At 41.1% G+C, this 72,089-nt stretch overlaps 2 protein-coding genes and 1 pseudogene across 3 annotated transcripts; all 3 read left to right on the forward strand.

The window, feature by feature from the left end:
- The window catches only part of LOC147894777 (arogenate dehydratase/prephenate dehydratase 6, chloroplastic pseudogene), a 1,813-nt pseudogene extending 979 nt beyond the window's left edge, over nucleotides 1-834 (forward strand).
- A 14,030-nt stretch (nucleotides 835-14,864) lies between these two features.
- Nucleotides 14,865-15,780, forward strand: LOC147894778 (protein HEAT-STRESS-ASSOCIATED 32-like). The gene is made up of 4 exons (XM_087385372.1): nucleotides 14,865-14,924; nucleotides 15,032-15,209; nucleotides 15,317-15,528; nucleotides 15,679-15,780. The coding sequence occupies exons 1-4, from the start codon at nucleotides 14,865-14,867 to the stop codon at nucleotides 15,778-15,780; spliced, it is 552 nt and encodes a 183-aa protein (XP_087241498.1).
- Nucleotides 15,781-26,555: 10,775 nt separating this feature from the next.
- Nucleotides 26,556-57,727, forward strand: LOC147894779 (chaperone protein dnaJ 10-like). Of its 2 annotated transcripts, none has more exons than XM_087384417.1 (10): nucleotides 26,556-26,850; nucleotides 28,564-28,623; nucleotides 28,835-28,917; nucleotides 29,860-30,019; nucleotides 31,435-31,564; nucleotides 36,318-36,476; nucleotides 36,707-36,870; nucleotides 36,969-37,049; nucleotides 56,361-56,468; nucleotides 57,083-57,727. In XM_087384417.1, the coding sequence occupies exons 1-10, from the start codon at nucleotides 26,773-26,775 to the stop codon at nucleotides 57,116-57,118; spliced, it is 1,059 nt and encodes a 352-aa protein (XP_087240543.1). In that variant the 5' UTR covers nucleotides 26,556-26,772; the 3' UTR covers nucleotides 57,119-57,727. The 2 variants fall into 2 exon arrangements, with proteins under 2 accessions (XP_087240543.1, XP_087240544.1); XM_087384418.1 differs by having other exon boundaries at nucleotides 56,361-56,463.
- The last annotated feature ends 14,362 nt before the right edge of the window (nucleotides 57,728-72,089 follow it).

Here is a 72,089-nt window from a genome sequence, read left to right on the forward strand (position 1 = left end):
CGTTCAAAACGAGCATAGTCTTTGCGAACGATGAAGCTACAGGATCTCTTTTCAAGGTGCTCTCTGCGTTTGCCTTCAGAAATATAAATCTCACCAAGATAGAGAGCAGACCTCAGAGGAAGAAGCCTCTTCGCGTTGTGGACGGCACCAACAGCGGCAAAGCCAAGTATTTCGAGTACCTATTCTACATCGATTTTGAAGCATCCATGGCTGACACGCGAGCCCAGAATGCGCTTACTCAGCTGCAGGAGTTCACGAGTTTCTTGAGAGTGCTGGGTAGTTATCCAATGGACATGACCCCTTTGGTGCGGTCTCCTCCCTTGTAAAATTGCTAAATCTACTTCCGAGCTTGTGAAAGAGCTAATGAAGTAAGCCCTCATTTTTTTGAACTCTTCCTTGAAACGCTCGTGTGAATTTCAAGAGCGGGCTAACAGATTTGGAGCCTATGTCCACTCCTGAAATTTGAAGGCTTCATCACGCATCAAAGCTCTCCAAGCCTTCATACGAAGTAGAGGAAAAATTTGGCTTGCAAAAGAAACTCACTCTAAATTTTTAGCCTTCGGGTATAGAATGCCAATTGCAAATTTTTAGCTTTCGGGTATAGAATGCCAATTGCAGGGAGCAAATTGCAAAAGGCGGCCTTCTATGGAGACCAACCTTCAATTTCTTTTAATATGTATTATATATATTGTGTGTTTGATTTCTCGTGGGTAGGCACCAAGCTGGCAAATTTCACCATAGCTCCTCACTGCCTAGTCCTGTTTCGGATATTATGGGCTCGCCCGAGTCGTACCAATTTTCGTGTCTGTTGCTATGTCGTTCGGAACAACTCACGTGGATCACCAATAGTCACAACACATGTAAAATGCCAAAGTTCTAGGCCTCTAAGGCTTGATGCATAAATGCCTTCTGATGTACTCGTCCTTTCCCTGGGCTTGACCAACTTGCTTAATATATCTAGCATTTCTTCTTTTTTTTTTTAATGAATCATTATTTTCCAATTGCCTAGAGTGAAATAAATGCCTTAAAGGCCATGAAAACTTCAAAACAAAATCATGAAGTCTAATTTCATTTTAGGGCTACATTTGAAGGCCAATTTTTTATTTCGGTTTCTTCATGGAAGGGCATTCATTGTATGAGGCCTTCCAAATGAATTCTTACCCAGAATTCTTACCCATGCATTCAAATTTCAGCACTACCTATGTCAATTTGGCTGGTGGACTTTTGAGAGTACAAAGTCCTAACATCAATCTTTGAGCTATCTTGTAATTGCATGGCCCTAGATATGTTTCGACCATTTCGAATTTTGCGTTTAACAGCTTCCTAGCAAGTTTCAGTATTGAAATTGCTCTTTTTGAAAGTGTCATATTTAATCTATCATCCAATTTTGGAATCCCCTCCTTTATAGCGATAGAACAACAATTGACAGAAACATGGGAGGATGATTGCGTATGCTGCCTCGCATGAGCTCATTACATGCAAGCAAGGAGTTTCGATGTAAGAAGGGAAGTGGTCTCGCAATAAAGTTTGCATCGCCATGCTCTTTTGTAAGACTTACCGCTCCATGAGTATGCCTTAATCACACTCCCTCTCCATTTCTACACCTGCAAGTATATGTGATGAAGGATACCTATTTTGCAAGGACATGCAGATCCATTGCAATGCATTCTCTGTTATGCTTGGTTTTGTGGTCACTATAATTACAAGTGCATCTTTAGTTACTAAGGGCCTTTTCCCACTAGCAGTTAGGTAATATTAGTGAGCTTAACATAACTAGTTCTGTTAAGTTAAAGCTAACCTTAAAATGGAAATTACATTCCATTGGTAACCCATTATGTTAGGCACTATGTGGGCTTAAATAAAACTTTCGAGGTATTTTTTTATACAAGGTGGTTTATCTCATAGATCCAAAGTTAGTTCTATAAAGTGAAGGTCACAATGGATTTTTCTTTTCAAAACCCTTTCAAACAAGTACCCATGTTGTATAGATTCGAGTTGATCTTGAGCATGAAATTTTTGTAATAAGAATCTTGCTTTAAGTATCATTCCCACTCCTCACCCTTAAGTTAACCATTAATTTTCACATTCCAAGTTCTTTCTCTTCTTAAAAGTCCTTAAAGTACCTATTTTGAAGGGATTAAATTTACAAACATTTTTAATAGGTTGTTAGGAGATTTAACTTAGCCACATTCTAAAAATGCTAATGGGAATGCACACTAATGTGGACACTCCATTAAGAGCCTTAACTCGTGCTCCCTAAATGGTAATGGGAAAAGGCCCGTAGATGGATTGTTAGTCTTCTCAATTATGTTGTAAATTTGAAATTTTCTTGCTATTCAAGGGTGGGATAAAGTCATATGTGAGCTCATTTGCCTACTTTAACACATTTATGTATGTGCCCCTATGAGAACAATTTCAACATTTTACTTAATTAGTAGCTCATCGCCAAGGATGGACTTAAATTTGTGCCTCTATTATGATAATTGAAACTATTAAAGACACAACTAGAAAATATGAGTTCATTTGCCTGCTTTATTAGAATTATGCTCTATGGGGCCAATTTAAACATTCTATTAACAAGGAAGGTTGGGAAGATTGACCCACCCTTTAAGCCTTATACCTAACTCATTGCAATATTATAGCCAACTATAACAAGTATTGAATACTGTTTCGTCGCCGTGCTAATTGTCTTCAAGATATGATATTATCCAACTCTGGAAATAACACTGACTAGCGACGAGTTCCTATGAAATGCTAGAAGAACCAAGGATTTAATGGCTACTAATAGTAGGAGTTGTAAATGCAACTCTTCTTGTTTGAATCCTTGGTAATCACTCTCTTACTTAGTATCAAGCAACACCACACAGACGACCTCTCATGGCCCCATCCATGCAAATGCAGATTGAAGAACAAACACCACTAAAGAAGGTACCATTAGGATCGACCTTAAATGTAGCATGGATACAAAAGATGCTTCTTCTCGAACTTTAAAATTTCTTGCAACGACCTCTACATAATGAGGCTGCAATTTAATGTCACAAGGTCCACCTTGCATGGTGGCATGCATAAGACCTTCTTCTGAAATGTCACTAGATTTCTTACAATGACCTCTACATATGAGAAGCAATAAACGTAGCAAGCATTCATTCATGTATGCTATAGTTAGATGTCCAAAATCTCTGAACCACAAAAACCTTCAAAAACCTTTAAAAGCCCAAAAAATACAAGGAAGTATTTTTCACTTCAAAAGCATCGAGCCGTTAGTCATATGGCCCAAGGCAAACCTAAAATCATTCTATGAAAATACTTGAATGCTTTTGGTTTAAATAATTCATTCATATGTTTCAAATGAGCATAGGAGAGAGATATATGCCAAGAATTAAGAAACTCATGAGCAAGAGTTCCAAAAAAAAGTTATAGAGTAGAACATACTTGAGGAGCCACACCCTTAGGAGCAAGCATGACAGCATCTCCATCCAAAGGAGAACAAACTTCCTTGATGATACATGAAGACTTTGGAGGAGTTTGCTACATTGGTTGATTCTATTTAGGACAAGTGGAGACATGTCTAAGAGAACTATGAGACTTTAAACTAAAGTGAAATATAGAGCCAACTTGATTGATGATGCCTTGATACTTCCATCCAATTGAGGTCTTTGAGATTCTGCAGTCATCTTCCCATGTTTTGAGCAAAAAAATATCAATTGAGGATTGAGGAAGATCTTAAAGTATTGGAGAAGGGAATAGAAATCTTAAAGAGGTACATGAATTAGAAGAGGAGGATATAAATCTTGAGGAAGAGAGTAAAGAGGTTGAAGCTCTGGAACTTGTTGCACTAAAGTTAGATACACTCAAGGGAGCAGTCTCTACTAAAGGACTTGATATTGAGACCTTTATCCTTGCTATCCCTTTGCTTCCATCCTTCACTATTCAAGGTCAAGAGTATAATAATCTACTATCTCGCCGACATACTCAACCTCTTTGACGTGAGGGAGGATTATGCAATTGCATTGATTGCTCAAGCTTGTAGTCTAGACCATGACATTGGTATTGATGATGATGATTTGATGGTACTAGAAGATAACTTTGACCCCAAGGAAGCACTATCTATGTGCTTTAAAGAAACTACAAAATTTCAGGAGATTGATAACTTTCTTAAAAGATCAATTGGGAGTAGAGAAAGGGGTCTTGTACAATTGTCTACCCTTTCACACTATATCAAGAAGATGTCTTTTGCTCGGATCCTTATCATAGATACTTAAGCAACAATGGAGAGGTTGTAGTTTATTTCTTTTTACATTTATCACAGTATCTTGGTGGCTATCAAGTGAATTGGTTGAAAGGCAAAGTTATTTTAATTGAATTCTTTTTTGCTTTATACATATTTGGGTATTACCCTAACCAACAATGCTCAAGGGTAGGTACTTTCTCACTTACACTACATATGCATTGGCATGTGGTATTAAAAGTCATCTACACCTGGATGGTTATGGAAAGCATCATCTTGTAAGCTTTAGAGAGAAAGTTTTAACTGTTGAGGACAAACAGATAGAAGGGGGGCAAGTTGATAAAAAAGAAGCAAAAGAGATACACCAAGGAAATAAAGTAAAAGCAAGTTGGAATTGCCGATGTTACAAAAGAGACCAAGTCTCTGAACAAAAAATAGTCAGCTCGGATTTTGTTTTAAATTCTTAGAAGACATCATAAAGTCACTGCTTTGCTCTAGTGAGTTGTACATTGTACTGTCTATTTATAAGCTTTTAAAGTCTATCAATTCACTTGTGGTCCACAAAGATCTTTGACTACCTCCATTCAGCATGGTTCTATGTGGCTATTGAGTTGTCCAAATTTTGCCTTCTTCTTTTCCTTTGTGCCATGTTGAAGGCTAGTGTAACTTGTGATAAAGAAACCTTTTCTCTTAATTTGTAGCCTTTGTAGTATACCTCTATAGAACCATTGAAATACTTCTTTGATATTGTTTGCCTTCTGTGCTCCTCCAAACTATTGTGTGTGTCAGAAAAATGCATTTCGTGCAGTGTAATGAGACCGCTCCATTCCTTGTGTGCACCAAATTGTGGGGCATCCATATTTTTTGACAAAATACAAAAGGTGGTTATAGATAATATGTTGAACATAGAAAAGATAAGGTCACTATTGTTGTGCTAGAAAAAGACTGCCTAACAAGATGCATTAATTTTTATTACCATGTAGTGTGTTATGTTGCAAGTTGTCTAAGCTTGTTTCATTGATTTTCCAAAATTCTTTAGCTCCTCTTCTAATGTGCGATGATCATTCTTGAGCCAGGTCTTTTTGTCACAAAGTATGAATAGATTGTCTCATACTTCTGCTTTAACATTTCAAGCAACTCCATTTGCCTCATGATCTTTGACATCATTATGTACCAACTTCTAAAGGCCGTACTTCACTCTCGAAACATATCTTGATTGTCTGTCAAGCTTTCTTTGTCTTTATGGTTCTTATAAAAACCTTCTAGCTTTGACTCTACCAATAGATGGCTTGATAGGAACACCCTTTCCATTTGTTGACTTCTTAAGGTCTATTGTGATATGAACATCTCCTCCATGGAGACCCATGCCCAACAATACTTTTTCCAATTCCTTAAGTGCATCCTTCCTATGCTTTTCTGGTAGAACCTTCCAAGCGAATTCAATTTATTTAAAAAACGACTTTTACATTTTTTGACATAAAGCATGCAATGTTATGTACATTGCACAAAGAAATGTCAAAGATGGATTTGAGATCTTATCTCTATTAGGTGCTTTCCTCAACCACTCAGGATCCATGGCATGTGATGTTCCTTGCAGTAAAGGCATGGAGACTTTGAATTGCCTCTTTTGATTATGTTAAACTTACACTTGAGGGTCTTGAGGTCACTGGCCATATGCCAATCCACTTGGAAATCACCTTTGCCTTTGACATGAAGATGCCTCATTGAACCTGATTTTTTTATGAATGCTAGTATTTCTATATAGGAGAACACCCAATCAAGAGTTTGATGGTCCTCTATCTTAACCTTCCATTAAAAAGTACAAGTTTATTTGAGTTATGTAGTTTAATCATCAAGACATTATAAATATGAAAAACCATTTGAAATCCAAGTCTATTTGAGTTATGTAGTATAAGAATCAGCCATCAAGACATTATAAATATTGGAATCAAAGATCAAGACATTATAAATATGGAACATAATTTGAAATCCAATTTGTGCTTACCTCAAATGAGCCTAGCCACCAAATGTGCTTCTCTAATTGTGCACTGAAGTGCTTTGAGTTTTTTCTTTTGTAATTGATGGATTGAGAGCTCTATTCATAAGTGTGATGGTAACTCTTTCTATCTTTTTCTCCTTGACAGTTTCACATTCATCCGGCTTTATAACAAATATTAGACGTCCTTGGTACTCTTCAAATGTGATACCATGAAATTCAACCATTCTTCTTGTAATTGTTGAAGATCCACAAAATTTTAATTCAAAGGATTATACATAATGCTTCCCTTGTTACGTTCATATATCCCTTCAATATGCAATCATCTACTTGCTAGTTGAGTAGACCCCTCAACTTGCACACTTCTGTAGGCTTTGGTAGGAGCACATGTTTGATTCTTGGATCTTTTAAAGTTGATGATACTACTTTGGAAATAGAGGAGTAACCTTTCCTGCTAACTCAACTCTCATCAAGAACCTCTTGGATTAAGTTCACATCAGCTTTGTTGCTACTACAAACTATTGCACAACGTCGCGTCCGATGGTTTAAAAAATTCTCCCCTCTAGCATAATTTTTGCAATAGTAATTAACAATAAACCTTTCATTCGTTTCACTGGAAGGGCATTGGGATCAACATTCTCCTTTTGAGGCTCTAAAAGTTTTCTACAACAATGTTGAAGGCATAGCCTCACCCACGTGGACACTTACCATGGGATAGGATAAATACCTCTGGTAAGAGGGAGTTACTAGAACAAAGTAGTGGGAACATTTTGTAACTATAGAGACAGTTGTAACTATCCCTAACAGCACTCCTTAGTGGCCTGATCCACCACATAATGTTTTCGACTATGACTGTTACATTTTGAAACTTAGTGTTGCCTTACAACAGTCGGACTGATCTCGGATGGCTATCTAAAACTTGTTTCAGCTCCTGTTGAGGAGAGAGTTGTTGAGTTGGTGTATTCTCTACTAAAACATAATATACAAGAAACATACTACCTTTGCAAGGTTTTGTTTGTTCTTTCTATACATCTCGTGATAGCTTTGTAGTGCGATTACTTTTTGATTATACTCCAACTACTAGCACCTTGTTGTCAGCAGTGGAGACGTGTTTGTGGTTTTCGCTTGTCTGAAGACTCTAAACACTATTGGCAATCCTATCAGCATTCCTACTCAGAATTGCCGGTTTTCACTCATAGCAAAACAAGCAACACTGTCGATTACAACGTGATACAACAGAGAAACATACAAACTGCAACTCCGAAAACATCAAAGCTTCCAACGGCATCATAGGATCACACCTGCGTGCACAAAGCTGGCGAATGCGCCAACGATTACAAATGACATCATAAACCACATACGTAGCCAATGTCGGAAAGTAATAGTACTTGAGCAACGCTCAAACGCTAGGAAGGAAATCTTTAAGAAACTCGCACATTGAAAAAAACTCTAGCGGAGTGAATACACTAGTAGAGGAAGACCTCATAGCAACAATTCAACAATACGTGCACATCCGTATTGTAAAGCAATACTCTGATGTTCCAAAGAAAAATGAGAAACCAAGAATCTGTGTAGACTATAGAAAATTAAATACATCCACTATCACTGATCCATTGCCACTACCATTTTGTGGTTCATTACTTGATGCTGTAGCTGGACATGAAATTTACAATTTTTTGGATGGCTTCAGTGGGTACAATCAAATCAGAATGCCTCTAGAAGACAAGGATAAAATGGCTTTTGTCACAGAATGGGGTGTGTTTGCATCCAATGTGATGACTTTTGGACTAAAGGATGCCCACCTACTTTTTAAAAATATATACAAGAGGTATTTGCAGAGTACCTGACATCCTTCATGAAGGTATTTTTGGATGATTTCTTAGTATTTGGAAAGATGGTGGAACACTTGAATCACTTAGCATTATGCTTTGCTAGATGCAGATTCGCTGGTCTCAATTTAAATCTAGCAAAATGTGCTTTTGCTATTAGTAGGGGAATACTACTAGGACATATTATCTCCCAACAAGGTATGGAGATTGATCCTAACAAGGTTTCAGCAATTCAGAATGCAAAAGCCCCAATTTGTTATCCTCTTACAAAGCTGACTAGAGACACCGAACCATTCATCTAGGGAAATCCTCAAGAATATGCATTCAACATTTTGAAAAGGATGCTTATGGTGGCACCTATCCTATAACCCCCTGATTGGTCTCTTCCTTTTGAAGTATTTGTGGATGCTTCAGATTCAGCACTTGGTGCAGTCCTACTGTAATAGAAAACACCGAAATGGTTCAGACCTGTCTACTATATGTAAGCAGGATCTTAACCAAACATGAGAGAAACTATAAAGTTACAGAAAGAGAGGCACTTGGTATGATTTATGCATTGCATAAGTTTAGGCATTATTTACTGGCTAATAAGGTAAATTTTCATGTTGACCACCAGGCTTTGATTTATTTGGTCAATCAACAGCAACTAACAGGAAGGATGCTTTTGTTACAGGCATTTGATTACACTGTGGTACATAGACCAAGAAAATAGCATGCCATGGCTAATTATTTGAGCAGATTACAATCACAAGAAGCTCCGACTTGCATCCTAGATGAACTCCCTGATGCAGGTATATTTATGGTAAGGATAGAAGAACAAACAAACTGGTATGACGATGTTATTTTTCCTTACTGATGGACTAATCCCAGAAACATTGAATAAGGATCAAAGAAAGAAGTTAGTATTGCAAAGCAAACCTTTCCTTATTATTGCTGGAGTGTTGTACAGAAGAGGCATTGACCAGGTCATCAGAAGGTGTGTCCAAGACCATGAGCAAAAAGATGTGTTAGCAGAGGCACATGGAGGGCTAGTAGGAGGTGATATTACGGGCAAGAAAATCTCACAGGCTAGATTATGGTGTCCCACAGTATTAAACGATGCACACAATTATGCCAAATCATGCTTGTCATGTCAAAGGGATGGCAGACCAATGGATAGTAACAGAATGCCACATCAGCCTATTTTTCCATTGGGACCTTTTCAAAAGTGGGGATTGGACTTTATTGGACCAATCAAACATGTAGCCAAATTCTCAAGTAATCAATATATTCTTGGTGCTACTTATTATTGCACTAAATGGATTGAGGCTGTAGCATTGAAGACATGCAAAGAACAGCAGCACATTTTTTGTATCACAATATTGTAACCAGATTTGGTGTTCCCATTGAGATTGTATCTGATAGGGGAGCCCATTTCATAAACAAAACCATCAAAAAAATGACCAAGATGCACATGATGCTACACAAAAAATCCACAGCATAATACCCACAAGCCAATGGATTGGCTGAAAGTTGTAACAAGCTAATGAAAAAGGTTACAAAAGAACAATTGTTGATCACCCAGAGGATTGGGATCAGTATTTAGACTTAGTGCTTTGGGCACTAAGGACAGCACACAAGGTAGCCACAGGATTGACACCTTTCAGGCTAGTTTATGGTTGTGAAGCAGTAGTACCCATGGAGTTTGTTGCAGGAAGTCTTAGGTAGCAATAGACAACAAATCAAGGTAGTCTCCAGAAGTCTCATGAGTTTGTTGCAGGAAGTCTCAGGGTAGCAATTGACAACAAACTTTGTAGTACCCATGGAGTTTGTTACAGGAAGTCTTAGGGTAGCAATTGACAACAAACTCAGGGTAGTCTCAGGAAGTCTCAAGAGTTTGTTGCAGGAAGTATCAAGGTAGCAATTGATAACAAAATTTCCCTAGAAGACCATCAATACAAGGCTAGAGTAGCTTTTACAATTGGATGAGGATAGATTAGCCAGCTCCCATATAGCTAACATTATCCAGAAAAGGAGGGCAGCATGGATGGATAGAAATATAAAGTTCAAGCTTTTCAAAAAAGGAGACTTGGTGTTGATGCTCAACACTAAACTGGGCAAAATGCCAGGTAAATTCAAACTAAGGTATGATGGTCCATTCAAGGTGATTGATACATATGAGCAAGGGACATTTCTCTTGGCAGACCTACATGGCAACTCCTTAGAGAAACTAGTCAATGGTTTTAGACTTAAGCCTTACATTGGTCTTGATCCCACACAGGCTAAGACCAATATAATTTCACTGCAGAACCCTTCTGAGGTACACAGTTATACAGTCTTTGTTTCAACCAATCAACTAACTAATGGGGTATCATGCAGCACTTCAAAGCAGACTTATATCTTGAAAAGAAGAAACTATCATAAAGATATATCCCTACCGAAGCTTCGAGGGATCTCCATCTCAATTCAACAACACAACACAGAAGACAGCACACCCAGTACCCATAGTTGCGAGATAACACTTTTATCGACAAAGACCGATAAAGAGGCTTTTCAGAAATTAGCACAAATACAACGGGAGTTCCACACTCTAGTGAGAATTCCTTCAAAGAGAAATCTAGGGGAGGTTTGTGACAGCTCTGCACAACATCATCGCAAGCAATCACATAAAAAGTGGCTACAATTACATTCCGTGCAGATTCTGCCAACAACACAGCAACGACGTTGTTGCACTTCCCATCCGATACAAGTATGCTCAACTTACTCTACAATAAACAAAAATGATTATGCAAATGAGAGGAGGCAACAACAAGATGATGCCGCGACGGGCTCCGCTCCAACAATGGTTGGACGTGTTTTTAACAGAAGTCCAAATAGTCTAACAAAACCAACTGAGAACTCTACCAAGGTTCCAACGGGGACCAAACTAAACAAACTCACTATGGTTTGCCTCACATGCACTGCACGTGTCTTTTCCAACTTTACGAATTCCGACTGAGGTCCATCGATGCCTTGTTTGTGTATTCAATCCCATGTCCGATCCACCCACTCCAGTCTGACTTTCGTCCGACTCTCCGACCATTCAATCCGACTCCGATCCTCCAAATGAATCGCAACAAAGTCCAACTATGCTCCACCTATGCATAAGCAATCCAACGGCCTTTCACCTATCTGACCTCATTCCGCCCAAAGTCCGCAGACTCATAGAAAACTGGGGGAAGGACACAGACTAGGAGGGACTAGGTTTGTAGAACCAGTGGTTTCTTAAGAACTGAGGGTGAAGTAATGCACATTGCAGGTTAATTTGTTCGTGGACCACTCTGATGTGATGAGGCTAGAGTGTTTGCGAACTGGTTCATATCATTCTGGGAGGAACTGGGTTTGTAGTTACAAAATATGGACCAGTGGTTTTTTAAGAACGTGGAATACCATGAACTCTGATGTTGAGGGCCTTACTGGCCCTTTGCTATTGTTCCAAGAGGGTGGCTAAAATGGTTGTCTTTGCAGGCCCCCGTTTCGCCACATCTACCCACTTGGTCGTCTCTGCGATGACAGATTGCATAGTGGCGATCTGAGCCTCTACAGTCGTTGATGGGGTAACCTCTAGGGGCTGTCCTCAGGGTGGTCACCTCCTCCCTGATTTGTGTGATGTCTCGCCTGAGCTTTTGTATGACTCAGGGGGGGGGGGGAGAGAGAGAGAGAGAGAGAGAGAGAGAGAGAGAGACCACCCTCCTCCTTGATCTGTGTGATGTCTCGCTTGAAAGAAAGAAAGAAAGAAATTTTATGAAAGTCTTTGGGAGACCGTGAAGGTCTATGAAACTAAAGATAACTAGTACAATGAGCATAACGGTGGCTTCTGTATGACTCGAAAGAGGGGGGGAGGGGGGGCGAGAGAGAGAGAGAGAGAGAGAGAGAGAGAGAGAGAGAGAGAGAGAGAGAGAGAGAGAGAGAGAGAGCAAGATTGAGATTGAGATATTAAAGTCTTTGGAAGACCGATGGGTCTATGAGACTGTAAAAAAACTGGTACAAACGAGCTGTGGTAGTGGAGCTACTAACCGAGCATCTGCACCAATGCAAAATGCACAAAATGTAGAGTGATAGTACTAAGTCCTAAGTACAATATAGTCATGTCAGTGGTCGACTATCAGTATCAATCTCATCATCATCATCATGAGGACATCAAGGTGGATGAGGCAATGGGGACATGAAATCGGCAACAAAGTGTTGTCAGCAACTCATGGGTGCAGCCCTGGCATGTCTCCTGGTCATAGCTCTACGTGTGGTCATAGCTTAACCCGGCAACTAGGGCTACTGTGACCCCTGTCGGGCAAGCTCTGACTCTGAACAAGGAGGGGATGTCCCCAAGTGTGATCTGTGTGTCAACCCTCTGTCTGAGCTGCCAGGTCACTGGCTTCTGGTCTAGGTCATGTCGATGCCTCATCTCGTGGGGGTCCATGTGATCTAGCTAGAAAAACTCTGTGATAGAGCTGATACATGATGACCTGAAATGCAGCATCTAGCTGTAATGTGGGTGACCCAAACTCAGCTTGAATGATCTGGTGAGGAACGGATGGCTTACCACGAATCATCCGTGATAACATGAGAAGCTGTAGCTACTCCACATAGGCCCACTCTATATCCGACAAATCTGGCCCCCAACAAGGGCTGTTGTACATCCCTGCTGGACAGACCAAGGAGTCAAAAAGCAACCCCTTGGTCCGTGGATCCTGAAAGTGTGAGCGAAAGCACTACCTCTCTAGTCTGGCCAATAAAGCATATCCTCTGCTCAAGCGTGCCTGCATCGCGGGTCTCATAGTAGAGAATGAGTTTGGGCATGTTATTGGATTCATCTCTCTCTCTCTCTCTCTCTCTCTCTCTCTCTCTCTCTCTCTCTCTCTCTCTCTCTCTCTCTCTCTCTCTCTCTCTCTCTCTCTCTCTCTCTCTCTCTCTCTCTCTCTATATATATATATATATATATATATATATGTGCATGCATGCATGCATCTATCTATCTATCTACACACACACACACACACACTTACATACATACATATGTATGTATGTATGTATATCTATATGTGTGTGTGTGTGTGTGTGTGTGTGTGTGTGTGAGAGAGAGAGAGAGAGAGAGTTTATTAAAGTCTATTAAAGATCGATGGGTCTATGAGACTATTAGAAAACTTGATACAATGAGCAAAAAGGGTGGAGCTACTAAACAAGCATCCTAACCCATGCTAGAAAATCGTGTAGGACATGGTCAATGTCATCATCATCCATATTACCTTACTCATAGTCCTCACTGACATCATTATCATCATAGCAAATATAGCCTGACCCAATACAATACAATACAACACACACATGGCATGTGATGTCAAAGTATGCCAATGATGGGCTAGGCTATGCAGACATAAAGCCTGTGATAGCTCGTTGTCTGCTATCTAGAAGTGTAGTCTATCGTGACCTCCTGGCGACGGCTCTACGCTTGACAAGCGCCACGGTAAACCTTGTTGGCCTACCGTGGGTCTGAACATGGATGAGATGTTAGCTAGTGTGATCTGTGCATTTGTCCTCCATCGAATGTGTTGCGTATCGGTCTCAGGGTCTCTACCTCACCTGCTATCCGTGATCAGTGGGGCAGCATGCTCTGGCTGGAAGAACTTCGTATTCACTCTCAGAGATGAGTTTGATAAGGCCTCCCATCTTATGATTGGATGAGACATTCTCTATGCTGAACCACCTCATGAATGAAGGCGGCGAGGCACCTCTGATCAGGGTATGAGAGAAGTATGGAAAGGGGTCCAAAGCTGTCTCTGAAGATGTAGTGGTATCGTCCACAGATCTCATAGTAGACTGGGCAATGGAACCTCTGACTCAATCTCATGTCGGTCACATAGTGTGTAGATACGTCTCTTTCTAGGGGTCCCCTCCACTCGTCCACTCTTGATCCGGAGTTGGTGTGATGAAACATGGAACTGCCCAATGGAAATCCTAAGCGAGTGTGATAGGTGAATCTGAGTGTACCCACCCTCCTTGGAGATGCACAAGTAGTGATCCTTATAGAAGTTGAGCTTCATAAGGAGCTCTCTTGGTGCCAACCAAGTCCTAAATGTGCTAGCTATAAAAGATCCTCTTGAATGATCGGGTTGAACTCCTTGCCACGAAACGGGACAAATGGGGCTTCAATGCTATACTGGAAGGGTGGTAGCCTATCTATGGGGAACCCAGTCTCTCGAACCACGTGCATGTGTCTGCATACCAGCATCTCTGATCACCCCGAAGAGGAGAAGAGAGCTCTGAGGGCTCTTTTTTTGGGGGCCCCCATAGGGTGGACTTTGTGGGAGACTAGGACTAGAGCAGACCTAAGCGACCTCGGATCTCATAGTATGCAGGGCATTTGAAAGTGAAATGCTACTCCAGCTCCATCTCTTGCCGATCACAGTGTACGGATGTGACCCTCTTTGGGTATGCCCTCAAAGTCAGTGTGATGAGACATGGAATTGCCCGATCGATGTCCTCAAAGAATGGAGGATGTGGATCTATGTATATCCTGGCAAAACAATGAAGCCCTCCTTTGAGATCCACAAGCAATGGTCCTTGTAGAAGCTGAGCTTCACCGAGAGGTCGCTGGGTGCCAACCAGGTCTTGAAACTATGTAGCTATAAGAGGTTCTCCCGAATAACCTGGTTGACCTCGTGATATGTGAGTGGGACGGAGGGTGGCCTCGTGATATGAGAGAGAGAGAGAGAGAGAGAGAGAGAGAGAGAGAGAGAGTGATTCTAGCAGCAGTGAAAACTTCTGCATGTACCGTGGAGATCTCTCTGTAGATTAGATGCTATGCCTGGAACTTCTCATTGACTATGTTGCTTACATTGTTAGCTTGGCTATTTGTGTACGTGTTCTTTTATTGAGAGGTCAAATGTTGAACTTGTTTGTGGAAAAACATGTAGGATAGATGCTCTTTATGTGATTAAATGCCTTATTAACTGTTGCTTGTAGGACTGTAAAGACATCGGATTTGATATTCTTGAATGCAACACAGGCTTTTTGGACTTCTCTGAAGAAGATCTTTTGAGGCTAATACATCTCATAAAAAGTGAAGGACTTAAGGCAAAACCTCAACTAGAGGTGCAAATTCCAAATTTAGAGGATGCCTCTTCTCAGAAGTTACGTCAAGGTGGCCCATCAAAAGCTTGTAGCTAGTTACGAGTGTTTTAGTGTCTGACACCTTGTAATATAAGTCATTAGCTTGGCCTCCATATTTTCTTCTGTTGTTTGCCACAGAAATGGATGCTCTTATTCGAAGGGCAGAAAGATGCTTGGAAGCTGGGGCTGACATGATCATGTTTGATGCTGAGGGTATAACAAAGGATGTTGAGTTGTGGCGAACTGATCTGATAGCGAAGATCATTGAATGGCTAGGGCTCCAAAGAATTATGTTCGAGGCAGATGAGCCTGAAAGTTTGCAGTGGTTTGTTAAGAACTATGATTCAGGGGTATGGAATGGACAGTTCTTTCTTTTCAATTTTAATATCTAGTTTGGGTGCAGTTTTGTTATCAATGCTTTGTGAGCATGTTAGCTGTTAATCTTGTATGGGTAAGGATTGCATTTCAAAATACTGAGGGTGAAGTAATGCACATTGCAGGTTAATTTGTTCGTGGACCACTCTGATGTGATGAGGCTGGAGTGTTTGCGAACTGGTTCATATCATTCTAGGAGGGACTGGGTTTGTAGTTACAAAATATGAACCAGTGGTTTCTTAAGAACTTGGAAAAGCGGTTATCGAAGATTGGTCGATCAAAATATGACTGTGTGAATGACTGCATGTATGGCAATGTGTTGAGCATGCCCTAAGTCATCATGGATTGTGCAGTTGCTCTGTAGAAGAGGCATTCGGATATGAAGCTAGTCTGTGTAGTCGTGAAGATGTGATCCGGTAGGTTATGCCATACAAGAGTGTCACCGACCCAAAACAAATGACAGCAATGTCAGAGGCATGGTGCGGTAGAGTAATCTCTATCATATGATGTGGGGTCAAAGAAGACTGCATAGTCAACGTGATCCAAGGGCTACGTAAAAGCTAGGGCCAAAGATGCAAGTATGATACTCTGCTCTATTGTAGAAGAGGCCCATAAAACTGACAAGGCATGGTGGCCTGTCAAATCTATATGCTCAACTATCATGAGCTGAAGGTGATCTTATGTGTGCATGGCTAAACTTCCATTGGCATGGGATGTAGAATTTGTCAAAGAGTCAAGGTGGAGCTAACAGTACAAAAGGCCTAGAAGCTTGAAATACAACTGAGAAAGCATAAGATATCCTTGAGGCATATGAGGTGCTGAATGCTAATGTAGGGATAGATCTATAATCCTAGATCCAACCACTAATCTGCATCAACTATGGATTGTATACAATAGCCATAAGTACATGCTAAAACACTAAGATTCCCCAAGTTGTGTTGTGTAAACCTGATGATATCCACTACACTGGAGCAATATTGTACTGATGCATAAATATCCTCATGCTAAGGAATGATCTGTTGATCAAAAGAGGTGGTGGATCCAAGGGTGGTACAATATGGCATGACTGAGTTGATGCTAGAGCATCATGAGCACTAATCTACTAATTTGTACTACTGATAAAAACTATATCCAAGGATGTAATATGCTCCATATCACATGTGGAATGGAGTCATCTGAAGAGATAAATGCATTATGACATGTTTCCCCTATGCTACTAGAGATGCGAGTGCTCTGAGGACTTGCCTTCTGAAAATTGCATGATCATACCTGAACTCCTACTATGTATCTATATCTGGTGTGACAGTAGATGGCTATATGTCACTAGAATCAGATTGTGCTGATGTAGATGGGAGTGCCTCATGCTAAGGGCTTACCATCAAAAGTGCATGATCAGAAACTATGGGCTGATCCATGCTAACATGTGGTACATCCACGTCTGATGTCTCAAGAGTAATAAGGCTCAAATCCACATCATAAATTGGTACATACCCTGTGGTAATGAGTGGTCAAAGTACGTTCTCTTTTCACTCACATATCTTGTCCAGCGTCATGACTAGTGTATCATCAACTATGTAGTGTGGTTAACTCCATGCTGGAGGTGGTCTGGTGCTTTTTGCAAGAGGCTTACCGTGTATTGACAGGAGTCTCTACCCATGAGATCATTGTATGAGAGCTACCACTGGGGTCTTATGCTCGATGGGGGCTTATGCTAAATGGTCAAAACCAAGTCATGTGAGTGCATGTATATGCCAAAGATCAACTCCTTCTTTGGCTACTGTGACTTCTCTAGGATTTCGTTCAAGCTTGAGATAGTGGTAGGAGAGGGTACATTGGTTGATTACCCCAAGCACGGTGACATTAACGATGGTAGTTGAAGAATGGGTGGTATCTTCATCTCAGGTGGTTTGCTCAAATGCTATTGTACCTACAATTTTGATGATTGATTACCAAAGACACGATGACAATCTTGCCATGGAGGTCAGCACAATCAAATTCACAACCTGCCACAGCTAGAGGCATGTACCCAATTCTTCATGGATGTGGCAAATCAATGGTCAGCAAACCAGGAAGCCCAACAGGAGGTGGTGGACTTGCGGTCCAAAGTCACCATGCTATGCATTGGAGGATGTAGTGATGTGGATCCAGGAACATCGGATGAGGTCGGCACAATGAAATTCACAACTGTAGAGCTAGAGGCATGTGGCCAATTCTTCATGGATATGGCAAATCAATGGTCTCAGTGAACTAAGAAACCCAGTAGAATAGGTGGTGGACTTGCAGTCCAAAGTTGCCATGCTATGCATGAAGAACATAGTGACGTGGATCCAGGAAGATGGGATGAGGTAAATGGAGATGTGCCTCATTGTTCTCAAATAGAGCATTTGAGAAGTAGAGGTAGCAGCAGAGGCATCCCAGTGGCTCCATGAAGAATACGTCTGGAGCATTGATGCGAAGCTACTATGCCGACAGACACCAGATAGCCTAGCACACTACTTGCAAAAAATCTCGGATATGGTATTAGCTAGTATGAATCAATTGGAAATATTTGTTGGGGACCTTGCAAGTAGAGGTATAGCAATGATGGAATAGCTAGATTCAGTGCTATCGACGCACTATGGTTTTAGAAAACATGTTGCAAACCATTGGCAGGTCGTCAAGAGCCACATGTGGGTGCAAGTGGTGGTTTTTAGAATAAATGTAGACCTTACTTTAGTGGGAAGAAATCATGCTCCATACTACTAGTTCGGTTGGTGCCAACGTGAGTAGTGTGAAACGTGAGTAGTGTGAATAAGGGAAAAGGTTACCAGGACAGTGGCAGAGTAGGAAAATTGGGAGGCCAAATACAACACATTGGAAAACACTTTTGGGGAGAGTGTCACTATGCAAATGGCATGCATTTGTCAATTGCAACGTAGTCTCAGAAGGGTGTGTTTTTTGCTAGAGTTGAGTGCTCATTCTTTGGCACTACATTTGCCACCTTGTCCACTATGGTGGCATGAAGCTGATTGGTTTTTGAGTAGGCTCTACTCCAAGTACCACATCCTTTTTTCTCAACTATCAAATCCATCTGCTTTATTTCCATAGGTCAATGAGCACCCATTGGCCCATCCGGAGCGAATTGAGTTCAATCTACCATGGAGCGCTATGATCCAAGAGCACATGGAATGACAGCAATCATGGACTTTTAATAGGCTAAAATGTGTTACAATGGATGGAATTACCAAGTTGAAAGTGAGGTATTTAAAATGAAGTCCTATGCTTATAGTAACAAATGATGTAGTGTGAGGAATAATTACAAGTTCTTATTCTATGTTTCATCTCATAGAATCATATTGCGCTTTTATTTTTCTTGAATATCCATACCCAAAAGATGGCATAAACTGAGTAACACCACAAAGTTGTCACCATTTTCCAAATATTCCAACTTCAATGCTCAAGGTTTTATTTCAATATTAAACTTGATTGTTGCTTTGTCAACATAATATGGTGTGATACTCAAACTTTCTTCCAAACCATTTTCTAGAAGGTGTTAAGATATTGGAGTTGACAAACAATTGATCAACATTTTTATGATTGGTAAATGATGAGTGCACTTCAATTCATCAAAATTGTGTGCTCTCAAAGACTATTTGCTCTTCAATGATTGCAATAAGTGGACACTCGAGAATTATCAACCATTGGACTTGGAGTTCTTAAAGACATAAAGGGAAATAAAGCAAACAATGGATGGGTCCTCCTCTACATGGGAAGGGAAGAGACTATTGTGCCCAACAGAAATAAATCACATGTTATCTTGTAAAAGGGCTAAAGATGTCATCCAAGTAACACAATCTATGATCTTATGTCAAGTCAATTTGCAACTCCTTAAATAAATAATGATGTAAAGCCAAATCTACTATCTAACTTGGAAGTTTTCAAAATTGTATTATGTAGAAAGAATAATTCATATTGTGTGTTAATTCTCAACTTGTAGTTGAGGTGAGGTGTGTTAAGAATGATGTAGTAGTATACAATAGCAACCAATTTGAAACAATGGCATTGGAGATCTATGATGGCAAGGGTTTGTGAGGTTCTATAAAGTTCAATGTACCTTTAGCTCATTTTGCTACATTTTTTTGGTCTCAAAATAATAGAGTCCATAGATGCTTTCCTTTCCTCCATTATCTTTTTAGGATGCACTTTTGCATGTATCCTCTGAGATGTGCACCATCTTGTTACAAAACTTGATGGGATGTTGAAGTGTATGCTAGCACTACACAAGATTTGATTGTTGTTCACAAACATGTTCACTAATATCACTCAGTTGTTGTCATTATCTTGCATTCAAGTTACTTAAAATCTCAAGGTCCATTGTTAATAACTATAGTTGTCCATGTCTTCAAGCTCAAGTGGCAATGGGTTTGTATTGGTAACTATAATTACATGATCGATCCTTGCTTTGATTTTTTATGTGCCTTTCATTAAGCATAATTTATTTCCTTCCCCTCCCAATATTTTGAATCTATTTTTCCAAGTCACTAGTTCAACAAAAACATGAATGTATTAATGTCCTCTATCTAGATGAGCAATTCCATCCAACCTCAACTATTTATTTTTATGCTATCATCTTTGATTGCAAAATAAAATTTTGGTTTTATTCAAGTAGTAGATGTAGAATTAAAACAAATCCACTTATGATAACTTTCCCTTATCCTATGCTTCCCCTTCATCTACTTTAGTTACACTTAATCTTTTTATTCTTTCATTAAGCTCAAGTTAAAACATGATTGGGAAGGGATTGTTTATAGTCTCCACCTCATCCCCTATGTGAACACAATCATATGCTCGTGGATATCCAAACATCCAGTTGATTTTATCGATGATGAACTTCTTCAAAATCAATGGTCTTGGCAATAAGGTTCTAGACTAGTCCTTTGTACAAGTGCCCCACTTTGGAGATCTAATGATCATGTCCAAGATAGGACCAAGAGGAGCTAGGTTGATCTACATGAGTAACTACTCATAATAATACTTGAGCCAAAGTGAAGGCCATCAACCTTAAGAGAGTGACACTTGGTAGATATACCACTTGTAAAGACCACATTTTTTAAAAGCGAACACACTAATCTATAGCCAAATGTGTTCCCTATATTAACAAAGAATCTAGTTGGTGACATTTTCCCTCCTCCAAGATCTATAAAAAGGGGGTTGCACTTGGATTGATACATCCCCCTCTTATTCAATCGTTTTGTTGCATTCTCAAGGTAGAAGAGTAATATTTCTATGTGGATAACACTCTCATGTATTTGTGTCCAATTTGTACCTCCCCACAATTCCAACATTTGGCTTCAGAGCCATTACACCATCATCTGAATCTTGCCCGACCTCATACATTTTGTTGGAACTATGTGCTTCTCCTTGAGGGCATCTTCATCTCACCATTCTTATGGACATTCATGGGAAGATTTATGCCTCACATTTGGTGGGTGGGCTACTGCATCATATTTGTGTACCAAGGTTGCCTCAGTTTGAGCTCAAGATAAGGTGCAAAATCATTGTAATTTGTGCCTCAATTCTTACGTAGCTCATTTTTAGGATGAATCTATTCCTGTGTAGGTCTCCACTATGTGTAAAAAACATGGTTGTTTTGTGGCAGCTCTTATGTTAATTTTTTGAGTTGGATACTAGGTAAAACAAGAATTTTTTTTTGATTTGGTTGAGTCTCTGACATGTGAGGATGCACAAGGTCATCCCTTATGGTAGAAAGCCATGGAGTTTGAGATTAGTTCCATTGAATGTACATGCAATTTGGTTGATCCTCCTATTGGAAAGAATATTGTGGGCACCAAATGGATCTATAAGGTCAAGTACCATTCAAATGGCACAATGGAAAAATACAAAGGGTAAAGCTCACCTCATTGCCAATGGGTATGCATAGAAAGAGGGAATTGAATACGAGCTAACGTTTGCTCTTCTAGTAGCCAAAATGACTACTATGTGTTCTACTATCTCCTTAGTTGTATGTTATGGGTGGTCAATGTATCGAATGGATGTTAAGACTACCTATTTGAAAGGGGATCTTAAGGATGTGGTATTTTTGTCATAGTTTCACATGTAGCAGAAGAAAAAAAAGCTCAAACGAATGATTTATTGGATGAGCTATCGAATGAAAGGACTATGCATCAATCTTTCAAAGCATGATATGAGAAATTCAAGAATCATATGAACAACAAGATTACAAGGCTATAGTTTGAGATTCAATCACTCATTGAAGAGAAAACCAAATGGCTCTGCACGAGAAGGATGCTTTGGTTGAAATGACTAAAGATATAAAGAAAGAGTCATAACAAAAAATAGAGGAGGCATAGTCTTTTGTGGAAGCCTTGCAGAAGCAAAACAAAGTTATTGAAGAAAAAACCTAGCAACTACAGGATCTACTAATTACCAGAAGCACCATGATAGAGGATGTACATAAGGGGCTCATTGATACAAAGGGCACTTTGTCTCAACAATTGGATCAAATAGAAGACCAAAATGTAGAGCTGAGGACTCATAATGTGTTGCTGTAGAGTAAATGCATAAGAAGCAATAGAAACACAAATAGAGGCGATGGTGCATGATGACACCATAGAAGTGGATGGCAAGTTTGTCAGTGCCCAAGAACTTTAAGATATAGAGCATCAATTGGACACTTACATGAAAGATATGTGGAAGTAAATAAATGGGGAAACAGGTGGAGACCTTTGTCCATGCATTTGCATATTACCTAAGGACTGAAGAGTCAATTGGAATAACCATGCTGAAGGAAAAAATTGAAGCCTCACAGACGGAGTTGTATGAAGTGAAAATGGGGATATTTATTTTGTGTTTTGCTTCATTACCTAAATTGAGCAAGCCCTTGTATACAGAAGATGAGGGACCATGAGGTTCTCAATGATCGAGGCCCTTCATCCCCTCCTATCGTTTTAATTGAATTGCTATTTATGATTCAAAGAATGTGGTCTCTTCTTTATTTCCTTTGACAGATAACCCAAAGTAGGATGCCTTGACAAAGTAGCAAGCAACTGCAGAGGTTTGATTACATGCTACAAATCAACCACTTCCTAGGCAGAGGCAGAAGAGGATGTGCCTTTGTAGAGATCTGTTGAAACATTGCTGAATGACTTGATTGACAGAGTATGCCATAATGATGAAGTTAAGGAGAGTTCTTTTATTACACACACTCCTACAGATACTCAGACCAATACTGCATACAATAATCATTCTGCAAATCCTGATTTGCAAAATCCTCAATAGAAGATTGATGATACAATTGTAGGTCGTGGCTGACACTTCTCTCCTGTGGACCAGTTGACTTGAAAACTTCATCACGATTCTCATTCTCACTTGTGTTTTTTAATACAATCTAGTACTAGTTTCATTTCAAATCCATTTCCTTGTTTTCTAAAGCTAGTATAGGTAAATAGATACTAGACTTGGTAATTTCTTTTGGGGAAGAGTAGACAACTATACATGGAAATAGTTTTGAACCTTAGTATTGCACCAAGCTCTTTACTCTATTAACCACATGGTTCTAGATTGAGGAGATGTTGCCTCATGAAAGGGGTTTGCTTGTGATCCATTAGAAGTTAGCTGATTACACTCATTGGTGATTCAGGTCAGGAATTTTCCAAAGTTCCTATCCACTGGGTGTGCTAGTGATGCATAGCTAAAATCCCCACAGATATTTAGTATAGATAATCGAGATAGACGTGTAAATACACTTAGCAGTTTTCATATACAAAGAGACACCAACTGTTGGGTGCATCTCTTCATACCTCATATCTGTATTCAATTGGTACTATGTTTGTATTACGGTTTGGAGAAGAACAAGTTGAATGTGTCTCACTAATTTGGTTGAGAGATCTATCTGATGAAAGATGTTTGTATCTAAGATCTATCATGAATACAGTTAATGTTTTTTGCTTCTTCATTTCCTCTGTTTATTGTAATGTTTATGCAAAACGTTCTCTTTCTTGTTGCACTTATCTATTGTTTTTTGTGTTAAATCTGCAATACTCATAAGAGCTGTGAGGATTCTATCTTTTATTGCAGCATATATATTAGTTTTAGTTGTCTGGATGACCCTGTGAACATAAAAAGTAAATATTGAGTTGGACTTTTACACCTTAGCTCCAAATATTTGCTCTAATTTTGTTCCAAACCTATTTTGATGTGTTTATAATTTATAATGTTGATATGATGCAAATTTTGATGAAAGACCTCAACTTCAACAATTATGAATTTGGTAAAGAGCTCATGTTAAATAATTGTGAGAGATATCTCATTGTTTATTTCACACTTAAACTACGAAGGCCATCATTGAAACTTGAGATCATCCTCCAATACTTGCCAAGTACATTCAGTTTCATCATTGATGCGCATGGTAATTGAATCCCATGGGAAACATAAGAATTCATTGATCATCACAATAGTCCACTATATAATGTTCAAGCAGACCCTTGAGCATTGAATTTGCTTTGAATTTATAACCTCCTGATATCATGACAAGTGATTGACTTCAACAAATATCATAAAGACAATGAAATCAATGGAAATGCATTAAATTTGTATTGAAATTTGGTACCAAATAGTGCAATGTCTCTAGAAGGAACATTGTAAATAATCAATCAAAAGTGAAGTGAAACTCTATTAATTCAATATAGGATGGAGACTTTTAACTACAAGCCACAAGTTGAATGTCATACCATTGAAAGAAATCTACACTACTTTTATAAGACACAAATATTCAATCAAGAGTAATTTATCTTGGACAAGACTTTTAATACTGCACCAAGAGTTGCCAACTTGTAGCTTTATAAAGAGTTCACTATCTTGGATTTTGACTATTGCCTGAAAATGAACAAATAGTCTCCACTTCTCAATCTAGGTGGCCAATTCATACTAAATTATAAAAGTATACAACTCACAATAAAGTTGGTAGCATGTCACCCTCCAACACCCAAGAATGTATACATTGATAGTAACTAGTGAATATATATGAGCGTACATATGTTTTACACAAGTCCATGAAAATAGTTTTAACTATGTTCTAATATTTTGTGTTCTATATTTTATGTTCTAACTAATATTTTATGTAAAATGGCTTTAGCTAATATTTTATGTTCTATATAATCGACCTCATTCGTAATTAGCATTTTTACTATCCTTCACTACGCGAGAGAGAGAGAGAGAGAGAGAGAGAGAGAGAGAGAGAGAGAGAGAGAGAGAGAGAGAGAGAGAGAGAGAGAGAGAATTGAGGAGAAGGGTACAAATTAATATTGTCATCTAGCATAACTTCTTGTAGGAAACTAATGCTAGCTTCCTTGTTAGTGAGGGATGTTGGCATAGTCCAAGACATCATGGAGGTAAATCTAATTGTGCACTCAAGGTAAAGTAGCTAATGTTTGCATTTATGAACATTTGTGTCCATATAGTATCACTCGAAGAAACTCATGGTGGTGTCATCCTAATGATACCACCATGATGGAGATCTTTTCAAAAAATTGATGTGAACCATAAATGGAAGGAGCATCCTTTCAAATGTATAGAACTAAAAATATATTGAAACACCTTTTTTTTTAATCATTTCATCATGGTGGTCTACGAATGGACCCTTGAAAGGAGGTCCTTGGAAGATCCTCGAAGATCCTAGTGCCTTTATGGATTTGCAAGAAGGTTAGAGCATCTGACATGGCATTATATGCTTGCTTGGCAAAACTTGAAGACATGATACATTCACCTCATGGGGATCCATTGCTTGGCTCACGTACTAAAGGCTACATAAGCTTTTTGAGGGAGCCGATGAGGACTAGAAACTTGTGATTTGAAGAGGAATTTGTTTGAATTCGGTGGCTCTTTCCACCTTTCGCTAACACTCTTCCTCCATAGACTCAGCATGGGAGGTTATTGAGACTCTTACACCTTGATAGACGTGGAAATTCATTTATAGAAAGGCCATCAACTACACTCAAGCCTAGAGCTCTTAGTCTATTTGCATCATTTTGCATAACACTATTCACACTCTCATGGCTGATGTAGACTAGAAACTTGTGATTTGAAGTTTGTTTGAATTTGGTGGCTAGTGTCACATGTACACATTACAAAAAAAGAGAGAGATTAATTTGCAAATTAGTTACGTGAACTTGGATCAAAATAAGAGGTCAAAGTAGGTGCTTATGTGTTAGTAGCTAGATTGGATTTAAAGTTTACTAATGGGAAGTATATATAGCAAATCACTTTAAGGTAGCAAACATGTTATTCTATATTCTTTTATATTGTGTGAAGGCTAGTTAAAGCTATCAAAGTTGCCTAAGGTGACCTCGCACTATGATGGTCAAGATGTAAAGCAAGAGTAAGTAATTTTCAATTCAAATATATAGTTGCATAGTAATGGCACACACATGTTGAAATGATAAAAAGAGGGAAGGGTGCATACACTAAAATTTACAAGCCTTGACAATGTAATGGGTCATATTGGTGAGTAGGTGGGACATAGGACGGAGATTTGAAAGTCAAGTGATTAGTTGGAAATTGAAGACAAGTGGAAGAGGAGGAATGACTTTTTGGAGCAAGTGATGTTTTTTGTGATGTAGGATCTAGAGGGGAGTAAGTCAAATTCTCTAAAAGTGGGGAGTTTAAATGGGTGTATATGGGTGCTTTTATTTGATTAACCTACTAGGCAATGTATCAATGTAGGAGGTCATATGATATCTTTTCTTATTATTAGCATGTGTTTGTTGATTATTAGTTAATGGTTGTGCACACACATGTAAACGGGAGAGCAGCAGGGGACCGTTAATGTGGGTGATCGAAAGGGTTGTGAGAGTATGTTAGGGAAGGTTGTGAATGCGAATGGGATCTTGACCATGGAAGGGAATGTAGGGAATATTCGTGTTGAAATGATCCTAGAGTGCTTTGAATACTGAAATATGAAAACCGAAAGAAAAAGGAAAAGAGGAATAGAATGATGGATCGGCCACCTTCAACGTTCCCTTGCCCTTCACGCCGCGCTCACACCACCCATCACCATTTCTTTGCGTTTGGCTCCCTTTTTCAACGACGACCAATTTCCATCCACGCGTTTTTCCTTCTCGCAGCTGCAGCTGTTGCTCACATTAACCCTCCTCAACCTTCTGCCCTTGCTTTCTGCCCCTTACCTTTGCCTCCACGGCCCCTCACGCTCCGTTCGATCTCATATGGCCGAGTACTATGAAGTCCTCGGAGTTAAATCTAACGCTACGGCAGCTGAAATCAAAAAAGCATACTACGTTAAGGTAAACCGTAAGTCCCGTTGTCTCCTCACGTAACCCACAAAGCTCTAGGTCCAGGGCTAACAAGATAGTTGTTGTTCATGGTGAAGAATGGTTAAAACAACCCGTCCACTGGAGGTCTGATAACACGTTTTCCTGTACAGCTTCGTGCTTTAAGGATTTACTGACTGACACAATAGTGTCTCTGTGTTTTGCGTGCGTATCTCAGAAATCTTTCGATTGTTTCCAATCTTAACACTATAGCTTGCTTGTCAGCCGCTGCTGGGAACAAATGGAGCGCAACACAATTTGATTAATATGAGATCGTCTAAGGACTTTATAATGATGGTTTAGCCTATTCTACGTAAATGCCATATATATTGCATTTCTACCTCAGTCAGTAACCACTTGCCTCTTACCAAAGAATTGAAGAGCCTATAAAGAAATACATTTTCATTTTGCTTGCCAGACCGTTTTGGGCACATTACGTTGCCTCGCATTGTTTCATGGGTTTGTGGTGGGAAAGAGACCGATGAGACAGGTCGTATACGCCCCATTTAGCTGATGCGGCAGGCCCGGTTACCAACTTGGCAGAGGGATGGTTTTCCAATGCCTCTCTTGCGTGAGCTTTCCTTTCGCTTACCCCTCTTCTTCCTACTATAGATGCTCTCCACTGTTCCTGTGGTGATCCATTTAAAAATTTAAACAAAAGACTTTAGTAACTCTAAGAAGCGAAACATAAAGGCAGCTAGATGATATCTCCGTAAAATAGATGCTTGAGGCCTTGGTATTTGAGTTTTCTGTCGTTGCCCATTATTGTGCAATTTCTGGCAGAATCGTTAAACTTGGTGATAAGGAAATATTACTGCTTACAATGCACATACAATTATTCCTTTGCGATACTATGAACAGATTAAGAGGTTACACAAAATAAAATGGGGCTCAATGAAGGAGGTTCTATGAGGATATAATATTTGTAAAGGGAGCTATTACAATCAAACTTTGGGCAAGTTTGAATGTTTGTGGATAGAGAAGACGAAAACCATATTAATGGATGTATGATTACAGCCTTAGCCGGTGAACCAATTTTGGGATGGGGTTTGATATGTTTTGGGAGATAGATCATAAAGGGAGGTTTGGACCCCAAAGAAGGCTTCATAAGGGCTCTATTAGGTAACCCAACTCCAATGGTTAAGGAAGGGTGTTCATTTTTTACTCAACTAACATGGGTACCCAAGAGCCTTCAAATCATCGCCCTGAAAATCCATCTACATCAAAATGTGGTAATCGAATACATTTATCTTGTATACGGTGCAGTGTGTATACTGAGGCCCGGGTGGGCACTGGGTACAGCATGTGATGAGTTGTCTACGATCAATGTCTCAAATGTTGGCCTTAATTGAAGGGGAGCTTCCTGACTTCTAAGTGAATACTTTTGTAGTTCATGTTTTCTCAAGTCACCAAGATAACTGTCCTTTGTAATCTGATTGCTATGTCTTTTGAACCTATGAAATGCAATCCTTCGGTGAGAAGCCCTTGGTTACACACTCATTGACAAAAACAATTTATAGCAGATTTCAGAAGATTCGCCCAAAAGTTAAGACTTCCATTCCCTCACACTCTGTGGAAGCACACTGTTCACTTTTGATTTAGGAACTTATGTGTGCGCTCACATAGAGATAAGACAGAATTTTTGAAATGATTATAATTTTAGAGTTCTGTTTTATTTGATTCCAGGCACGGAAGGTGCACCCTGATAAGAACCCAGATGATCCTCAAGCAGCTTTCAACTTCCAGGCGAGCATTTCCTTTCCTTTATTATATGGACCCTGCTTTCAAGTCCTTTTATTTTGGTCGGGGAGAAGATAAAAATCATACTTATGAGTGGATGAAATCAACTTCTGCTTTCATTTTGAATCATTAGTGATAGTAAGACATCACTGCATGTCTAGCCTGTTTCTTCTCCTGAGGTTCAGCTTCGTCTCCTTTTTCAATTTGGCCAATACAGGTTCTCTCGGAAGCATACCAAATTTTAAGTGATCCTGTTCAACGGGAAGCCTATGATAAATATGGGAAACTGGCAGTGGCACAGTAAGTTTTTTTCCTTTGAATTAGGATGAAGTTGTACATTATTATTTAGATCTCTTCAAACGTGAAAGTAATCATGTTCTCTGCACTTTTTTTCTCGTTGAAATTTGAAGAGCTTTACTGTCTCTCAAGAATGATAAAAAATCGACACCCAATACTACAGAAAAACAAAGTAGCATTGTCTTAAAAGCTGGAATCAGCTCCTCTTTGCCAGTCCAGAGTATGACTAAACTTTTATATGTGCACGCATGCATTAAATAAGCACGCAATGTATGTGGATGCATGCAATAAGTGGGGATAGCGTAGCCATTGCAGTCAATTGGGCTACGTTATAATAAATGATATCGAGCTATTGTGGCTGCATTAACTTAGTAACACAATTGAATTCTGGATCGAGGTAAGGAAATTGCTATTAGCGAATATTTGCTTATATGCACTTAAGCATCTGCATTTCTGAGAACACCCTTGGTCTACTTTCTTGTGATTCCATGGAAATAGAAACAATAAATATGGATTACAACCCTATTATGACTCTATCTTTTCAGATCTATAGTATGATGGTAGAGATTTGCATGCTTTTGATGTAAGAATTCAAGCTCATCCTTGCCGTTTACAAACAATGTTTCACTGGACAACACATTAAAGTAAGGAAGGCTAGATCTTATTCCTATGCTCTAGATAGTAACAGTTCCAACCTCGCCATATCCCCTTGTCTTAAACACAATTTAAGGGTGATTGAATTTACATGTTATTTACATGTTGAAAGTAGAATAAAGGTGATACTTCTAGTTGTATGCCACTCATATGAATTTTCCTAATCTATCAAAAAAGGTGATACTTCTAGTTGAAAGTAGAATAAAGGTGATACTTCTAGTTGTATGCCACTCATATGAATTCTCTCAATCTAAAAATGTTATTGACAGAATGTGTGCCTGTTCAATACAGGGATTCTATGCTGGATCCTGCAACAGTATTTGGTATGTTATTTGGCAGTGAATCATTCGAGGAGTATGTAGAACAACTGGCATTGGCTTCTTTGGCCTCTATGGAAATATCAGATGGTGATCAGCCAGTCAACATCAAGAAGATGCGGGAGAAACTTGAGGTGTATATTGTTCCTGTAAATATTATTCACTCCAGCAGCACAGGCTTTCAAGGATGTCTAGGTGCTGTTAATACTTTGGATTTATGTTTTAATGGTGAAATATGCTTTGCTTCAACTACGGTCTTTAAGATATGTACCACTGTAGAAGCAAGCTAGCATATCCTTGTAGTGTTCTCCTCTTTAGCTTTGGTTTTACATCCTTTGGCAAGAGCCTAGGCCTGAGGTCTGATTATGAGCTCTACAGTTGATTAATCTTCACCGGGGGTGCTTGCCATGAAGGCCTGCAATTCAGTTCTACAAGGTGCCGGGACGTCCAGGCGTGAGGAGGTTCAAAGCCACCGTGGGATCGATCTTTGGCAGGCCATCACTGCTCTACCATGTTGGTTTCCACCTCAAGGTCAATGATGCTGATTTATGAGATCAGCCTGTGCTCGGACGGTAGTTCAATGAGTGGAATGTGAATCACATAGACATGCTGATTTTATGGGATATTATTATCACATTGATCCTATTATCTGATATATTTGAGTCTCTATACCATTGAATTGATTGAGAAAGTTATGCATTTTTTAACATTAGGCTACTCAACACTGAATCTATCTGGATTCTGCCCACATACGTATGTTGATTCATCTTGGCACATGAAGCACTACAAATGGCCTCAATTCTTAGGGTGCTTTAGCTCACTTTCTTCTTTCTTTAGGGAGCTGTCCAAAGAAATTGTCGACTCGAGTTTTAGAGCTAAATTCTTTTTTCTTTTATACATTTACCAATTTATTAGAGCTTCGGATGGTATATGTTACTTTGCAAACAGTCCCCTTTGTTTCCTCTTTGTTGATATTCCTCAATTTATTTGTTCTAACACCAACTTCACAAACTTCTTCTTAGCAAATTCTATTTTTTCCTATTCGAAGCCGCACCTGTTGTAGCAAGAACTCTTATTAGAGAGATCTTTTTTTCTCCATCTTATGTGAATGCCATCAAGTCATCAGTGGTGACAGAGAAGCTTCACAATGTAGGGGATAGACAGTCCGCGTGTTGAATTTTTGAGTGATTAGCTGATGCTGGTCAGTTTAATCTGCTTTATAGGCTAATGTATTCTATTCAAAACAATGTATTTGATGGTAACTTCAACATTACGGAACGTTTTGTGTCGGAAGATTGAATGGTTGATTGTTGTTTTTTGTGATTATGATTAATGGGTTCTGTTGTCGAAACAAGAACATTTACTCAGACAACAGTCCATAGCATTCCCTACCATAATATTTGTTTTCCATTGCTTGTCTTTCTAGATATCTATGTGATAGATGTTTTCCAATGTAATTTATGTTGGGAATATCTTGAAGCAAGGTAAAATGTGTTTTATTAGTCTGCAAAGAAATAAGATCGGATCTGTTTGTACTTTATGAATGCAGGCTACCCAAAAGATGCGGGAAGAGAAACTTGCGCAAAGATTGAAAGATCGCTTAACGCCATACGTTCAAGGTGATAAAGAGGGCTTCACACTCCTCATGAAAGCTGAAGCAGGCCGATTGTCAAATGCAGGTAAGCTCCAGTATCATATAATGGTCCTGATAAGCATGATATGATAGTAAAAGGGTTGAATATTCTATTTATAAGGTATCACAAATTATCCCACCTCCAATGGACAATTGTCTCTTTGTTTGGGTTTATATTGTTGCCAAATGTTCAATTTGACAAGTGCTCATTTTAACGCCGAAAAGTTTCGTCCAGTATCACTATGAGGAAAAGCATACAAACAGGAATAATGTCCCTCTATTTCAGAAAACTGACAGTCTAGTCTAGATATAACTCTATTTGAAGATGTAAAATGAGGGAGCTCAACAAGATACAGAAGTAACTACAAAGACTGCAAAACTCACAAAAGTAGCTACAAAAGTTAGTCAACATAACAGAACTAAAAGAGAGTAAATTCACACGAATCCCTGCAAAACTGTAGACTATGAAATAAAAAGACGACCATGACCATTACCACTAGGTGGAACAAACCTCCGCCCACTTATAATAAGTAGCCAACAAATACAAAGGTTGAAGGCACTATGTAGGAATACATTGAAAACCCCAAACAGCCCCAAAATCCTCTCCACACACCATCCCGGCGATCGAGATTACAACAATGTTGAATGTAAGAACTCCCTCAATACGTCAACTGAAGCAATCAGTAAACTGAAGAGCTCTGCATAATTCCAAAGCAATCTCTAACTGTGTCGGCATCTCCCAACAACAAAAATAAAAATCTGCAGATGATAACCGGTGTACGTAGGGTGGGCAACAAACTCACAACAAAAGGTCTCAGAGTCGAATAACTGAGGATTATCAAAATGGTACCAACTCTCAAAAACAATGAGTAGATTGCAGAAGAGTTTCATATAATGCTGCAAAAAGTGCCACCACCATGATTTCCAGATTTGTAGGAGAAAGAAGTGGCTGTGTCTTAAGTGGAACTGAATAGAACCATCTTAGGAACAAGCACCAAGAAAACTGCTGAAGCAGATGAAGAGATGTTGTTGTTGAAGAACGAATTTCATGGAAGAATAGGCCGTGACAAAAGGAGCATCCCCTGAAAGAGGAAGCTACTGAAATGGTAATGATTCACCAAGAGCAGAATTTGGTTGCTGTAATTGCAACATTTGAAGTGGTAACAGGCGAAGCAACCTGATGCTCAAACCGCTTGAAATGGTGGGAAGGGTAGTGCCATGAGATTGGATTACGGAGACTGTGCAACCTGAGAAGGATAGATGTGATATTTCTTTATTCTTGTACATAGAAGAGAAGTAAAACGAGACAGAGTTAGATCTAATTCATAAGTCAAACATGATCAAAGAGCTAAGTCAAAAGGGGATACAATATGATACTTTCCAAGTCCTAAATAGTCTACAGGCATCAATAAAAACACCATTATATCCCAGTTCTTGAAGACCCATCCAAAGATGTTTTTGTTAGATTCCATTTTGTAGCCTTCTTCGATCATGCAAGAGTCTGTGCATAACCTACAAACAATGCATATAATTTCATGTCTTCTAGAAGTCTAAGGATATTAGAGATTTGGACTAAAAGTTCTTATCCAAGCATTTCCAACCTATGGCCTATAGCCGTTTATGCTTAGTATAATCATGGGCTACACTATTGGGATGTAGTGATTATATTCTCCAGACTCCAATATTAATTTCCCAATAATTTAAGGATGATCAATCAAGCTCAGACTTGATTCCTTAACCAAGAACCCTAATGTTACATGGTTTGATCTAAGAATGATAGCAAATTATCTATTTGGTGAAAACTTTAATTTTTTGCCTCTTACATAGCCCCATAAAATCTCACCCAAGGTGGGGTACAGGGCAGCCTATAAAAGCAGCCCTCCCCCAGCCCATTTCCCTTCATATGCTCTAGCCTTGAGGGGGCCCAAAAGGACTCCTATCCCTGGCTGAACCTAGACCTCTCACTAATCCTAAGATGGAAACACTAACCTACTGTGCTGCAGTGGCTACCAATGAACAAGAACTGATCTTTTGACTTGACCTAAGGCTAAGAGACTGACTTACGTAGCTTGTGCCTGACTATCAGACAAGGGCTCACAAAGGGGTTACAACATACGACAAAATCTCCTATTAGGGAACTATTACGCACTTGCCAATGTGACCAGTGTGTCACATTGCACCCAAGTGCAGGGGTGCATGTGACATTCCCTCCTTCTTACCTTGGCAGTAGGTTCATTGCTTCCAAGTAGTTCGCCAATATTTGGGGAAATTCTTGGAAAAAATCTTCATCCAACCACACTGCTTCATGGGTACCTCGATCACGAAACTTGGTGTAAAACTCCCGGATCGTGCGTCTTGACCCATGCTTGGATTTATGAAGAAGGATGTACTCTGGCTGCAAAACTTCGGCTTCATCAAGAGCTTCAAGTTGCTGCTCGTCAGAAATCTCTATAAGAGGAGGTCCAAAATATAGCTTCAACCAAGCTACATGGAACACATTGTGCATAGTTGGAGGCGTAACTTCATTGAGACATCATTGATCTTCTGAATGATAGGGAATGGTCCAAAGCTCCTGAAAGACAGCTTAGGGCATCGCTTGCCCACCTGCTTCAATCTTCTTGTTAATGCATAATTACACCCATTGACCCTCTTTATACTGGACATGTCGTCTGGATTTGTTAGCCTGGCGCGTGTACGATGCTTGAGCTTTGGCGATGCGGCTTTTCACGGACTTCGTAATCTCTGCCATTGATTCAATTGTTTTGTTGGCTTCAAGAGATGGAGACACCATCCGGGTGAGGAGTGATGTAAATCGCCGTCCAAACGCCGTTTCATAAGGTGTGTGACCAATGCTTGAGGAATAGGTATCGTTGAAACTGGCTTGCACAAGTACAATACACACGCGGTAGTCAAGATGGATACAGACTGAAGCTCTGATACCAATGAAATATGCAAAGGCAATCTGATCGTGTAATCACAGCAAGACCTTCTTTAAACCCTTAGCGAGGAATTAGCGTTATGCACCATAGAGAAAGAAAGGAGATGAGGGTAGAGGAGTTGACAACGGATTGGGTCCCTGTACCCACTGAGGAACCCCTTCTCCAATCAGGGGAGAATTTGCTTTACACTTGGAGAACTGAGAAATACAAATAACACTTTTCGAGAGAGCACGAAAAACGCGCTTTTGAAGAGTACACTATGCACACGTATAGCAAACCCAAAGACCTGAGAGGCAACGCCGACCAATACCGAGACTTGCTGTCCACACTGACAATGTAGGGCACTTCTGCAAGGCAAGGAAGAGGCTTGTGCAAGGTTACTGCGTGAGTGAGAGAGTGAAAGCTAGGAGTGATAGATCCTAATAGAGAGCTGAGAGATGACTGAAATATACCCCAAACCCTACTCCGTTTGCTGTTCCGACTCCCCGTCTGATGCGCTGTATGAACACCTTCCAAGATTGCTGAACTGAGGCCAAGAGCTGAGGCTGGTCAGAGTGCCACTGCTGGAGAGTGTCAGGCTGTTCAGACGGGGCTGGAGTGGAGCTGTAGGAGGCTGAAGGGAGGGAGGACTAAATGAGAAATGAGGGCAAGGGCCTCCCCCTTAAATAGGGGGCTGGGGCTGAGCCAACCAGCCCCAAACTGGCCGACTTTTAGTCAGCTGGTTTGGGCTGGCTGGCTTTGCAGGCCCTTTGCCCCATAAACGCCCACCTAGGGTGGGGTGCAGGGCAGCCTGTAAAAGCAGCCATCCACCAGCCCATTCCCCTTCATATGCTCCAGCCTTGAGGGGCATAGAAGGGCTCCTATCCTAGGATGGACCTAGACCTATCAACTAATCCTAAGATGGAAACACTAACCTACTGTACTCCACTGGGTACCAATGAGCAAGAACTGATCTTCTAACTTGACCTAAGGCTGAGAGACTGACTTCCGTAGCTTGTGCTTGACTATCCCTGGACAAGGGCTCACAATGGGGTCACAGCATATGACAAAATCTCCTACTAGGGAATTGTTACGCACTTGTCGATGTAGCCAGTGTGTCACATTGCACCCAAGTGCAGGGGTGCATGCGACACTTCGAAAGTGCATCCCACAAGGTCCAACCAAATGGGGCCTTAAACAATATCCTAGGTGCCACAACTCAAGACTCAGCCGTTGTTAAATATGATTGGTTTTCCTATGCTAAGATGCTTAAGTGTGTGTTTGTTACCACATCCATGCTGCTCCAATCTCAACCTTGGTTTTATGACTGCCTTTGGTTAGTCCCCGGCTAAGTCCTTCAGGGACGCCACAAGCTGGCTGTCCAACTATGCCTTCAACCATAGGGTCGGTTGTCAAACAAGTGGTACAAGATGACTGGTATACCTAGGCCTCTATTGCTCTAAATCCAAGCTCTTTTCTCAACCTGTTTTACTGCCCTAAAGGGCTCACATTATGGTTATCAGTTTGACTATTATCATTATTGATGTCATTGTTTTATTGCCTTGGAAAATGCTTTTTTTGGATTGAAACAATTAGTAAACCTTGGAAATAGTAAAAATTTCGGAAGTAGATTTGTACATTCAAGAATTTCATTTTGTAGTGCATGCAAACTTCAAAGTAATAAGTTCTCTAATGAGTGCCTAATGTTTTGTATGAAAACATGAATTCTTGCAACAGCATTTGGAAAATCAAAATGTTGTGTTTTTAGAGGATGAGTTTGGGAATGTTCCTGGATTCATCTAGGTACATGCAAACTTCAAAGTAATAAGTTCTCTAATGAGTGCCTAATGTTTTGTATTAAAACATGAATTCTTGCAACAGCATTTGGAAAATCAATGCTTCGAACAATCGGTTATATTTATGAAAGACAGGCTGCAAAGGAGCTTGGAAAGAAATTACTGTACCTAGGTGTTCCCTTCTTGGCTGAGTGGGTCCGTCACAAAGGACATTTTATCAAGTCACAAGTTACTGCTGCGAAAGGTATATGAGGTCATCTGTTTCCTCGAAGGCTAAAGGAGGGTTATGACTGATTTCCCATGCAAATATTTCAAGTATATACCAGAAAATGACACATTAAATGAAAGCATGCAGAGAAATATAATTTATAAACACACTTCACAGTGCATGCTATTTATGATAGTCAGATTCACCACAAAGAATGTCTGATTAGTGAAATTCAGGAAATGTTTTGATTTCCTCCACAAATGCAGGTGCATTTTTTTTAATGCAAATGCATGAAGACATGAATCAAAAGAAAGAGAGAATGGATGCAGATTTGGAGATATTGGAAGCTAGAAAAGAAGTGATGATAGATTCACTTTGGAAACTCAATGTAGCTGACATTGAAGTTACATTATCTCATGTCTGCCGGATGGTATGCTTTCACAACCCATCATGTAAAAAGATGCAGAAGTTGATTTTCTTCTTTTGTGATTGTCTCCTCATTTACTAAGGTTTTTTATGGATAAACAGATTTTACAGGAGCAGGCAGTGAGCAAAGAAATTCTTAAGGCTCGTGCAAAAGCTTTGAAAAGGCTGGGAAGAATATTTCAGGTATGGCAATACACTTAATTGCACTTCAAATATTTTCATGCCATTTTATTTTATGGTGATTAAATGATTTGACATGGCATGTTGTATATTTATATTTATATCTATGTATTCAATAGGAGGTATCTGCTATATTTTTTAAAAAAATTATGCTTAGCACATTGTATGTTATGTGTTACAAGGCAATTCTGTCAGAAAAAGAATCTTCTTTTTGTTGGTTCTTTGTTACCAATTGGTGCTTCTCCCAAGAAATAAAGAGGAATCTTTATTAGATTGACTTTGGTCAAAGAAAGTTGACTTTGGTTAACTAGAATAAGTTTTATTTACTTTGCTTTGCATTGGTAAAAGGGAAGTGTGGGGACGCCTACAAGAGACTAGAATTAGCCCAAGAACTAGAATGCATGCATTTGCTTAACCTCAAATGGGTTAAAATATTGGATATTGTTTGTGCTTGCATGGTGCATGACTTTGGAGAGTGCTAATGTAGCAGGGAGATAGATTGACTCACTCTCTCTCCTGCTCAATACTGAATAACGATGCACTCAAACACAAGTGAAGTTGTGGAGTGAGTGTGAGTCAGACGGAGAGATTATAGCAGGAAATGAATAATAAACAATGTTTGGCCCAGAGGGCTGAATACAAGTGTAGAATAGCTAAGAACTGTATGGAGGGGAATCCCTCACTGCAAAAGAGATAAGAACTGTTGTAGACTAACTGAAGGCTGGAGGGGTTGCTGGTCTGCTGCAGTCTTCTCTGGCCTGATCTGGATTCAAAACGCTGCTGCTGGGCTAAGTGCTAGAGCTGCTTGAGGAGATGGGAAATGAAGGCCAAGGGGACTGCCTTTTATAGCTCGGGGGTTGCACCCTGCTCCACCGACCTTGTAGTCTGCTCCACCGATCTGACAAGTCACCGACTTGCCACGTGGCTGCTGACATCATCGTCCGTACCAGCTGACATCATCGCGATTGCTGACGTGCCGCACGCGTGCTGTCTGCTTGCCGTGCGGCACGTCAGCCTGCATGGCAGTCTGTGCTTGTGTGGCTGCCTGCGTGGCAGTCCAGTATGCCCACGGGCTAGGGATGCCTAGACATCGGACATCCCCTTCTAGGGTATGGAAAAGGCCTCCTTGTATGATGCAAGGAGGTCTGGATAATGTGCAAAAAAGTCCTCTTCCACCCATGGTGCTTCGTGGGAGCCTCCATGCTTGAACTTGACTGCATAAAAGCATTGATGATTGCCTGTCCCTCTTTTGAACCGATGAAGTAAGATTTGCTTAGGCTCAACGACCTCGGCCTCATCAACAATTTCTGGCTGCTCCACATCTGGTACTGTTTTAAGTGCCGGACCCACATATGGCTTGAGCCATGACACATGAAAAACTGGATGCATGGTCCATGACAAAGGTAACTGCAACTTCATGGCCACATCATTCACTACTTTGACTATTGGAAAGGGGCCAAAGCTTCGATGAGAGAGCTGCGGACACTTCCTCCCAATTTGTTTAAGGTGTTTCTTCATGATCTGAAGATAGACCCGCTGCCCTTCCTTGTAACTCACGTCTCGCCTTTGCTTGTTGGCCTGCATTCAGTATACCTCTTGGGCTTTGGCAATGCGGTCCTTCACTGACTCCATGATCTACTCATAGGTCTTTGTGATAGCAGCTTCGTTTACCTTTTCGGATGTCCGATTGAGAAGGGACTTGAATTTCTTGCCAAAAGCTACTTCATAGGGAGTCCGCTCCACACTAGAAGAATGGGAGTTGTTTAGGATCCCTTGAACTAGTGGTAAATATGCTCCCAACGAGATTGAACATCCAACATACCACTTCAGAATGTCGAACAATAGCTGGTGTAGACTTCTGTCTCGCCATCTAATTGCAGACTAAAGCTGCTGGAGAAACTACGTTTGGTACCAAAATTGTCGAACATGGCTCTCTAAAAGTGACTGGTGAATTTGGAATCCCCCTCGGATACAAGTGTTGATGGTACCCTTGCATGGAATAAGCATGACAAATTTGCTAAACCTATCCACAATGGTCCGGCACATGGTGTTCCTGGTACCGATGGTTGGTGGAAGGTCTGTAACAAAGTCCATGCTAATCTGCTCAAAAGACTGATCAGGAATCTCAAGGGGATGGAAAAATCCTAGTAGCTTTCCGTGGGATACCTTCACCTGTTGGCACACTTGACAATGAGATACATAATGATGAACACCACCATGTAAATGTGGCCAAACAAAATTTATGATGGATCTTCTCGAGAGTGCATGCAAATCATGAGGGCAGCACGGTATGAGGGCAGCACACAAATTAAAGGCTTCCTTTGAAGAAAAACCGCATGTCATATGCATAGCTTAGTCGCTAAGTTGTGCGTCCAGCATGACTTTGTACCAATGCATCTGGAAACCTGGATCCGTATGGCATTGGCTACGCATCTCTACAAGAGAGGACTCCTGCACTATGGAGATAGAGGTGACTATTCCTCATATGCATCTGCTACAACATTCTCTGATCAAGCGGCAGGCATGGTTTGAAGCTACGCATCTCTACAAGAGAGGACTTCTGCCTATGGAGATAGAGGTGACTATTTCTCATCTGCATCTGCTACAACATTCTCTGTTCCTAGCTGATACTCAATCATGTCACCAAACTGTTGAAAAGTCTAGCTCCATCTAGTCTGGGGATCTGACCACTAAGCGGCATGCATGGTCTGAAGCCACCACAAGGCTTGATGATCTGTGCGCACTGTGAAATCCTGACCATATTAGAAAAAATTCCATGTCTTGAGGGCATGGTTGACTGCACATAACCGTTCTGCTCCATATCTGCTCCGATGGCATAATCGTTGGCATCGGTCCGTACATCGAAGGGCTGATCCCATTGTGCCAATGCTAGGCACAGAGCTATGGTAACTGTCTCTTTTAGTTGGGCGAAGGCTGATAGAGCTGCTGGTTGCTTCTGGCTTTTACTCCGTGTAAAAGATTGGTGATGGGAAGTGCAATTTTTGCCAAGTCCTTGATGTGCTTCTTGTATGCACGGTAAATTCCCTGAGTTGTGGTAGGCACCTCCCACTCCACGATATCTTTTACCTTGGTTGGGTCCAGGCGAACACTTGTCAAAGTGATGACATACCCCAAGTATTGTACTTCCTCCAAGAAGAAATTACTTTTCTTGGCATTGATGTACAACTGGTTGCCCTTCAGAGGTTGAAGAACCTACTGAACATGCTTCACATGCTACGCGGGATCCTTTGAGAAAATCAAAATGCCGTCTAAAAACACAGACACTCTTACTGATCAAAGGTTTGAAAACCCAGAGCACGTGAGTGCCCCTGTGAGACCGAAGGGCATCACCACGAACTCGTACTGGGTTTTCTCCGTGTGGAAGGCTGTCTTATGTATATCCGGCTTATGAATTTGGATCTGGTGGTACCCACAGGCGCCCCAAGATGTAGTTCATCCTCGGCATGGGAAACTTGCTCTTGATGGTTAATTGTTCAGTGCGCTGTAATCCACAGACATCCAAGAGCTTAGCTGTCCTTCTTGACGAAAAGGATTAGAGCTGCGTATGGTGAATTACTGGGGCAGATGAAGCCACTCCGTAGCAACTCCTCTAACTGTTTCTCAAGCTTCTCTTCCATTGTCTTGTTGAGACAGTAAGAGTGCTTGTTGGGAGGTGATGATCTTGGAACGAGCTCAATTCGATGGTCCTCAGGTAGAGCTAGAGGAAGGCTTGATGTGAGGAAAATGTCATGGTATTGCTGAAGCAAAGCTTCGTGTTCGGGGATCCTGGATGGAACTTCCGTACTGGACAAGTTGACGTAGACTATGTATGTCTCACCTCCCCATCGGATCTCACGTGCCATTTGGATTGTGGAAATCAAAGGACAAGGCAAAGTATTCTTGAGCCAAGAGATGAACTTACCCCCATGATCTAGAATTTTGAGGTCCAAACCCTAGTTCCGATAGTTCGGACGAACTTCAAACTGGTGCCACCATCGGGCTTCCAAGATCATGTTCGCTGTCTGAGTTGGTGCTACCCTGAAAGTACAGGTATCTGCCCACCCTCCTATGCGGCCACCATGTTGCTCTCCACTTGTTGTTTGCCCACCCTCCTATCTTCAGAGTGGCTGCTGCAGCGGCCATGTTGCTCTCCACTTGTTGTCCTATGAATGCCCCGTTCAGAGCGATGGTATCTGAGAAGGTGGGTGTGTTGAGCGGCTTCGGTAGAAAGGATGTCCTCGAAACTCCGTGAATCTGTGAATGAGGACTTTCTAGCCGTCGATCTAGCCGTAGAATTGGAACATAGTGGGAAACTGATGAGGTTCCCTCTTTTGCTGATCTTCAATCCCCTCTATGACCACCAAGGCAGTCTTGGCAAAGCTGTAAAAGAACCACTTGACGTGGCTCCATATGTCTGAAGCTTCTTGAAGTGCGAGCAATCCTACTTTTTGTGCCCTTGCTCATGGCAAAAGAAGCATCGGTTTTCTTTGGGATAGGTTGCTCGGGTTGCCGCATTTAAGTACCCTCCATAGCCGTTGCTGTCCTTTGCCGTCGAGTTTTTCTTTTGTTGCCCATTGCCGGATTTCTTCCCACCATCTGCTGACGTGGAATCTTGGGGCTTCTTAGTATTGGCCTGCTTGGGTCCTTGACCCTTGTGCATGAGCTCGCAAGCTCGTATGCACGCTCATAATCCCATGGCCGAAAACTACAGACATACCATTGGATGTCGAGAATGCAGCCCATGGAAGAACTTGCTCATCTTCAGACTTTCGTCTAGCTGCAACTGTACGAACACAAGAGTGAACTTGTTGGCATAATGGTTCACCGTCTCGAAAGAATTGACTCTGAAGCCTATCCAGGTATTGGGGTGGCAGGAACCATGATCGGATGTCTTTCACGAATTTCGTCGAGCTGTAAAGAGGTGCCTCCTCGTCTACATCATAGTGGTCCTTCTGCCACTTGGGCCACTAGGTGACCACCTCACCTATAAGGTGCATGGATGCTAGGATGCACTGCTCTTGGGCATCAAACTGAAAAATAACTTTCAAACTGATTGAGCCACGAAGTCAACACTAAGGGTTCTTGCTTACCATCGTACCGCGTGAAGTTGAGCTTCCCAGGGAAAGAAGACTTGACAGGTGTTGGGAATCTCGTCCTTTTCTCCCCCGATAGTCGAAGTAGAGAAATGAGGAATTTTTGGTCCCGTTGTTCCTTCTCCTCCCGAGCACCACGCTCCCGTTCTTCCTTTTCCTCTCGAGCTGTATGTTCTTGGAGCTCCATGGCCTCCTGAGCCTCATGGTCCTGGAGTTCCTTAGCTTCCCAATCCTTGCGCTCCCAGAGTTCCTGGGATTCTCGAGCCTTGCGGTCCCGGAGTTCCTTGGTTTCTTGAGCCTCGCGGTTCCGAAGTTCCTTGGCTTCCCGAACTTCTCGATTGCGTTCCTCTTTTGCCTCTCGAGCTGCTCTATCGCGTTCTCTAGCGGCTTGGTCATGATCGTCCCACATTTCCTGGAGCTGAGTCATGCGGTTGAAGAGAGTCTCGGACTGTTATTGTTGCATCTGCGTCATAGTCTACATCATGGCCATCTGGCAAACATTGAGGTATTTGCAGGGTTCTGTGGTGGTAGGAGTTGGGAAATGGATCAGTCCTCCCCACTTGCCTTGGATTGCTCACTAGTACTCATGGTGTCCTTAGTGAATCTTGTCTAGACCATAAAACAGTGGGGCTGTCCCTAAAATGACCCTCCCTATCTCAGGAAAGAAAAACTGAATGTCTAATACCAATGTAGCGGGGAGATAGACTGACTCACTCTCTCTCTTGCTCAATCCTAACTGAACTGAATAATGATGCTCTCAAACACAAGTGATGCTGTGGAGTTGAGTGTGAGAATCAGAGGGAGAGAATACAGCGGGAAACGAATAATAAACGAAACTCAATACGAAGACTTTGTATAAATGGATGCTCAAGTATGTGTGGGTGTACGTGTGAGAGCATATGTTTATACTATGGTCTACACCCACTGTTGGGCACTGATGATGTCAGTGGGGATGTCATAGTAGTCCCTGCTATGCGTGATGGAGTTTATGGTTTTCAACGTTATGAGTGACTATCATGAGATTGAAACTGCACTATATTATGTTTTTAGAGGATAAGTTTGGGCATGTTCCTTGACTCATCTAGGGATATAAATGTTTGGCCCAGAGGGCTAGATACAACTGTAGAATAGACAAGAATTGTATGGAGGGGAATCCCTCACTACAAAAGAGATAACTAGGAGAACTATTGTAGACTAGTTGAAGGCTTGAGGGGCTGCTGGTCTGCTGCAGTCTTCTCTGGCCTGATTTGGACTCAAATGCGGCTGCTGGGCTAAGTGCTAGAGCTGCTTGAGGAGATGGCCAAGGGGGCTGCCTTTTATAGGCTCCCTTGAGCCCAAGAAATGACCGACCGGTTGTACCCTGCTCCACCGACCCTGTAGTTTGCTCCACCGACCTGACAGTCCACCGACTTGCCACGTGGTTGCTGACGTCATCGTTTGGCATTGCGGTTGCTGATGTGTCGCTTGCATGCTGTCTGCCTATGTGGCTCTGACGTGGCTGCCTGCGTGGCAATTCGCATGGATGCTGCCCTGGCTGCCTCTGTGGTGGTCCAGTGTATACGTCCACCGGCTGCGGATGCCCGTGACAGCTAAATTCCCCCACATTTTAAGGGGAAAAGCACAAGACAAGTGGCGCCCCAATAAAAAAGGGCCCACTCAAGCTGAAAACATTAAAGGCATACCACTCTATGGAGGAAAGCACCTGCTTTTGGGGGAAGTCGAAGATTTTGGAGAGAGCTCAACTTTCTAGAGAAAATCACCTATTCTAGGCAAGAAAAGCAAGTCCAGATTTTGGAAAGCGCATGCTTTCTAGTGGGCTTTTCTAGTCTATAAATTAAGGGCCTCTAGGCTCTCAATTGTATTGAGAATTGTACTCAGCCTTATGCTCCCTCTATGAGCCAGTTGTACAAAGTTATTCTATTGCAATAAAGTCCTTTGGGGGGTCTAGCCCTTATTTTTGTGCCCTAGTGCTATGTTTTCTCTTTCTCCCTCCCTCTCCCACACTCTGTCTTTATTGCAAATTGTATTCCAGGCATATCAACCTTTTGTGAAAAATTATTCCAATTGTCCAAACAAGCTAGGTAAGTTCACACATGTGGCAAAGTCGTCTACCATGTGGCAATTGGCTCACATGCAAGTCAACTATCACATGGCATGCAGGTTGGTTGACCTAGAGTTGACACCCTTCTCTAGGTTGCACTATTTCTAGGTCATCAGGGTTGGATTAGATGGTTCATTTGTCTCACCCGTAAGCCCCCAAATGAGGAGAGCATAGGGACATGAGGCATGCATAGGAATCAGGGGAGATAGGAGCTGATATGTGGGCATGAGAGAGAGATGCTACATGTGCAGATCTGTGTCGAGAGGATTGTCCATTAAGGATGGCCTATGCTCAGCATATAGACTGACTATGGACAGCCTTAGGGTCAGGCTAGTGTGTTAGAGGCACATAACCTCAATTTTTTCTTGTACTTTGTTGGCTTGGGCATTTTGTATGAATTGTACATCTTCTTGTGTACGACATCGTGCACTTCTCTTTCTTGACACTTTTGTGGTCTACATGCATAACTCATCTTTGAAGTATCTTGCAATACTTCTTACGTAGGAAGGCCCGGTGGTCAAAGCTTATGCAAGAATTCGACTTTGAGATATGTTATCGTAAAGGACCTACCAATAAGGCAGTAGATGCCTTGGGCAGAATTGGTAGTGTGAATCAAGTTTGCTTCACAGAGATCCATTCGGACCTTTATGACTAATAATTTTGCATCCCAAAGCTGATTTCTTCAAGCTTGTTTGGGATGAAGTGCAAGCTGGGAATGTGTAACAGAGGGCTACTTTTTATAGTTAGTAGAAAGGCCTTTATTGGCCTGTAAGTGTTTTCTTCTTTTTTTAGGGGATACCATAAGTTGCCACGTGGCATCCTAGGAGGTAATCCCATAAACAATACTGCTTTGTACTACCCTGGGCCATACCTATATAAGGGCTCTAGTTGTACCTGGCAATACATTCATGACTTGTACTTCATTACTGAAATAGAATATACAGCAAGAGTTTAATACTGAGCTGAATTCTAAAAAGGATTGACTTCCTCCTGTCCTTGTGCAGCCCCTATCAAGTCTCTGTTGAAGATCCAGCCCATGATCTTCCTCTCCTACCCTTTTTTCTTAACATAAGGTACTACACTACTTAACTCTCCTGCAAATTCTACTAAACTTAGTAGTGTTTACAGTTAGTTAGGAGCAGTCTTGTTGCATTGGTATCAGAGCACTTTTCGTGGGAATTTGTGGGAAATTCTTTGTCCAATCACTTTGAAATTTGGAGCATCTACTCTTGAGCCTAGGGCCTACCTCTCTGCAAACATTCAGCGCCAGAAGTGCTCTCTGTTGTGAGCTGCCACATGGCAGGCTCTGAGAAACCCTGATTTTCGAAGTGCTCAGAATTTGGGGCTTCTTACATCAGTGGAAAGCCCTTGCTTCCCTGATCATTTCTATGTGTGAGATTCCTAAAAGGATGGAGGATTGAGTCAACATTGAGGGTTTTTTTTCTCTGGCGCAAGAAATTAACGATCTGTTGCTTCGCTGCACCAAATTAAGTCAAATATGGCTTGAACTGATCGCACTAAGCTCTAATGTCTGCCCTCTAAGTTTGGTGGAGCTTCGATGGAGGATTTATGAAGGAATTCCACTGCTGGCTAAAAAGATCTGCGACGATCTAGGAGCTGATAATTCCGGTTTCTGATTTGCCTTCCTCCAAGGAGTCGCCTATGCTTTTGGAACTCCCACACTTAGTCCCAGAAAGATACAGGTCTGTTGCGTGGGATCTTCCCCGATTTTCTTGTTTGGAATTAACGCGTACGCTGCCTAGTAAACGATCTGTCTACATCTCTCTTCAAAACTATTCGTGACTGTTGCTGAGGTGTCGTTCTAAATGCTGGAACCACTCCACAAAGCTTCGTGTCAAATAAAGAAGGATTACACTGGAGTTCAGCGACGTGGACAGTGACCTAATTGTTCACTAGCAGTTTGCTACAGTAGTATATTGTCGAACGGCGCTTCTATCTATAGCTTAGTCCTACATAGGTCTCTATACAGATTGGTTTACACAGTGTGCAAAAGGATTGCAACAGTTTGCTACTCCTTGGAAATTACTGTTGCTACTCCTTGGAAATTGATCTATTCTTGATTAGGGTTTAAGACAGTACATTTACTCTTGATTTGAGTCATTAAGGATGCCTGTAAAGAGGTCTATGGGTCAAGCTAGTAAGCAGACAATGGGTATCCTTGATTCCATCTCAGAGAAGGAAGCAATTGATGATCAGAGTGTAGTTTCTGAACCCAATGATCCTCATGTTGGCAATGTTCAAGGGGATTTGGCAGCAACTCCTCAAGTACAAACATCCCTTAACCAAGAGCAGATCATAAAGAGTTGTATGGACCCAATGCTACAGATATTCAAGGAGCTAACTAATGAGATTAAGACCAATAATCAGAGGATTGACCAAAGGATGCAGAATATGTCTGCCACTTTTAATAAAAGGTTGGACCAGTTCAAAAGAAGCCAAATTTATGGTGGGAAGAGACCTGTGGATCCCCAAATTGATGGAGACTCAGGTTCAGATGATGATGATGATGATCCTATACATGTAACTGAACCGGTTGGTTTTATGGCTTCTGTCCGAAGGACCTATCACTCTAGTGGAGTTACAGCTCATATGGATAAGGATTCAGCACATGGTAAGACTCCTAGTAATAATAGTTCAGCAACTGAAGAGTTGTGTTAAAAAATCCATGAATATAAGTTGCTACCAGCAGACCTTAGGGCAGCAATGACATTCCAGCAATATATACAAACAGTTAAATCTATTGAACCAAAAGGACCTGTTCATCAAGACAAAGATATAAAAGACAAGATTATACTTCCTAAGTTCAAAGGTGATTCTACCTCTCTTGAGGACTTGGAGGAATGGCTCAGCAAGATGGATGACTACTTCCTTCTATACCCAAAGGGTGATCAAGATAAAATTAGATTGGCTGTTCTTCATCTGGAAGATTATGCCCACTCTTGGTGGAGGCATCTACAGCAAGAAGGGTTAACTTTTAATGCTTGGGATGAATTCAAGGCTCAAATGCTTAAAACTTTTATAACTCTTTTTACTAGAGATCAATATATTTGTAAGTGGTATGATCTTACTCAGCAAGGATCAGTGAAAAATTATATCAAACAGTTTTGGAAATTGGCTCTGTTTGTTCATGGTATTGATGAAAGAGTTAGAATGTTCAAGTTCATTCATGGTCTGCACCCTAGTATTGCTTCATATGTTGCAGCTCAAAAGCCCAATTCTCTTAAAGAGGCCATGCAGTTGGCAGAGCTTTATGAACCCAAATACAATTGGAAGGAAAGGACTTTGGGTATTGGTCACTTTGGGACTAAGCCCATGGTCAAAGGGGTTTCCAATGATGAAAGCAAACTTCCTGCACCTGCTATAACTTCTTCTATTTCTAGGTTCCCTACAATATATGGCAGTGGCATGGGACAACCTAAGGCTTATAAGGCTACATATGTAAAGTTATCCTTTAAACCCACTCCAAAGGATGATCTAAGTGATAAAAGAAACAAGTTGGTTAAGCAGTTATCTCAAGCAATTATTGATGACATGAAGAAGAAGAATTTGTGCTATCTTTGTGGTGAGAAGTGGACCCCTGAACATAGGAATGTGTGCAAAGCAAAAAGAGGAGCAAAGTTTAGCTTGATTCTAGAGATTGATGAGGATTTATCTCCTAATACTTTTGCAGCAAAGTCTGAATTTCATGAATATCAGGACTGTGTGAATGAAGGCCTTGATGATGATGAGGATCATAGTTCCAAAGGGGGGACCACCTTTCCCTTTGATCCAGGTGGGTTATCCATGTTTGACACCATACTTATGGATGATAGTTTGCCAAGGTGCTCAAATAGATCTAGACAATGGAACATCGAAGTTGTTGAAGATTATGAGGATGAGATCAGAAATTCTAGACAATGGAACATCGAAGTTGTTGAAGATTATGAGGATGAGATCAGAAATTCTCATGGAAATGATGCTGTTGATGATGATGAAGTGTATTGGGATACACAATCAGTTGTGTACAGCATATCTCCTGATGTTTTTATGGGCTGCAATGGCTCTCAAACCCTTAGGTTAAAAGGAACAATCAATAACAGACCAGTCCACATTTTGGTTGATAGTGGGAGCACTCATAACTTCATTAATGCAAAGACACTTCAAACAGTGAGGTTACACCCATCCACTTTGGATCATGGGATCAAAGTTGAGGTGGCTAATATTCAGCATTTATTGTTGGGCTGCTCAAGTGCAACTTTCTCAAGACTATACTTTTCATGGAGATCTATTTGTCTTGGAAATGGAACCTATTGACATTGTCCTTGGTTGTGAATGGTTGAGAACCTTGGGAGAATTCTCTATGGACCTTAACAGACTGTGTATGAAGTTTATGCATGAAGGTAAGCACATCACTTTGATGGGTCACCCATCTCCTAAATTGTCCTTGATTTCTGCAAGAAGAATGGCCAGAGACCTCAAAAGTGTTTGTGGAGTATGCTATTCAGTTGACCAAGTCTCAAGAGGGTAATTGGTTGTGGGTGGAGGATAAAGACATGCAGTCCCTATTAGAGCAATACTTTGATGTATTTGCTGATCTTCCTAACCATCTCCCTCCCATGAGAGATGTGGATCATGCAATTGTGTTGGAGCCAGGATCTAAGCCAATCAACAAAGCTCCATACAGACTTTCTAGAGCTGAAAGGGAAGAGGTGGCAAGGCAAATAAAGGAACTCCTTGACAAGGAATTTATTACACACAGTTAGTCACCCTTTGCCTCTCCTATGTTTGTGGTTAAGAAGAAGGATGGCTCATTTAGAATGTGTATTGATTATAGGGATTTGAACAAAATGACAGTTAAGAATAGGTTTCCTATCCCTAGAATTGATGATCTACTAGATGAGCTTAGAGGGGCAAAGTACTTCACAAAGATTGATTTAAGGTCAGGCTATCATCAAATAAGGATGAAGGAGGGAGATGAACATAAAACTGCTTTCAGGACAGAACATGGGTTTTATCCATTCAAAGTGATGGCATTTGGCCTAACCAATGCACCTGCAACTTTCCAGGCCCTAATGAAAAAGGTATTGCAGCCTTTCCTCTATAAATTTGTGTTGGTATTCTTTGATGATATACTGATCTACAGCAAAACGAAAGAAGAGCATTTATTGCATGTCCAGCAAGTATTGGAAGTATTGAGGACACACCAGTTGTATGCCAAATGAAGTAAATGCACTTTCATGGCTAAAGAAGTGGAATATCTGGGCCATATTGTCAGCAGTAGTGGCATTAAGGTGGATCCAAGGTAAATTGTGTAAAGGATTGGCCTATACCTCAGAATATCACCCAGCTGAGAGGGTTCCTTGGTCTAGCATCATTTTATAGAAGGTTTATAAGGCATTTTGCCAAATTGGCAGCTCCTCTCACTGATCTTCTCAAAAAGAATGCTTTTCAATGGTCTGACAGTGCCAATAAGAGCTTTGAAGCATTAAAGGAGGCATTAACTTCAGCGCCTATCTTGGTATGTCCTGATTTCTCTCAACCTTTTATAATTGAGGCTGATGCTAGTGGAAGGGGCATTGGAGCTGTCCTAAAGCAGAGTCATGGAGTTATTGCCTTTGAAAGTCGGAAATTGGATGACGAGTCAAGTTTCCACATTTATGACCAAGAGATGTTGGCAATACTTCATGCAATCAAAAAGTGGCACCACTACATTTATGGCAGCCATTTCAAGGTCAAGACTGATCATAAGACTCTCAGAGATTTTCTATCTCAGTCTTCTCTATCACCCAAGCAAAGGAGATGGCTATCCATTGTGCAAAACTATGACTTTGACATAGATTACAAGATGGGCAAAGAAAATATTGTGGCAGATTCTCTTTCCAGGATATGGGCTTGTACTTTATTATCTATTACTGAGGTTTATAAAGATTGGATCCATGGCATTCAAGAAGAGTATCTCAATGATCCTCAAGCAGCTGCTATGTGTTCCAAGACTTGCAAGATCCTGACTGTCAGCAATATCCCAATTTCAAGTTGCACAATGGGCTCTTGTGGTATAATGATAGAATATTTCTCATTGGAAATTCCTCCTATAAGCTGCTAATCTTGCAGGAATTTCACTCATCTCCTATGGCTGGGCATATAGGCCTAGACAAGACGTATGATAAGGTGAAACAGAGTTTTTACTGGAAGGGGCTTTGGAAGGACGTTCTTGCTTATGTTCAAAGCTGTAAGCCCTGTCAACAAAACAGGGAGTTGAATTTGAGGCCAGCTGGTCTACTAGAACCTCTACCTATACCTCAAGGTAAATGGACACATGTCAGCATGGACTTTATTACAGGTCTACCAGTGACCTCTAAGGGTTGGAACAGTATCTTTGTGGTTGTTGATAGACTTACTAAAGCTGCCCACTTCATTCCTACTAAGACCCAATTTACAGCTTCCAAGGTGGCCAAGCAATTCATGGAGAATGTGTTTAAATTAGATGGACTTCCTCAGGAGATTGTGAGTGATCGTGATGCTAAGTTCATGGGGCATTTTTGGCAAGAGCTTTTCAGTTCTATGGGAACACTTCTTACCCCAAGTACAGCAGATCACCCTCAACGAGTATCTAAGGCATTTTTGCTTTGAGACCCAAGCATCGTGGGATCAATGGTTGCATCTAGCTGAATTTTGTTATAATACCACCAAGCATACTTCAATTGGTATGAGCCCTTTTGAAGCCATGTTTGGTTGTAAAGCTCATGTCCCATCAACCATTATTGATCAAGCATTAACAAGCCAGCAAGCCAAGGATGATTTGGCTCACACGACTGCTCTATTACAGTAATGTAAAGATAATATGGTAAGGGTCCAAGCAAGGATGAAGGATTATGCTGATGAGCATAGGAGAGATCTTCATTTTGAAGAAGGGAATTATGTATTTCTCAGATTACATGAGTCTAGGCATGCTTCTTTGAAAGGTAATACCAATGTTAAAGTTGCTCATAGGTATTATGGACCTTACAAGGTTTTGAGGAGAGTTGGGGAAGTGGCTTATGAGTGGGAGTTCCCACCATCCTCTAGAATACACAAAGTATTCCATGTATCACTGCGCAAGAAGAATTTGGGGCCTAAGGAGCAAGTTATGGAAGAGCTACCTCCTATGGATGAAGAGGGCCAAATTGAGTATATACCTGAGAAGATCCTTGGATTTAGAGATCGTGTGTTGAGGAACAAGTCCTAATGGAATATCTTATCAAATGGGGAGGTCTACTTGATGAGGAGTCTTCTTGGCAGCCATCTACAATTGTGGAGCAGTACCCTCAATTGCTTAGCTGAATTCTATGGCCAAAATTGAGTCTTTATGAGCAGATTTGATTTTCTCTTGCTCTTGCTATATAGCATATATGGACATGCTGCAGCCAGCATTCACTATCCTTTCTCAGATCAGCATGTCTTTCACTGGATTATATGATCAGATCTGTTATATTGGACAGCATAGCTCTTCCACCCAATTGCTTGATTTCTTGGGAATATTATATGATCCATTTACAGATCAGCATGCCTACAGGGAGGTATTGACTGAGAAACTTCATTGTTCATTTGATATGACCAGAATTGAGCTGTTCAGGTTTACAAGGAGCATTGTATGTCCAGGTTACAGCCTTTTCAAATTTGAGGACAAATTTCTATTTGAGGAGGGAGGATTGTAACAGAGGGTTACTTTTTACTTAGGCTAAAAGTTAGTAGAAAGGACTTTATTGGCTTGTAAGTGTTTTCTTCTTTTTTTAGGTGATACCATAAGTTGCCACGTGGCATCCTAAGAGGTAATCCTATAAGCAATACTACTTTGTACTGCCCTGGGCCATACCTATATAAGGGCTCTAGTTGTACTTGGCAATACATTCATGACTTGTACTTCATTACTGAAATAGAATATACAGCAAGAGTTCAATACTCAGCTGAACTCTAAAAAGGATTGACTTCCTCCTGTCCTTGTGCAGCCCCTCACAAGTCTCTGTTGAAGATCCAGCCCATGATCTTCCTCTCCTACCCTTTTTCCTAAACAGAAGGTACTACACTACTTAACTCTCCTGCAAATTCTACTAAACTTAGTAGTGTTTACTGTTAGTTAGGAGCAGTCTTGTTGCAGAATGCCCGCCTTGGAAGTTGGTAGTAAGATCAGAGAGTTTTACATTGGTAATGGTCTACTTTTTTGAAAGGGTAAGGTCTATGTAACCAAGGTGAGGGGTAGGAAAATGATTGTTATGACAAAAATCAGTTTTTAGGGACACCCAAGAATACGGAGGACTTTGGATCTAGTCAAAAGAACTTTCTTTTAGCCTAAGCTTTAGGATTTAACTTGTATGGTTACCAGCTAAAATAGTCAGTGATAGAAGATGCTACGTTTACTTCACATTTTTGGCTTGTGATTTTCAAGAAATCGGCCACTTATCTCTGTATAAGTTCAGCTGATCATCTGAATTGGATGGACCAATGGAGCAGACTTTGGAAGACCTGCTAAGAGCAATTTGGTTGGGAAGAGTACCCCACTGATGGAGTCTGCTTACAATAATTCTAAGCATTCAGTCACCCAAATCAGTCTATTCATGCTGATGTATGGATACCAGCCGAGTGCCCCATGGGTAGTTGTCTTGCAGAAAATCAGGGTTGGCACTGTTGTTAATTGGTTGCAACAGCAACAGCAATTTGCAAGAGATGGCATAAAAAGCGCTCAGGATAGAGTGCAGTTTTATGCCAATTAGAAGAGTTTACCTTGAAAGGCAAGGTACTCTCTCTTTTTTTAATCCTTCAGATTAGTGTTCATTTTTCTTATGTTGTGCAGCAAACAAGAGTGTAGGGATAGAGAAATGGATGCTGGATGTGGACCTCCAATGGGGAAGAGCACCCCGAACTGGTATTATGTTGACTTACAGCACATGCAACGTGTGTATGAAGTGAATGTGGGTGAGGTGAGTGAATGTGAACAAGAAAGCACACAATGAGACATGAAGAGGCTTTCACTTCTGGTACCATCCCATTTACTTAATTCAATTTCGTCTATTTCAGCAAGGACAGGAGCTTGCCATCGCATCAACCAAGTGCCTTCCCATCCCCAACTCTGGGTAAGATATGCTTGATGGACCTAACTACATTTTGTGGAAGCTCAAGGTCAAGAGTCTCTCGACAACATGGAGACTATGCAAGGGGACAGATGGAATCTATGTGAAGCCCCAAGCAACAAGGGCATGCACGCCAACCCTTCGGATCCAATGTTATTGGAAGCGTCGGAAGAGAAGCATTCATATGCCTATGTAGTACTTATCCATAGCACCAAGGATACTATCATTCCGTTTGATCGAAATGGCTTCTTGTGGACATGAAGAATGGGTCATTCTCAAGGACTGTTGAGACAAGTCTTGAACCTCCAGAACCAGCTTTACTCCTGAATGTGGGAGACGGGAAGGGGTAGAGGAGTTATTGACCAAGATCAAGGACTTAAGAGATCAGCTCGCCTCTATTGGTAAGAAACTAGATACCAAGGTTTTGGCAAAGCTAGTTTTGAGCAAGTTCACCCGCACTCATCAAGGATCTGTCACAGCATTGAGCATGGGTCATAGGAGCAGATCAATCACATTCGAGGAGCTCGGGACCAATTATCTTGAGGATGAGCTCCAAATGAAGATGTACGATGGTGGTGACACAAGGCATTGAATGCCGAGTCAAAAGCAAAGGGGAAGCGAGGATCTTTAGCGAACAAGAGTAAAAAAGAACTATCTTCTGATTCTATGCAAAAGAAGGTAAAATGCAACAAGATGGCCAAGGAGTTCCAAAAGGCGATCGACAAGAAAGATGGACAGGACAAGTCCTAAGACGAGACAAAGACCAGCAGCAACATTGCTATGGATGAACTATTCATCACCATTGAGGAGGTACCCATTCACGCCATTGTGGTTAGATGTGTCGTATGTGGATACTCATGTCACTAGGCACACAACAAACAGGAGGGCATGGTACATCTCTTTTAGACCAGTGGAGGTAAGATCATCCGCTCATGCATGTTGGCTGACATACAGTTGGCCCCTTTCTCTACTGGGGGTTATATAAGGTGGGGTTGTACACCCTCTACTTTATCTCTCCATCACTAAGACGGGCACATTGGGAAGCTACTGACACCTACTTAGAGATAGTCTTCACATGGTGTTCCCACTCCATCCATCACTTGGAGGAGCACATGGGGAAGCTACTGACGTCTAGGAGGAGAGTGTTTCTTCAGCCTGATTTGTGCAATATCTATATGGGATCTACCTTGATCATCTTAATCCTCTTGACTTTACTGCTTGCACGTCTGTGTATATGTACATGGTTCTCTCACATTGAGCAGTTTCTAAAATCTGTGTATAGGCAAAACTTGTGCAATTGACTTGCAAAGGACAGCCATGCTGAAGAAAGATCAAAAAATTCTATATAATGAAAAGAACTCCAGTGCTATAGAAGCTTTTCTTGTCTTTGTACCTCACAAGCCTGTGAGGAGAGTTCTTAGATACTACATCCAGAACGCTTTCTAATTGGAGGCTTCAAACTTTCAACAGGAAAGAGAACTACCCCAGGTCCTTGCTATACAGGGACCCATTCTCAATATTACTGAATGCAGTCATACATCCGGTTAACTACTGAGCCTTTTGATTGGAGCTCTGCCTAATCTAATACTCCTAAAGCACTTGATGCAAAGAAGAATAGAAAGGATATTTTTCTCTCATTAACAATTAGTCTGCAAGGATTCCACCATATAGAAATGGGGACTTTGACCCTCTGTTAGATTCCTGACATCAAAATATAGATCCCAGTACATGTAAATTGTTTTCAGAAAAACTAATATGTATACAGTCAACAACTGGTGCATTGCCCTATCAGCTAGATTTAGATTTAGATGCTCGTACTTGAGAGACTAAAATGAAATCATTTAGACTCCACAAGCAGTTGTAGCTTGAATGAAGAGATTTGGACTACTTTTTGATTAGCCTTCTCCTTTAGTGCTAGCCTTCATCATGGCTGAGTTTGCCCTTCACCTCCGGAGTCCTGACAGAAACTCAGTACGAAGACTTTGTATAAATGGATGCTCAAGTATGTGTGGGTGTGTGGATTTGGATGTGAGAGCATACTTTTATACTATGGTCTACACCCACTGTTGGGCGTTGATGACGTCAGTGGGGATGTCATAGTAGCTAGTCCCTGCTATGCGTGATGGAGTTTATGGTTTTCAATCTTATGACTATCGTGAGATTGAAACTGCACTATGTTGTGTTTTTAGAGGATGAGTTTGGGAATGTTCCTGGATTCATCTAGGTATATGTATACAGTCAACAACTGTAAGTACATGCCCCTGTTGCAGCTTCTGTATTTTGCCAGTGGCAATGCAATTCATAAGGCAGTTTGATGCTGCCTATAGCCTGGAAAATTTTAGTGAGTCCTTGAAACTTCGTATGGTTGGTTTGCACTTGATTGGTACAGCCAGTGCATGGTGGCTAGCTAAAATTGCTAATTACCCGAGAAATGGAAGGATTTCAAGAAATTCCCAAGCAGTTTCGGGACCATGTCCTCCTCGGTTGGGAGAGTATGCATATGGAAGCACAAGATACAGTTGAGTCTTATAATCAAAAAATTTGGGACTCATATTTACAAGTTTCACCTTTCAAGAAAATCTTTGACAAGACTCAACTCAGAAAGTATTGGGCAGGACTCACTCCTAAGATACAGGCCCAAGTGAACACTAAGGATATCAAAGATATCTTAGATCTTATGCATTCAGCCAATGTGGCTAATCTAAGAAACTTGTAAATGATCATTATCGTTGGTTGTTTGCTTTAAATGTAATGTCTTACATATTTCCATCCTTTTTCCAAGTGTATTGCTTTCACACAGAATTGATCTTCCTAAACATGTATTGTTTTTTTTCTTTTAGTGTCATAGATCTGCATATCAGCGTACAACACTGTAGATCTCTCGCAGGCTCCCGAGGTTGTTTCTAGGCATGAATAGTTTACATTGATATCAGAAATGAAATTCACTTGAAAAAAAGCTTGCAGATTAGCAGCAATGCCGATACTGAATGGCTTATATATTCTTCCTGCTTTGAAGGACCAAGGCATCAACTGTGACCATCAAAGGAAAAATCTTATCAGCACTGACTTCCCCTCCCAATCATGCCGATCTGACAGCGCTTATGCAAATGTCAAATCAGGTGAGGTAACTCAGTTCACCAGCCTTAGTCTTGGTTACACATAATTTGATGAAGTGAATCGACTTCTTTTTGTGAGAAAATTGTAGGCTGCATCAATGTCCACAACGAGACAAAGACCATGAAGTTCCATTCAAAAGCATGATCATTGCCTTCCTTTGTAGTTGCATAGCTTTGACACATAGTCCCAATAATGTATTGCATAAATAAATAATACATATCTGGATATTTGCTGTGACATATCTATTTTTTCGGCAAGAACAAACTTTGTGTTTTTTCAACACCTCGTGACCTTAACTTTAGGACATTGGTGTTCACTTCTCCATGTCAGCTTACCATCCTGTAAAACTTGGTATTTCATATCTGGAGTTGACATCCAGACAGGAGTTAGTTTCAGGCAGGATCAGTTCCACTTTGGGGGTTCACTCCAGCAAATAGCATGTTCTTGCACAGCAGCATCCTCTGACATGCTAGAATCAGCGGGCAATTTGCGAAATGCCAATTATGTGAATATGGATGAAGGGGATGGGAGTTTCAGAATATGAAATCATCCATCTTGTTTGTAAAAAATTATTTTGTTTAACATTATCAGCTGACTTAACGACGGGGAAATTGATTGCAGAAACTATATCATGAGCAGGCAGTGGCCCACAGCTGATGCTTCAATTCAAATTTATGGTTTTATTTGCACGTGTCAACAGCAAGACCGACACATTGTATATTTACAGTCCTTTAACGTGCATCAGATTTGTATCATGGGGAACAAAGGAGCAGCTGGTTTACACAGATGAGGTTAGCTTCGTTAGTACAGAAGGTTTTGGAACCTGTATCGTTATGAGGATATATGGTAAGAGAGTGTGTTCCCATTTGTCTTGGAGAAAGATGTAAGGTGCCCCATACTATCACTCTGCATGCAGACATTTCAACTCCATTTTTCAGGGCATGAAGGTGGTAACCACTTAAGGACGATGACAGTTTCAGTAGGAGGATGCTACCAGCTATGTTGAACCCTATGTCGTCCAAACCATAGAGAATGAGAGAAATGTGTCATAATCCAGATGCAAATGTAGACGAGCTTGGAGCATCTTTTATGGGCAACTTGGGAACAGTGTACATAGGTTGTGGCCAAATCCTAACCTTTTTCTTAGACAACTTCCTCACCGTAGAATCAAGCGTAGCATCTCCAATGTTTCCTTAAGCTGACTTTTCAGTACCCTCGTAGCAGTCGATTCTCTGTTAAGCCATCCTTTTTTTGTGATTTTTAAATAATCAATTTGTTTTTTAGAAAATGTGTAACCTTTCTTCTGGCATTCTTTTGTTCCATTACAAAGGGATCACAAATATGTTCGATTTTAAAAATCTACTGATATGTTACGTAATTTCCTTTGATCTGAAACGCTGGTGCTTATGAAGATTCTTTTAGATGACAATGTCATGTAACAATGTCTATTATGCAATTGACATGCTTTAATAAAGTGGATCTGGTGGAATTATTGCATTGTCGGAGTTGCTGGGCACTTTTTCTGTGGCCCTTGCGCACCACCGATTTAGGGACAGTTACCAAACGCCAACTAAGGATGCCTCTTGATATGGATTTCGTAAGCTACTATTTCCTTCAATTTTGTATGAGTAGGTGCACCAAGCATCTTGTTAACATTTGCACGAAGAAGTCTTATACAATTTGACTAAACAAAGCCATACTTTCTTTGAAACAATGATATAATGCTTGAGGTTTCATGTAGATTGTTAATCGCATGGTGGCAGATTAATATGTTAGTACCAGACTGTTCATCCTAGCATTCGATTATTTGTTCAAATGCCATCAAAGGTTGTTGAGATCATTATTTGGTGTAAAGAGCATGTTTTCAGCACATACGTTAATTATAATTTCCATTTTATTGTTGCAGACTAGGCTATGTGCAATCAGTTTGATTGTTTGCTTGTACAATATAGTGAAACCAGCTGGTGGGTGGTTCTTTACTATGACTAGATAATGGTTATCCCGCTTTAGACGGCGGGAATCCGTCTCGATGCTATAGCCTGCCCTCTAGGGCAGTGCTAATAAAGCTTGGGTCCACCGTCTGCCTCAAGGTAAGACATACCTTCCACTTGGCCACAACAACGAATATCTATTGTCTCTTAAGTATGGAGCCACTGTTCGGCCACTCTGACAGAAACTTCAAATGGACATCTTGAATTCTCTCAATTCTTTTAGAGCAGCAAAGGGGTTGGCCCACATCTCCAGAGCAATTCCCTCCCCTCAAGACTAGAAGGAAAGTGCATGGCAAGCTTGGGCACTTAGAGACTCATAGCAACCTCTCCTCAAGAAGAGCCAACGAAGCAATTAGTGACTTTTGTGGGCCCCATGAAAAACTCCTTTCCAAACATTCGAAATATACTCTAAAGTAAAGTCCAGAGTCATTGTTATGAAGGATCAAGAGAATCCTTAATGTTAAAGTTCTCCATACCCACATTATAGAAAACATTTTTTAGTCGTATTTTCAAGGTGTATATTGCTCGCTAAGCCCCTGCTAGAAAGTTATTTAGTGTTATCACTAATGCATGTGAATGTCATTGGCTGGTCAGTCTAGTACATGAAGGATGTGCCCATTGTTCAATGTTATCACTAATTCATACAAATGTTATTGAGTGGTCAATCCCTAGTACACCAAGGATGTGCCTATTGTTATTGTTTGTCTATTCCCATTGTTATTGTTTGTCTCTCCCATATGTTGTCCCAAAGTGTGTGATTGATGGTGTTTCTTTTAGCATGTCTATGTTCAAGTGCCCAAGTATTATTATGTCATTGTGTCTTGGGGTCTTTGTGAGAATCTGAAGAATGCAAGATGTAAATAGTTTGCAAATTTCTAATGGGGTTTGTGAATGTGTTGGTGTTTGTAAATGTCTATTAATATTGTAGTTTTTTTTAATTTGCTTATGTTACCCCTGCCATTTTTTCTTGTTTTTGTAGGATGTTTGTGTATGCTTTGTTGTGGAAGGAAGCATGTGCCAATAGAAGAGTATTTTTTTATTACCACAAATTGTTCCAATATGTTTGCATTTGGATTTATGGTGTGTGTTTCTTGCAAGTAAATTACATTTGATGATACCATGATTGGTGTCATTTTTATGGTTAGTTCATGTGTTAGTAGGGATCTTGTGTTTAGTAATGCGATATGAGCATTGGTTGAGTGTTGCATTTAGTTTTTCCTCTTGAAAATTAATGCTTTATTTTCTTTTATGTTGGTCTTGATGAATTGGAAATCTCTTGATCTATGCAATGGTATTGATTGACAAAGAAAAGTAGCTAATTGAGCAATCATCTATTGTGATTTAGAAAACCATTTCCCATATTTTGTTGAGTTATTTAACTGTACATATGCTTCATAGTTTGTTTAAGTGAGTGGGTGATTGGTATCCATCTTAATTGTCTAGGATGTGTAGAATGTTGTTGTTGCATGTGGATCCATTATGAATTGCAAATCCACATAAGCTAAATTTTTTGATGAAATTATTTATCTTTTGGTTCTTTTTTAAAGAAAATTCTAGGCTTTGATCTCTCTGAATGAAGTGCTAGGATGTAATCTTCTTATGTAAAATTTAGGTTCTTAAACCATGTGATGGTGTTCATCAGTTCTTGTTGTGATATCTTTTGTATTGGAATTCTTATTCTTTAGTCTGGCATGTTGTACTTTTTCAAATCTGCTTGATCCCTAGTTTCAAAATCATTGTTTTGTTGAGCAGTGGCTTGCCATGGTGAAATCGGTAATGCTCTCAATTTCTCTTTTTGCATAAACTTGTGTGGTGATCTATTTGTATGTCTCTCATCTTTGTGTCCAATATGTCTTTGTCGAAAGATATAACTCCTGCAAATTAATGATTTTTTCATTTGTACTCATGCCATAGATAGGAGCATTTTAGCACCCATATAGTGCCATGCTCATGCTAGATTCCTCTACTTTTGATTTCGATTATTAAGATTGGATCTAGGATTTTATGTATGATCACTAAATCAGAGATAGTTCTTAGTTTATGAATATTGGCCACAACTTGTACTTTGGTGGATGAGTGCCTTCATAGTTTCTAGGTTTCCCAAGTTAACACTTTCTTTTATTTTCATGAGCGAGTTCTGTTGGAATACTTTTGATTTCGATTATTAAGATTGGATCTAGGATTTTATGTATGATCACTAAATCAGAGATAGTTCTTAGTTTTTGAATATTGGCCACAACTTGTACTTTGGTGGATGAGTGCCTTCATAGTTTCTAGGTTTCCCAAGTTAACACTTTCTTTTATTTTCATGAGCGAGTTCTGTTGGAATACTGAAAGGAAAGAGTAGAGTGGACACAAAATCAGAATACTTGCTTATGGAATGAAGAAAAGTGAGGTCCTTAAGTAGGCACCTCATACAAGCTCACTGACATCACTGATGATCTCAGAGCTCCACAATCATCTCCTCAATCTGCTCCTAGATTCTCTCAATCATCCTATGTGGCTCTCCATCACCTAACTGTGCTTGTGGGCACCTAACTATACCTCTAGCACTTACACATAGAAACATAAGGTGTGCCTGAGGCATACACCTTGAGATATCCCAACAAACCCCCCCTCAAGGAAATGCCTCAGGCTATGTCAAGGATACATCTAGTCTCATAGTTTCTCATGCCATCTCATGGTGGTCAAGGATAAATCTATGGCTAGGTTCTCATGCTAGCAAGGGTTTCCTTGGGTGTAAGGTAAACAAAAGGGATACAAAAAGACCTTCCAATGGTTATCTCCCCTGTATGTACATGCACACAATGTCTGCAGGAGGTACCATGGAATAAAACATACACATGGCCTACATCATAAGGTGACCAGAGGTGTTTACAAAACACACAAAACACAATAGTTTATTTCATTCATTTTGGAGGACTATCCAGGCTGAGTACCTTGACATAAAAAGAGAGATCTGGAGCATACATAGAGATGTGTTTAAAATGCATAATCTTCAAAGATGCCTCATCTTGTGGAGGCTCATTAACTGTAAGTAGATTTGCATTTTCTGTCTTTGCTTTGGCTCTGCAAAACTTCTCATTATGGTTGTTCTTGCCACAGTGCTTGCATGGATTAACTTTGAAGCAGTCCTTTGAAAGGTGATTTGTCTTTCCACAGTGATTGCAAGGAGTATACTTGCCCTTCTGGACTTTTACAGCATAAGCAATGTCATTGCCTTTCCTTAGCTCCATATGCCTTTCTTCTTCTTGGAGAGCAGAGATAATGCCTTCAAGGTTAGGATTGGGAAGATTCTTCAAAGTGCTAACAATGTGATCAAAACTTTCAGGCATACTCTTAAGTAACACTGCCATAGCATCATCAGGAGTGATAGGAGAGTTGATAGAAGCTAATTGAGTCATAAGACTCCACATATAGTTGACATGAGTTGCTAAAGTAGTATCACTTGCCATCTTTAATTCAAAGAAAGAGATTTTAAGTAATAGTTTAGAGATGTGAGAGCTTGCACCAAAAATCATGTCTAGCTTCTGCCAAGCTTCCGAAGGAGACTCCAAGTCAGAGATATGGTGTATATAATCATCACCTAGAGCAAGAGCAATTATACCATATGCCTTTTCTTCTCTTGCTGGATCCCTTGTCGGTCGTGTCGGAGTTGAGGATTGTCCAGCATTGGAGGCCGTAGAAGAAGCGATAGGAGTCGGTTTGACAAGTCCCCATAAGTTCTTCCTCATCAATGCAAATTTCACCTTCATTTGCCATGTATGGAAGCCCTTTCCATTGAACTTCTCAAGATTAAATATGGTAGCCATGAGAGGGTATAACCCAGATATTGGGCAGTGTCTATCTCTCTTACAAGGCAAAAATAACTGAAAGACTTCCAAAATATGAGCACTTGATGTAGCAAAGAGTAGTGACTAGATTTCAAACAATGATGCTTCTTCTTACATGCTTCATAGAGGTGGGTGAAATAAACACTTTCCAATCAAAACCAGGTCTAGCAAGTCAAAACAAAACTGAAGCAACACTTGTACTGAAGTTGTTGAAAACTTCAAAAGACCAGAAATGCTAGAGTAGCATTTTATGTAGCATCATTTTCAAAAGCTTGTCAAAACTGTCAAAACTAGAGAGCTGAACTTGGAGGGCTTATAGCTCACTCTTCAAAGCAAAAGAAAGGGGGCTTTCTGAGGCAAAAGAAAGCTGGTATACCACAGTGGAACCTCTGGGAAGAAGAGGCGAAAAAACGCGTCAGGTCGCCTTCTCCTTCTTCAACAAAGTCGACTGGTTTTTCTCTGTTTTCTCCTTCAATATGCAGCCATTGCTGCTCAGATTTCAGCACAAGGTAGCTCTAGATATGGAGAAGCTTGCCCTGAAAGGAATTAGAGAAAGAAGGAGCAGGCGCAGAGAAAACGCAGCAAGAAGAATCGACGAAATTCGTACAATGGCGACCAGCAGAGCTTGAAATTCTTCAATTCCTTGCAGCCCGAAATTCGCCCCAACAAGAGGGATCTCCAGCTGGAAGGGCGTGGGAAATGGATGAGAATCGGAGGAGAACAAGCTCAAGCAAATTTTTGGAAGAAGAGGGAGAGATGGTGAGGAAGAAGAAGAGGAAGAAGATGATGATGTGGCAAAAATGGGCTCAAGGAGGATCAAATGGCTCTGATACCATGTTGGAATACTGAAAGGAAAGAGTAGAGTGGACACAAAATCAGAATACTTGCTTATGGAATGAAGAAAAGTGAGGTCCTTAAGTAGGCACCTCATACAAGCTCACTGACATCACTGATGATCTCAGAGCTCCACAATCATCTCCTCAATCTGCTCCTAGATTCTCTCAATCATCCTATGTGGCTCTCCACCACCTAACTGTGCTTGTGGGCACCTAACTGTGCCTCTAGCACTCACACATAGAAACATAAGGTGTGCCTGAGGCATACACCTTGAGATATCCCAACAAGTTCTTGTACATACTCGAGCACTACATAAGGGGGTCCGCATTCACTCTTTTTAAAAGAGAAAGTGGCAAAATTTGGTGGAGGTGCTAGTTGGTGCATCATTGCAAAAGCTTCTTTCCGTAGTGTCTCTTATGAATTTGTTGTTCAATTTAACAAGGACTAGTTCAAAACAATTGTGTAATGATTTGAAATCGAACAATATTGATGATATCAAGCTCATAGAAAGACGATTTCTTTCTTTAATTACAAGAAATGACTACTCTAAGAAACACATATGAATTTTACTTTTGGAGCGAAGCAAAAATGCTCGTTATTTTGCATGTGAAATTGTTTTCACCACAACTTGGGTACTCAGTGTCAGAAAATGCACCATTCAATAACCTTTATAGTGAAAACTTCGACATTATAATCATGCAAACACATGTGTAAGTATAAATCAAATATCTATGCTTCAAAAAATTCAATTAAATACATCTAGTCTTGAATAAACATCACCTAGTTGCCATATCCAATGTGTTGCATGTGCAAAGCAATCATTAACAATTTTGAGCTTGATTGGTGCTATTTTGTTTGATCTAGTATGGTGAGTAATTGGAAAATTTGTACATCCCACTCAACATGAAACTTGAAATAAATCTTTGACCAATTTTCGTGCGATCAACATGTCAATTTGGGCAATAAAACAAGTTGCAAAGTAATCTTTGTAAGTGTGTAGTTATGAATATACAAGGAACGTCAAAGCAAAATAAGTCACTACCTTATCGCTACTATCAAGTCTGTTGAATTATTTCCATTGATTTAACCTAGAGAAGCTAGAAGTCCTGCCTCATTTATTACAATTCTCTTTTGTTTTTTCCTCAAAAGTCTTAAAAAAAGCTTTTTCCTTTGTTATTTTAGCTTTGCCTTTGAATTTTGAAGGAGAAGGTGTATCTACTACAAACCAAGTGAAGAAAGTTTGAATAAGGAGACTCCCACAACTAGACTAGGAGATAAAGATTGCACATTAGGGCTTTTGACTAGTGTATGTTGAGATTTAGGAGGTGAAAGTAGCTTATATCCACCTCTAATACATTAGCACTTCTTGGTTAAACAACTGTTGAATTTCATTTACATAGCATATGCACTTTCATCTCATTTTTTTCTTACATTAGTACACAATGCAATCTATTTTATTTTTTAAAAAAACTCACCTACCCACTCATCCACCCTTTTTGGCCCTATCGAGGGGCACCCTGTCCTGAGCCTATGTTGCATATGTTGCAAACAACAAGAGTCAAACATGGGACGCCACCCTAGTAGGCAAGCGCCTTACCACCACTAGGATGTGCTAAAAGTTAACAATGAATTAACCAATTCCATAAAATTACAAGATGTGAATATTGATAGACCATGAAATGGTTTTCAAGTATACATTTTCATAATTCAACAAAATCAATGAAAGCATCATTCTATAGCAATCAAATAATTTAAACTAGAATATCATTCCAAAACTCTCTTTGTCTTGCAAGGAGGTAGGACAAAACGAAGCCCTGAACTATTCTTTCCAAACCTTGCGAAGCTTTTCTGATCCCAATACCAACTATTCCTCTCCATTCACAGATCTCCGTTCCGTGTTCAAAGAATTTCCATTTGTTATCATCCTCTCGTTCCTATCTTCTATGTAGGCAGGTAGTTATCAAGTTTGTAGTAGTTTCTCTATACCACCCAAGATTGAAGCTCCAGGAATCACAAACACCTTTTGGATTGGGACGTCGATTGTGCTTGAGGATAAACATTTTTGTTTGATTTGCAATCCAAATTTTGGGAAAGAAAGTGGCCCAAACGTAGTCTAAAGAGGATTTCAAAGAGTTGTGGGTAGTCCTTGCTCGCTCCAGAGAATCTTAGAGGGGAGGACTTTTCATATTCGTGTGCTTTAGCTCGTTCTGGATTATCGTGGGTATCTTGAAGGTTTTGGGGAGTTTGTAGCTGGTGGCATTGACGTTGTGGGCTTTTCATATTGTAGTTGTGAGCAAAGAAAGCAATTTTTTTCTTGCTCTAGTGGTCATGAGTTCGTAGGCAAATTTGGAGCGCCAAGGGATCACAGGTCGACTTTGGATCTCAAAGGAGCCTTTGATCATTTTGGTTGGTCGAGGATGATTTTAGCTAGGAGGCTTGTGGTAATTCCATAAGGGCCTTCTGCTTGTCTAAATTCATAAAGGCTTTTTAATTGCCCTCTACATCAACAAAGCACGTTTGGTCTTTGTGGGGTTAAAGGTCACTGTGCCTTAACCCCAGTTATGTACAATACTCAAACACATATATAAATGAATGAAAAAGAAGATTAGGGTGGTTCTGCACCCACCAAAACTTGTGTGGCTCTCTGTCTCTCTCTCTCCTTCTTCCGTTCTTGCTTCCGTTGAGAGCACTCTCAACTGGTATTAGAGCTCGGGTGATCTAGCTGAGCGTGCGTGAATGCTTGAAGCTCAGCAGCTCTGTGGGAGGAAGGAGAAGCTTTGTGGGAAGCTTTGTGAGTTACTTTACTTGCATCCGAGTGTGCAGAGACCTTGGAGAAACCTTTGGAAAAGTCACTTTGGCTTTGCGAAGTGGTTTTGAGAGCCTGTTAAGTGGTTTCAAAGAAAAAGTCATTTTTTGAGCTTTTCCCTGTTCCGTTCGATGACAGAGACTTCGTATTGACTTGTAGAGGTAACTATTGCTTGATTTTGGTGTCCACATTACTTCAAGAGCTTGGAAACACCTTCATTCTTGAATCTGGGATCATTTCAGTGGATTTCTAACTCATTGTGTCAGTTCCTGCGTTTTTTGCTCGGGTGTTGGAACTCAAGTTTGGAGCAACCATTTGCAGATCTGTCAATTCCGGTGGACTCAGGAGGTCCTAAAACTTCTATGTTGCTCATCATTCGCACTCCGGTAGAGTTTAGAGATAGCTGTGTTTCCAAAAACGTTTTTCAGTCCGTGTGTTGGACCCAGTGATTGAGACCACGATTTCCAAAACCGTCTGTCCCATTGCGTTCCGGATGCCCAAAAACCCCTACCTGTCAATTCTTGCGCAATTCGGTGGAGGATTTTCAGAGTTATAGATCTCTGTGTATTCGATTTCGTCTCTCTGTTATGCATTTTTCATTCTAAGGTTTTGAAACCTTAGATTTATGCCACATGGCAGTGGATAAGTGTTGACTCCCATTTCTCACTCATCGGTTGGGATTTTGGAGTTCTGGCAGAAGAGAGATATTTGCAGATTTTCTTGCTGATTCCGATTATGCAATGACGCCCATGTTTTGAGGCATCTCAGGTTCTATTTTCAGTAGCGCTCATTACCGTGGGACTATGATTTCTTGAGCATACCTTATGCAGATCACTCTGGTTGTAGTTTGAGCAGTGTGTGCTCATTCGTGGTATGCATTGGGTTGCAGTGGATGATTTATAGGCCATTTGGATGCATTGCGGTCCTTGTTGGATGCGCTGATAGGCCCAAATTGCCTTATGGGATGCTATTTTTTATGGACGTTTTGCACATGGATGCTATTTTAAGCTGAGGGACAGCTTTGAAACATTGCAGGTGATGCACTGATAGTGCTATGCTCTCTTGGATGAGACATGCGTGTACTTGGGTACACAGATTCAGACTATGCAGGGCATGTGGATAGTAGGAGATCCACTTCTGGTTATGTGTTCACCTTTGCAGGTGGTGCAGTGTCGTGGATGTCTCGCGCACAGAAGTGCGTTGCTTTGTCTACCACAGAGGCTGAGTATGTTGCAGCCACAGAGGGTTGCAAGGAGGCTATATGGCTTGATCGGCTAGTGGGAGATTTGGGGATTCATACAGGTGTATCGACATTGCATAGTGATTCCATGAGTGCTATTCAGCTAGCACGGAATCTGGTCTTTCATGCAAAGACCAAACACATTGAGGTCAGGTACCATTTCATCAGGGAGGTACTTGAGGACAAGCGCATAGAGCTTGTCAAGGTTCATACAGATGATAACCTTGCAGATATGCTGACGAAGAGTCTACCTAGTCAGCGGTTTGAGTATTGTCGTGTATTGATGGGCATTGGATAGTATGCTCACTAGTTGTTCTCCCTTAAAGGCACATTGTCCTTTAAGTGGGAGGTTGTGGGGTTAAAGGTCACTGTGCCTTAACCCCAGTTATGTACAATACTCAAACACATATATAAATGAATGAAAAAGAAGATTAGGGTGGTTCTGCACCCACCAAAACTTGTGTGGCTCTCTGTCTCTCTCTCTCCTTCTTCCGTTCTTGCTTCCGTTGAGAGCACTCTCAGTCTTAAGGTTCGGGAGATTGAGAGATGAAGGAAAAACTTCGTCAATGTGATGCATCAAACGGGTGTAGTTTTCTTGCTTATCTTGAGGTAGGAGAACTTTGGTGGTGACCTTTGGTATGGCCAGAGGGGCTCCATGGCAACATCCCCAAATACCCAAACCAAGGTTCTCCTCTCTTTGGATGATAAGAAATAGGTGAAGCAGGAAATGCAATCACTCCAAGACAGGACAGTCGAGGGTCAAATAGTTGGCCTCACATCCATGAGGAGACCGGTGCATGATTGGAATCAGGAAAGCTTAGCACTAGATGGGGACCACGTCCAAGAGTTCACCATCTATGGGAGAGGTGTCCTCCGACTGAGCTCCCCTGCCACCGCCCTTACATTTGTGGAGCGGAGTCCCATTCTCCTTGGCCCCCACTTGGTAGTCTATTTCCTTGGTACCATGATTTCATGGTGGAGGACATGGACTCTCAACCCATCATGTCCCTCATTGTCCAGTGACACTGCGATTGCTAGGCCTTCCATGAGAGTATAGATCCATCCTCCCCTCCATTGGTTGGGTCTTTGGTACCGTGCTGGAGGCCTCCATGGAGACTCTTAATGCTCGTGGTCTTCCAACCTTGACTCCTTAGATTGGTGAGTGATGCGCTAGCTTTCGATTTCTTCTTCCGTAGTAGATAGCGGGCCAATCAACAGGAGGAGAGAGCAGGCAACCTCCCATTCCCAGGAGGAGCAACGTGGAGCCCCCCTAGTAGGTTGGACATCTTCCCCAAAGGGTGCAACATATGTCCCTCCAGTAGCTCCCTTTGGAGCAAGGGGCCTGAGCATCCAAGTCCCCTTGCCAACAGTAGCATATGGCTTCTCCCATCTGTCCTTCCACCATTAGAGAGGAAAAGGCCCAGAGTTCCCTGGCACCCACGTAGTCACAAGCCCCCTCCTCAACTAGACTTATGGATGTCCTCCTCGCCCTCCTCCTTCCCCCCGCTTCAGACCTCTCCCCTCTAGCACTCCACCTCCCCCTATAGTAGATTCACCTATTCCTCGCCTAGCTCGTACTACTTCTAGCCCCAACCTAGTTCCCAGCCCTTGGGTAAGGGCAAGTCCATACCCTTTCCCCCTACCTCTTCCTCAGTCCAACAGTCTTCTTTCCCTTGTTTGCAAAACTTGGATTTCTCACCCAAGTCAGGGGAAGGAGGTTCATCCTCTCAATCTTCCCCTTTGAGTCCATGTGCTAAGCTACCTCTATCAAGGGACTTCTGGAGGCTCGGTCCATGGAATTACCTTTGATATTTTGGACCTATATCCCATGCCTCTAGAGTTGATGGTCTTGATACTGCAATCCCACAAAGGGAGTTGTTGGCTCCTACATGCATCCTTTTTGGGTTCATTAATTTGCATCCACATTATGAAGAAGTGGACCTCGATAATGTTTGATGCCACGATGGATGATTAACTATATAAGATGATGGATGATTGGATGGGACCATATGGGGTGGATCTGTGGCTCAAGTATGCGAATTCTTCTCACTTTTAGCTCAGCTTTGCTCCTAAGAGACCTTGGCAGTTGGAGTGATTTGCCTGCCACCTCACATCTCCCTTAAGTAGTACTCGTGCAACCACATTACTAAACACTATTGAAGTGTGTTGAGCTTTTTGGGGTAGATAACTCTTTCATGTAGCAGTGGGCACAAAAAGTTAGCATCGCACCAGTCACGACCTTAGTACACAAGCATACTACTCCCCTCTGAAAATCACAACGATCCAACTCTCAAGAGCAAGCTCCTAGCCATAGGCAAGCCTTGTTCTCCATACCCCCTCCTTATCAATTGGACCGTTGTCCATTTGAACGTGCATGGGCTCCATGACTATACACATAGTCAGCCGCAATATCTGATACTTTGATAGGAGTTGTAGAGAGAAGTGGTTGGATGAGCGGTGCATTTTCTTTTGATTTAGCAACACACGTTTTCAACAACAGACATTGGACTTCACCATCACCATCACCTCCTACCAGGGAGGGGCCCTGAGGTTTAGTCCCCTGCGGTACGCAAAAGTTATGGGGTCTACATTTCAATCTCAAGCAATAGCCCCAAAGATCTATGATTAGGGCAAGCTCATAACAAGCCGAGAAGTTTGGATGGGCGTTTAGGCGGGTGAGTCTAGGGTTACGATTCTGAATGTGTATGTGCTCGCTTGTAGGAAAAAATGCCCTGCTTTTTGGAGACAACTGACAGAATTGATTCGCGATGTTGACTCCTGGATTGTTGGAGGAGACTTCAATAATCTAGAATTAAAAGAGGATAAGCAAGTTGGAGCCTCCTTTGTTGAGGTGCAAGAAGTAGAGAGGAGCACTTGGGAGCAATTTATTTTCATGATCAGTTGGTGGCAAAGAGTCCTAGAGGGAGGCAGAGTTTACTAGGCTCCTTGGCAGCCTTTATTTTTCTTTTGGACAAAGGAGACATGATGGCTTGTTGGAGCGCCTCGATAGATTTTATGTTGGGGACTAGGTGTTGCATAGGGGAGGCTCCCACAAGCATCTTAGAGCAGGCACCACTATGTCAAATCACCCCCCTTGTCAGGGGACTCCTCCAAAAGGGGGTTCACATTCCAAACAATCTCTTATAGGAGGTGCAGTGCAATAGATAGTAGCCAACATCTAGAGACAACCAAAGAGGGGCTCAAAGAGGATTGGGCATCACGGGTAGCTGATACGATCCAACAGAGTAGCCAGGACCTCCAGCACCAAGCCCTTTGATAAAGGCATCCTCTCCAGTAGAGGGAGAGAGCATTGCGTCAGGATCTGGCATCCATTGAGAGGCTTAGAGAGAAAAACCTAGGTATCTAGTGGCTCAGCGATAGAGATATGAGAGCACGTGTCTTGACTTGCAGACCACAAAGACTTGTTGGGCTGAGTTCTTGTACCACTCCTCCGGGGCCAGCTATGTGTAGTAGGGGGATAGGATGACCAGATAGTTTTTCCACTCTACTAGACCTCGATCAACGAGGAATCAGCTTTAGAGACTCATAGATAAGCAAGGACATATGCACACAAACCCTTGAGAGATCCTTTAGATGACCACACTTTTTATCAGTAGTTGTTTTAGTCAGAGGAGGAGTGAGAGGCAGTTTGACTGCAGGTTCTAATGGTTGTCCCACAGAGCTTGAGCAAACAACTGGAGGCTCCATTCACAAATGAGGAACTCTGGGAGGCTCTCAAAGCTCTCTCCCACCTTAGAAATGCCCAGGGGCAAATGGCTTGACTCCAACATTTTGTTGTTGTTTTTGGGAGCATATATGCACTTCGCTCCGTTTGGCTTGCCAGGATATTTTTGACTTTGGATATGCCTGATTCCTAAGGGGGGAGATAGATCAGATATGTAATTGCCTTACAAGACACTGTGTACAAGATCGTGGCCAAATTCTTGAGCTTGTAGTTGAGACCCCATTTACCAGACATCGTTCATGACATGCAGACAAGTTTTGTTCACAAACGCAGTATCTTGGACAACGTCTCTACTTTTTGGGAGGGAGTGGATTGGGGTCCAGGGAGTCATCGTAGCCTCTCGCCATCCTTCTCTTAGATTTTAAGAAGGCATATAAGAGAGTGGAGTGCTCCTTTTGGGAGGGCACCATGCGGAGAATTGGTTTCTTAAAGCTGTGGATTAGAGTAGTCTCAGGTCTATACATAGGGAGCTCCAGCCAGGTGATCATTGGGGGGCACTTGGATTAGGCCTTCTCTGTTTCTCACTTGCTTTGACAAGGCTACCCACTTGTCCCCTTCCTCTTTTTTTTGTATAGCAGAGGCATTGGACTATTTTCTATGATCTCAGCAATCATTCTCATAGGGATGAGGTTGCCGATCCGACAAGAGGAGGTGTTGCTAGATTCAGAGTTTGCAAATGACACAACTTTGTATGTGGAGGGCTTAGCAGTGAGCCTTGAGGTCATCAAGGGGGCCTTGGCTATACTCCTGGGAGGCCTCTAGGGCCCATATCAACTAAACCAAACCTATTGGTTCTTCACGGCCACAGAAGAGGTTCAGGAGGTCTGAGACTAGGGGCCTACTTTAGAGGTAGCTGATCATCGAGCACCCAGATGTAGACACAGAGGGATACATGTTAGGCCAATGAACGCATATTGGATGGGTGTAGTGGGAAAGTGGCCAAGTCAGATCTTTTGGATTTTGGAGCCGGCTCCATAGGGATGTAGATACTAGAGGATAAAACCTTTCTCATTTGAGATTGACGTAGTGATCCCTGCCTCCCGGTGGGAAGTGCTACACAATCCTTGGACCCTGCATAGTTGGTATGGGCGGTTTTCACAAACAAGGGTGCCTCTCAGGGTTTGCTTTTTTGGGAGACCCTTGTTTTCATTCATCTCACAAGTTTTACAAAGTAGG

Source organism: Dipteris shenzhenensis, chromosome 14, assembly GCF_047967505.1.
Source record: "Dipteris shenzhenensis isolate YYH24624 ecotype China chromosome 14, Dip_SZ_1.0, whole genome shotgun sequence".
NCBI classification, from domain to species: domain Eukaryota; kingdom Viridiplantae; phylum Streptophyta; class Polypodiopsida; order Gleicheniales; family Dipteridaceae; genus Dipteris; species Dipteris shenzhenensis.

Excerpts from the sequence above, each read along its gene's own strand:
- LOC147894778 (XM_087385372.1), top strand. The coding sequence starts at position 14,865 with ATGCTATGCCTGGAACTTCTCATTGACTATGTTGCTTACATTGTTAGC. Across the intron at positions 14,925-15,031 it reads TTGTTAGCTTGGCTATTTGT|GACTGTAAAGACATCGGATT; the intron begins GTACGTGTTCTT and ends TGTTGCTTGTAG. Across the intron at positions 15,529-15,678 it reads TTAAGAACTATGATTCAGGG|GTTAATTTGTTCGTGGACCA; the intron begins GTATGGAATGGA and ends TGCACATTGCAG.
- LOC147894779 (XM_087384417.1), top strand. The coding sequence starts at position 26,773 with ATGGCCGAGTACTATGAAGTCCTCGGAGTTAAATCTAACGCTACGGCA. Across the intron at positions 28,918-29,859 it reads GGGAAACTGGCAGTGGCACA|GGATTCTATGCTGGATCCTG; the intron begins GTAAGTTTTTTT and ends TGTTCAATACAG. Across the intron at positions 36,477-36,706 it reads ACAAGTTACTGCTGCGAAAG|GTGCATTTTTTTTAATGCAA; the intron begins GTATATGAGGTC and ends CCACAAATGCAG.